The following is a 60,948-nucleotide window of genomic DNA, read 5'->3' as shown; positions in this document are numbered from 1 at the left end:
CACCAGAGGAGCTGCCAGGACAGGTAATCAAAGTCTGAGTCAAAAAGGTCGATTCAAAGTGAAAATAGATATGTACATGGGGGGCAAAGGAATAGAAGCACATCTGAAGAAGGATCATAGAGGCTCCAAACATTAAACCTGTTTCTCTCTCCACAGATGCTGTCAGACCTGCTGATTTTCTTCAGCATTTTCTGGTTTGAAGTCAGATTTCCAGCATCCGCAGTATTTTGCTTATATCTAGATAGGGTTGGGTGAAGTAGGGTGAGATGAGTCTCGTGTGGAGCACTAACAAAGGCAGGAACCTCTTGGGTCGAATGGCCTCTTACAGTAACTGCTGTGACAATAATCCCAGGGCGGGGTGGCCTTTAAACAGGGCTGGGCTCCGGGTCTGATTGACAGTGAGAATGGATACGATCAATCCAATCAGCGGCCAGAGGCGGGCCGATTTTCCGGATAACTTGGCAATTGCCGAGCTGTCAGAGCGGAGAGAGCTGTCAGCGGAGAGTGAGTGAGTGAGAGAGAGAGAGAGAGAGCCAAGCTTCACTGCGTTCACAGCGCTCCGGTACCATCCAGTTACCAAGACTGGGATGTGAAGGAAGTCTGCTGCTTAAAGAGTTGGCGAAGGTGTGCCGAGGTAAGTAGGGAATAATAGAATGCTACAACACAAAAGTAGCCCATTCGGTCCATCATGTCCGTGCTGGCTCTTTGAAAGAGCAATCAAATTAGCCCCATTCCCTTGCTCATTCCACATAAACTTGCCAATTTGCTCCCTACACTTGTGTAAAGCAACCTGCATCAAGAAGTTTGGGGTGGTGGGGTGTTGGGAGGTGGAAACACACACTTCCTCTGAGATGTACCTAATCCCATTGCTATTTAATTCTGGTGAATTAATCACATCCAAACTAAGGATTATGTTTGATTCATGTTTTTTGAGCCTTGTTTCAGAAATATCCCAGGAAAGTGTGTGAGAGATCCTCTTGGATCATTTTTGGAATCCTGAATAATTTTAGTTTCTCTACAGATGGTCCAAATCTGCATTCTGATTGGACTTAGCCTGTTTAATTTATTTAATTCTTTTCATGGGATGTGGGCTTCGCTGGCTGGGCCAGCATTTATTGCCCATCCCTAGTTGCCCTTGAGAAGGTGGTGGTGAGCTGCCTTCTTGAACTGCTGCAGTCCCTGTGGTGTAGGTACACTCACAGTGCTGTTAGGAAGGGAGTTGCAGGATTTTGACCCAGCAACAGTGAAGGAATGGCGATATATTTCCAAGTGAGGATGGTGAGTGACTTGGAGCGGAACTTGCAGGTAGTGTCGTTCCCATGCATCTGAGGCCCTTGACCTTCCAGATGGTCAAGGTTGTGGGTTTGGAAGGGGCTGTTGAAGGAGCCTTGGTGAGCTGCTCTTTCACTGTTGCTGATGCAACCTATGAAACTTGAAGATTTGTAACTGTAATTTCAACTTTAGATTTAGACATTTCTTTTTTCCTAATTTTAATGGAGCAGAAATAGAACTATAGACTAGCAATAATAATAAATTGCAATCTTAATGTTAAATAATAGTAAAAGGAATTATAATGATTATATCTCAACAGATATCAAATGTTCCCAGCACATTCCCACAGACATCTCAAAGAAACATCCCTTTCGAAAGCCTTATTGTGTTCTTCCCTCTCTTCCAGCAGCAAAAATTACTTTTTACAATAATCTGTATTTCTGCATCTGCCAGATGCCAACAAACAGTCCACAAGTAGGGGATAAAAGTAGAATACTGCGGATGCTGGAAATCTGAAGCAAAAACAGAAAATGCTGGAAAAACTCAGCAGGTCTGGCAGCACCTGTGGAGAGAGAAACAGAGTTAACGCTTTGAGTCCATATGGCTCTGAAGAAGAATCATACGGGTTTGAAACGCTAACTCTGTTTCTCTCTCTACAGATGCTGCCAGACCTGCTGAGTTTTTCCAGCATTTTCTGTTTTTATCACAAGTAGGGGATGTTTGCAGAATAGGAACTCTCATTGCAAACTTAATCATTGAATTCCTGCAATGCCAAATCCTTCTAAGTACCCTCATAAATCAATATTTTTAAACAGACTCCTGTTTCTCCCTTGTCTTAGTGGTATTCCATACTTCTCAAGATAGCGCTTTTAAAAGAGGAGCCTACTTCTGGACAGGAGGTGAGGGTTGAGAGAGGTTCCTTTTGGCCATTATCTCTTTCGATCCATCTGTCTGGGGTGTAAACCACTTCGATGAAAATAGGCTGAAGGGGCAGAATGGCCTCTCTCTACGAAGAGATGAAAGTGCAATATCCATTCTCTTGCGGCTGAGATGTTTTCTAATACAGTGAGCATAGATTTTACTCTCTCCTGTCAGTCACAGGGACAGTGTATTTTGAGGGTTGGGAGAAGGACAGGGAAAGTGGACAATATTTGTGGACAATTTATTTTGCCAAGTATCAGCTTTTCCTCTTTTATAAGCAAGAATTGGTTATGAGGTGACTTCTGAAGTTCCTGTTTTGTTTTCTTCTTTCCAGCACTCAGAGAACAATCAAAATGTATCCTGTCACAAAGGTAGGAGCTGAATGGGAAATTGAATAATCCCTGGGTATCAGTTGTCAATTGCTCTGTCTGGCTCACAGTAATGTTGAGAATTTGGAATAGGTTGCCAGTTGGAAAAAAACAAGAAATGATGGAGGAGGAGGTGGGGGTTTTGGTAAGACCTTCTCAGGTTTTAACTATAGATTAAGAATCAAAATCTGATGTAGTACTAACCTTCAAGAAAGTTAGATAGCCTGTTAAACAGAGAACTGACTGGAGTGGCAGTTATCTGTTAATCATACCAATGCACAGCATCTTTCTGTTGCTGCACTCTGTTGAGGAAGAAGGTAGTCCTATGATTTCATGATCTGTGTCTGCATATTGCCAAGTATGTAGTGATCACCTGTGTGATCAAATACATAACTCGCTAAAAGTTGCGACGCAGGTGAACAAGACCAGAATAAGAACAAACCCGTGCACTGGGATTCATTTGTGATTCAATTGGAAGGTAAGGTTAAACTTGCATAAAACCTCGGTTAGACCCCACTCACAGTATGGTGCGCAATTTGGGTTTCTAAATTACAAAAGAAATGTAGAGGCATTGGTGAAAGTGGAAAAAAGATTTACAAGGATGGTACGATCAGTAAGTGGCGCACACGGCAGCTACGTGAGACTAAGACAGAGGCTGAGTGAGTAGCAAGTTAGGTTCATGTGGTAAGTTCTGGTAAGACCTTTTCAGATTTTAACTATAGATTAAAAATCAAAATCTGACTTAGTACTAATATTCAAGTAAGTTAGATAGCCTGATAAACAGAGAACTGACCGGAGTGGCAGTTATCTGTCAATCACCTGAAAGCAGTTGGTTCAAATGGTGTTAATTACTTGTAGCAGGAAGCTAAACTATAGTGACTCATCAGAAGATCTATAAAAGAAACAGGTTTTCAAACCGCATAATCAGTAAAGAGTGCGCAAGGAGACTGGCGACTACGCTGGAGTCTCTGGATTATTACCTGAGCCACATGCAAATTGGCATAGAGTACATAAAATTAGAGAGATGAATATGTGGTTCAAAGACTGGTTTGGGAGAAGTGGGTTCTTGTTCATGGGGCACTTGCACCAGTACTGGGGAAGGTGGGGGCTGGACTGTTGGGATGGTCTACACCTGAACCGTGCTGGGACGAGTGTTCTTGTGAATTGCATAACTAGGGAAGTAGAGAGGTCTTTAAACTAAACAAGGGTGAGGAGGGTTGGGGGGAGGAGTGAGGGATCAAGCTTGGAGAGATGTGGCAAATCAAGGGAACATATTTCTTATGTTCATATGTTTGTATGCTAGAACTGAGATGTTTACCTATCAGAAAAGATTGAACAGACAGGAGCGTTTTTTTTTGAATAGAAAAGATATGGTTGGGAGGTGACCTGGTAGAGGCTTTTAAAAGTATGAAATGGTTTGATAAGAAGGTGTTTCCACTTGTATAGGATCCAAAAAATGGGAGACATGAAATAGGATAGTCATAGCTAAATCCAATAGGGAATTCAGAAGAAACTTCTTTACCCAAAGCATGTGAAAGATTCTACCACAAGAACTTGTTAAACCAAATAGCTTGGATGCATTTAAGGAGAAACTAGTAGATGAAGGAGAAGAGAATAGAAGGTTATGCTGATAAGGTTAGAGGAAAAGGAACACCTGCCTGGAGCATAAAAGCAGCACCGATCGGTTGGGCTGAATGACCTGAGTCTGTGCTCCTGACTGGATGGAACTCCATGTTTTGTTATTGTACTGTGTTGGGAGACGGTGTGTACCAATAATTTCATAATTGTGTGCCTGCAAATTACTCACTAATTAATTGTGATGAACAGTGTGTGGAATGTAATGAACATGTTCACTTTTGTGACCTCATTCATGTGATGTGGGAAGATACCCTTCAATTTTTCTGTAGATTTTTAATGATCCAATCCACGGACACATTGAGATGCATCCGCTCCTCGTCCGGATCATCGACACACCACAGTTCCAGAGGCTTCGCTTCATCAAGCAGCTGGGTGGGACGTACTTTGTGTTTCCTGGGGCTTCACACAACAGATTTGAACACTCCATAGGGTAAGGATTTGGGAAGGAATTCCGAATATTTAATTTTGGAAGAAGATTGAGGTCATTTCTTTTAAAATTTTTAGGTCATCAACCTGAAATATTAACTCTGGTTTCCTCTCTCCACAAATGCTGCTTCACCTGCTGAGCATTTCCAGCGTTTTTGGTTTGTAAGCCTTATCTTGCTTTGTATAACTTGATGTCAAATTTTGCTTTACAAGGCTCGTGTGAAGCAGCTTGGGATCTTTTATTATGTTTAGACGCTATATATGTTTTTGTTCATCACATTGGTGTTTGTGGGATTTTGCTATGCAAAAATTGGTTGTTGAGTTTCGTATACTACAACAATTAAGATTCCTCAAAATTAATTTTTTTTAGTTGTGAAGCGATTTGGAACATGGTGAATATGTGAAAAGCTCAATATATTAATATGAGTTTTTTCTTACCAAAATCTCATACAGAGATTTGGATGGAGGTTTATTATTTTGATTCTGATGGATTAAAACTGCGGTTCTGTAAAGATAGATCTAGGTCTACACTTCAAGGGCTTCACAAGAAGATTTTTTTTATGTGAAAGGCCAGCTTTTTAGGCCACTTCAGAGGGCAGTTAAGAGTTAACCACATTACCTTGGGTCTGGAGTCACATGTAGGCCAGATCAAGGTAAGGACAGCTGTTATGACCGATGCAGTTGGTAAAACGGAGTTGTTTAAAATTCCCAGAGGGAAACCTTAAAAAACTGTCATAACCTATAATTTTAAGTGTTATGTTTGAGATGTGACTCTAAATTCAGGAATCAGACCACCAGTTCTTGAGGTTTTACGTTAAACTAAGTTAAACATTTTATTAATTTACATGGGTTAAAATATATGTATACATGGCTACAAATTACTATTATCATCACTTTTAACAAATTCCCAAATGAATCCCCATTAAGACAACAGCAACCTATATTCTTAACCAAACACCAAGCAAAGCATTTTCACCTTACGAATTCAAAATGAGGTTCTTTTCACTTTGGTTCCTGTGGAGTCAGTTGGAGGCTTACAGCTGCCTTTTGATCTCACATTGCCTCTGCTCTGCATACCTGAAAACTACTGAAGTTAAATCTACCACCACTCATTGTATCACCAGCCTCTTTGAACTCCACCTTTTAACAATGAAACCTCTTTCACAGTGCTAATTTTATTAGTGATCTAAAAATATTGCTTGGTAGCTGCTGGGTAGGCATCATTTTTCACCCCACTTCTTGAATGCTCTATTCAACAAAATGCAAATGTACGTTTTCACTCTTACATATCAAAACTAGTACACATCAAAGCACCCAGGCTAGCTGGCTTTAATCCAATTAATACACACCAAAAAACTAAATCTCTATCTGATAAGAAAAATGTTTTCCAATAATATTATAGACATCAATAGCTTCATGACACCAGTAGACATGTTAGTCAATCAGATGGGCTTTTTTTAATGGCAATCCAATAGGTTCATGGTCACTATGTACTAAGGCTAGCTTTTTAAGCCAGATTTATTTATTTACTGAATTTAAACTCCCCAGCTGCTATGGTGGGATTTGAATCTGAGCCCCTGGATGACTAGTCCAGTAACATTACCATTATGTACATTAAACCTTCAGATCAGATGTAATGGTTTCACACACAGCCACTTTCAAGCTGACTGGATTATAAAGTGTTCAAACAGACATGTCTCAGCAGCAAAAAAAAAGTGAAGACTTTCATTCATATAGGGCCTTTCACCACCTTGGGATATCCTAAAGTAATCTGCAGCCAACCAAGTACCTTTGAAATTAATTACTTTGGAAAGTTCTAATGTTGGAAATGCAACAGCCAATTCGCAATCAGAAGGTCACACTCAAGTAGCAATGTGGCAATCTGTTCTGATGTTGATTAAGGGATAAATATCGACCAGGGGACTGAAACATTGAAAGATAGAAACATGGAATGATCTATGGTACAGAAGGAGGCCATTCAGTCCATCATGTCTGTGTTGGCCAAGAAAGAGCTATCTTTCCCAATCCCACCTTCCAGCTCTTGGTCCATAGTTTTGTAGCATATAATATATCCAATTGTTTTTGCAAATTTCATGAAGGGTTCTGTCTCTACCATCCTTTCAGGCAGAGACTTCCAGACTGCCAACACCTGTTGGGTGGGAAAAAAAATACTCCTCAAATCCCCTCTAATCAAATTACTTTAAATCGATGCCTCATTGTTGCTGACCTCTCTGCTTTTAGAAATAATGTAGGTTCTTCCTGTCCACTTTAATTAGGCGCCTTATAATTTTACTTCAACTAAGCTTCCCTTCAGCCTTCTCTTTTCCGAAGGAAACCCCAGCCTATCCAATGTTTCTTCTTAGCTAAAATTCTCCAATCCTGACAACATCCCCCGACCTGCTTCTCTCCCTCTCTCTCAATCGAAGCATTTGCCTGGCTTTTTCACCTCTCTCCCTCTCTGACTCATTCTCACCAGGACTGCCTTACTTCCCAGGTACACTCTCTCTTTCACCTTCAAAATAATTCACTTTCCTGGCCTGCCTCACCTCTCTTTTTTTTTATTGTTTCATGGGACGTGAGCGTCGCTGGAAAGGCCAGGATTCGTTGCCCATCCCTAACTGCCCTTGCACTCAGTGGCTTGCTTGGCCATTTCAGAGGACAGTCAAGAGTCAACCAGATTGCTGTGGGTCTGGAGTCACGTGTAGGCCAGAGCAGATAAGGATGGCAGATTTTCCTTCCCTAAAGGACATAGCTCTTAGTCTCTCACCTGCACTAGCTCACGTCTCTGCCTCCCTATAACACTCTTACTTGGCCTTCCTTACTTATTTCTTTTTCTCCCTCTCTCTAACTCACCTCCCTCACGCTCTCTTGCTTGGCCTGACCTCACATCTTTCTCTCACTTTTTTCTTTCATTCTCTTGCCTGGAACCCCTTACCAAATCTCTCTTTCACCTTCCCAATAACTCTCTCAATTGGACTGCCTCACATTTCCCATTCTCTCTCTCTCTCTCAAACATTCTTCACTATCTTGTTTTGGCTTTCCTCACCGCTCTCTTGCTGTGACTCTCAGTAACTCTCTCATCTGCCCTACATTACTTTCCCCCCTGTCTCTCATTTTACTTTGAAATAGTTTCATAGGGCCTGCTAAATCCACCTGATAAAGCAAGCAGAGCCTCAGTGCAATGTCTCATCTGAAGGATGGCACCATTAACAGTGCAACACTCCTTCAGGATTGGCACTTAGATTTATGTGCACAGGTCTCTGGATTGGGACATGAACCCACAATCTTCTGACTCAGGTGAGAGTGCTACTCACTGAGCCCCGATCAATACAGCTCAGTAATTGCACAATGAGAGTGGGGACCTGGGACTCACTGCCTGAGAGGGTGGTGGAGGCAGAAACCCTCCATGCAGTTAAAAAAACACTTGGATATGCACGTGAAGTGCCGTTAATCTACGGGGCTATGGACTGAGAATTGGAAAGTAGGATTTGGCTGGATAGCTCTCAACAGACATGATGGGCTCCTTCTGTGCTCTCAAATGTTCTATATGTCTACGTTTGCAAGAAATTGGGTGTTACTGTATTAGGAACTTCATGACAGTTGCTGTCTAAAGAATTGGGTGTCCTTATTTAAACTCTCTGTTTTGCCCCTGCAGTGTGGGATATCTGGCAGGCCAGTTGGTAAAAGGCCTCAAAGAGCGGCAACAGGAACTAGAGATTAACCAGGAGGATGTGTTATGTGTGCAGATTGCAGGACTTTGCCACGATCTGGGTAAGTGAGCAGATCTGAAGGAGCTGGTAGAGCAGGATCCTTATTTTAAAAAACAATTTATTCCTGGGATGTGAGCATTGCTAGCTAGGGCAGCATTTACTGCCATTGAGAAGGTGGGGGTGAGCCACCTTCTTTAACTATTGCAGTTCACTCACAGTGCTTTATGTAACGATCTGATGCATCTGTGTGGTTTGCTAGGTGATTTCAGAGGACCATTGAGAGTCGACTATATTACTGTGGATCTGTCATCCTTTCCTAGTATGGCCTACATGTGATGACAGATCCACAGTACCTCATACCCCCTGACCCCCTACCCATCCCCCATTGCTCCTCATACCCTCATCCAGCTACCCCATGTGATAAGGAAAGTTTGTGAAATCAGTCATGCAGCACTAATCCTGTAAGGCTAGGCTTATGTCAACAGAGTGAAATGACAAGCACTGATTTCTTTTAACAGTGCACACGGTTTTTTTTCAAATTTTATAGGACAGGAGTTTTAAATGCCTTGATAGTTTAACAGCTCCCTTTCCCAGCTTCTTTTGACAGGTCCCTTTTACAGCTCTGTTGGCAGCTCAAATGAGCCCGACAGTTCCAGTGAGTTTATGCACTTTTTGCACACATTCACGCCTAATTTTAACAATCCCTAAGAGCCCCTTTCCTCTCCCAAAGGGGGCATGACTTCACCAAAAGTGTCTTGGGATCATATCCAGAAGGGGACCTTATTTCTCCAAAAGGGTACCCTCCTTCTCTAAAGAACTCTAGAGCTTTAGACCTCATAAAGAGCACAAGTCGTGTTTTGGACATCCCACCGGTGAAAACCAGATCCGCCTGAGGCAGCTGCACTTTAACATGTGCAGCTGCCTCCGTGAACCATGGATGTGCACATCAGAACCAACCCCCATTCCCAAACCTTCATGAAAATGGTATGTGCCATGTTTGGCTGCGGGACTTCCAGATTCTGGCCTCCTGAGCCAGATTTGTAACGATGGAGAGGCTCTCTATCATTATGAAAATTCAGGCCTTAGGGTCTGCCCCTTGCTTGGAGCTACTCTAGCACTTGGCCACAGATTCCTGATACTAGAGCAAGGAGGTCACAATCTCAGGATAAGGGGTAAGCCATTTAGGACTGAGATGAGGAGAAACTTCTTCACTCAGAGGGTGGTGAACCTGTGGGATTCTCTACCACAGAAGGCAGTGGAGACCAAGTCACTGAATATATTTAAGATGGAAATAGTTAGATTTCGAGACTCTAAAGGTGTCATGGGGTATGGGGAGGGTGCGGGAGTATAATGTTGAGATAGAGGATCAACCATGATCATAATGAATGGTGGAGCAGGCTCGAAGGTCCGAATAATCTATTCCTGCTCCTATTTTCTATGTTTCTATGTGTGAAAAGTTTGAAATTGGAACAGTTGAAATAGGAATGAAGTTCAAATTTGGATCTTCCACTTAGCAATAGCAACATTCCTATATAACTAGGACTAAATTAATATAATGTTTAAGCCAAAGAGATACTCAGAATATTAATTTTTGAAGTTTAACAAGGTACCACATAATTAACTTTCTAAACTACCAACCTTGACACATGTAACATGTTTTGTTTTCTCAGGTCATGGGCCATTTTCCCACATGTTTGATAGAGTATTTATCCCTCGTGCTCGACCAGATGTGAAATGGAAGGTAATGTTGCCTGTGGAGTCTGAGTAATGCAGAGTGCTACAAGGAACTATGACATGAACTGGACTTCATTATCATATCAATGGTGAATTGAAGAGATCAATGGGGATTAGATCACTCATCCCAAACCCTGCCGCCCGTATATCAAATCACAAGTCCTGTTCACCCATCATCCCTGTGCTTGCTGACATATATCTGTGCCCAGTCCAGCAACATGTCAATTTTAAAATTCTCACCCTTGTGTTCAAATCCCTCCATAGCCTCTCTTCTTCCTATCTCTGTAACCTCTTCCAGTCCCTCAAGGCTTCAAGATCTCTTAGCTCCTCCAATTCCTGCCTCTTGCGCATCTCTAATTTCCTTCACTCCACCAATAGTGGCGAAGCCTTCAGCCATTTGGCCACAAGTTCTGGAAATCTCTCTTCTTTGTCTGTTTCTCCTTCTTTAAGTTGCTCTTTACAACCAACTCTTTGAGCATATGTACCTCGGTAATCCAATTTTGTTTGGTGATACTCCCATGAAGCACCTTGGGACATTTTATTACATTAAAGGCCCAATATCAATGAAAGATGTGTGACTTAAAAATGTTTGATGCTGACACTGGTGCAAAAAGTAGGAAAACGTTGCAACCCTGAGCACATTTCACAATTATCGGTTCAACGGAATGTGAATAAATTCTTAACAAAACCTATGGGGCTAGAAATTTGTTTGCATTTAGTGACATTACAGAGGCCAACTGTTATTTCCAGGGTGCGATGCACCTCATGCTTTCTGCATGATCTGTGCTGCAGTGCTGGAAGAGAGGGAACATGCAGGAGAGTCCCCCTTGTATGCAATGAAAGATCTTGAATCAACACTACCCTGATGTGACACAACCAAATCAGTGACACCAGGATTCCAAACTTGGGCAACACATGTGTAGGCAGCCTCTTTATTGTTCACTCTGCAAACAACAAGCATGATGGGCCCTGCGCTTGCATGGGCCAGGCACCCAATTGCAGGTAAGGTAACTTATTGAATCATTTTCTACTGTCACCTGTCTGCACCGTTTTTAGAGATGTTGTGGTGAGTTTGTGGATTTGCCAGAGAGTGTTGTGGTATCCTCTCAGTACGGGAGTCGGTGGGGAAGGGGGACAGGGGAGGAAGAATAGCTTATCTATCCACACAGGTTGCAACCAACAGCCTCATCGTACTGTTCTCTAGGTTGCAACAGGGAATTGGGACAGCAGAGGCAGTGCCTTTGGGTCTGCAGGACAACAGGGAGTTGGGGCAGAGGCTGCAGAGAAATCAAACTCTGTCAAATTGGAGTCGAATTTTCCACGCTCATTGAAATTGTCTGGAAGGCCCAGCCAATGCACCAAGCATCTTGATGTGCATACCCATCAGCGCTCTCTTGTACGCTGCCCCCATTGAGTTCCACATCTGCAACGGATCTCATCTGCAAACTCCTTCTCCAGCTAGCTGCCAAAACAAACCACTCTTCACCCCTGGCCTGGCCACTCATGCCAAAATGACGATACATGCTGCTCCCAACTCTCTACTGGGCTCTAAGTTAAGTGCAGTGCTGGTATCTGGGTAGGTTCTTTTCCAGCCTGTTTTGCCATCTAACAAGATTGAGGCTGATCTGTGATCTAACTCCATATACTCATTTTTGCCCTAAATCTCTTCATACCTTTGGTTGGCAAAAATCTATCAATTTCAAACTTAAAGTTACCAATTGATTGATCAACAATTACCTTTTGCAGAAAAGAGTTTCAAACTTCTACCATCCTTTGCATGTAGAAGTGTCTCCCAATTTGACACTCGAAAGGCCTGACTCTAATTTTTAGACTATGACCTGTAGTCCTAACTTCCCCAACAGGCAGGAATAGTCTCTCTCTATCTACCTAACTGATTCCCCATAATATCTTGAAAACTTGATCAAATCACCCCTTAATCTTCTAAATTCTAGGGAGTGTTAAGGATAATTTAACCATTGGGGTCCAGACAACTTTCAGGTAAATATAGGCTGGAGTCCCTCTAAGGCCAATATATCTCTCTGCAGCTTCTTTGTGGCCTCCTCACAGCTTACATTCCCACCTAGCTTTGTATTCTCAGCAAACTTGGAAGGATTACTCTCCGTCTCTTCATCTAAGTCAGTAATATTGTAAATAGCTGAAGCCCCAGCATGGATCATTGCGGAACCCCACTAGTTATAGTCTGAAAATATCCTATTTATCCCTACAGTCTTTTATGCTTCCTTGGGTTTTGTGACCAGAACTGCTCTCAGTACTCCAGGTGTGAGCTTTGTACAGCTGAAACACGACTTATACTCCCCACCCCCATCACCCCGCCCCTGTATTCTGATCATCCGGAAATAAAGGGCAGCATTTCACTAGCTTTCTTGTGTCAGTCTTTACTGTGGAAAGCACAAATTACATAATAGAAATAGACAGTACTCAAGAAGCTAAGAGTGAGGAACTTAAAGTAATTAATATCAGCGTAGAAAAAGGGGACTAAAAGTTGAGAAATCTCCAAGACTTGATGCTTACATGCTAGGGTTCTAAAAGAGGTGGCTGCAGAGATAGTGTCTGCCGGGTTATGATTTTCCAAAGCTCCCTAGATTTTAGAATGGTCCAAGTGGTTTGTAACACGACTATTTAAGAAAGGAGGGAGAGAGAGCTATAGTGAACTATAGGCCAGTTAGTCTGACATCAGTCACTTGGATAATGCTGGAACCTGTTATTAAGTTTTAACAAAGTACTTAGAAAATCACAGTATCAGATGCTGTCAACATGGTTTTACAAAAAGGAAGCTGTGTTTGGCAAATTAATTGAGGTTTGTTTGAAGTTAGGTAGACAAAGGGGAACCAGTAGTTGTGGAATACTTGGATTTACAAAAGAAACTACCTAGAGACAGGGTATTTTCGCGTTGGCAGGTTATAATTAGTGGAGTTCTGCAAGGGTCTGTGCTGGGGCTTCAGCTATCTACAATATTACTGAATCAGATGAAGAGATTGAGAGTAGATTTTCCAAGTTTGTTGAAAATACAAAGCTAGGCGGGAATGTAAGCTGTGAGGAGGCCACTCGCTGCTTGCTACTGCCCCCATCCCCCACCCTTGTTGCCTTCACTCACCTCTGGCTTGAGGTCCAGTGATGATCTTTGGCCTTGGGTGGGTGTCATACTGGCAGCAGCCACCACCTCCCCGGTGGCGCTGCTGTTCAATAGAGCTGCTAGACTCTGATTGGCTAACAGCTCTCGATGGGCGCTCTTCCACCCCAGGGTTCTTGATCCCAGGGACTGCCTGCTGTTGGCCTGTCAAGTGGTTAATTGGCACATGATGTGGTATGTTTTCTCAAAAAGAGGCAATGGGGGCTCTCGCTGGCTCTCTAGCCAGTGGCTGGGACCCCCATTGCTTCCACAAGATTCTGCCCCATGTGTTTGTGTAAAGAGCACTTATTTTAGCCACATACCCTAACCGGTCTTTCTGTTCTAATGTTTTACTCTGCCTGTCTTTTGTTTTTCTCTCCCGGTTTAATTATCTTACAACTTTTCGTTTTCCCTTTCCTTGTAATGCCTCAAGCACAATTTCTGACTGTTACACTATTCCCCTCACTTTCATTTGCTTTCAAACTATTTATACTGTCTTTTCCAACCGAGCCCTCCTTCTCTCCCCCAGCTCCACATTTACAAGTTTCAAATCCTTGTGATTGCCCTATTTATCCGTCCTGCGTGTACCCTGTTTCCAGCCCAGTTCAGGTGGAGCCCATCCGAGTGGTACAGTTGCTTCCTGTCCAGTAAGTGCCTGTGTCCCATGAAATGGAACTCTTCTTTCCCACACCACTCCTTCAGCTGTGTGTTCACTTCCTTCACCCGTTTATCTCTAGGTCAATTTGCATGTGGCTCGGGCAATAGTCCAGAAATTATAACTTGTGAGGTCCTGTTCTTTAATTTAGCCCTTAGCCCCTGGAGGTAGTGACATAGTGGTATTGTCACTGGACTAGTAATCCAGAGTAATGCTCTGAGGACCAATCCAACCACTGCAGATGGTGAAATTTGAATTCAGTAAAAATCTGAAGTTAAAAGTCTGGTGATGACCATGAAACCATTGTGGTTTCATTGTGGGGCCTGCATGGGCCCCAGATATGCCTGTCTCTTTATGGGGTATGTGGAACATTCCTTGTTCCAGTCCTACTCCGGCCCCCTTCCACAACTCTTTCTCCGGTACATCGATGATTACCTCGGTGCCGCTTCATGCTCTCGTCGGGACTTGGAAAAATTTATTAATTTTGCTTCCAATCTCCACCCCTCCATCATTTTCACATGGTCCATCTCTGACACTTCCCTTCCCTTCCTTGACCTCTCTGTCTCAATCTCTGGTGATAGACTGTCCACCAATATCCATTACAAGCCTACCGACTCCCACAGCTACCTCAACTACAGCTCCTCACACCCCGCTTCCTGTAAGGACTCCATCCCATTCTCTCAGTTCCTTTGCCTCCGTCGCATCTGTTCTGATGATGCTACCTTCAAAAACAGTTCCTCTGACATGTCCTCCTTCTTCCTTAACCGAGATTTTCCACCCATGGTCATTGACAGGGCCCTCAACCGTGTCCAGCCCATCTCCCGCGCATCCGCCCTCACGCCTTCTCCTCCCTCCCAGAAACATGATAGGGTCCCCCTTGTCCTCACTTATCACCCCACCAGCCTCCGCCTTCAAAGGATCATCCTCCGCCATTTCTGCCAACTCCAGCATGATGCCACCACCAAATACATCTTCCCTTCAACCCCTCTGTCGGCATTCTGTAGGGATCGTTCCCTCCGGGACACCCTGGTCCATTCCTCCATCACCCCCTCCTCCTCAACCCCCACCTATGGCACCTCCCCATGCCCACGCAAAAGATGTAACACCTGCCCCTTCACATCCTCTCTCCTCACCGTCCAAGGGCCCAAACACTCCTTTCAAGTGAAGCAGCATTTCACTTGCATTTCCCCCAACTTAGTCTACTGTATTCATTGCTCCCAATGTGGTCTCCTCTACATTGGAGAGACCAAACGTAAACTGGGCGACCGCTTTGCAGAACACCTGCGGTCTGTCCGCAAGAATGACTCAAACCTCCCTGTCGCTTGCCATTTTAACACTCCACCCTGCTCTCTTGCCCACATGTCTGTCCTTGGCCTGCTGCATTGTTCCAGTGAAGCCCAATGCAAACTGGAGGAACAACACCTCATCTTCCGACTAGGCACTTTACAGCCTTCCGGACTGAATATTGAATTCAACAACTTTAGGTCTTGAACTCCCTCCTCCATCCCCACCCCCTTTCTGTTTCTTCCCCCTTCCTTTTGTTTTTTTTTCCAATAATTTATATAGATTTTTCTTTTCCCACCTATTTCCATTATTTTTAAATCTTTTATGCCCCCCCATCCCCACTAGAGCTATACCTTGAGTGCCCTACCATCCATTCTTAATTAGCACATTCGTTTAGATAATATCATCAACTTCAACACCTCTGTGTTCTTTTGTTCCTTTGTCTGTGACATCTTTTGATGATCTGCTCCTATCACTGCTTGTTTGTCCCTACAACAACACCCCTCCTCCACTTCTCTCCCCCTCCCCCACCACCTTAAACCAGCTTATATTTCACCCCTCTCATTGTAAAGAAAAATCAGTTCTGTTGAAGGGTCATGAGGACTCGAAACGTCAACTCTTTTCTTCTCCGCCGATGCTGCCAGACCTGTTGAGTTTTTCCAGGTAATTCTGTTTTTGTGATGAAACCATTGTTGATTGTTGTAAAATCCCATCTGGTTCACTAATGCCCTTTAGGGAAGGAAATCTGCTGGCCTTACCTGGTCTGGCCTACATGTGACTTCAGACCCACAGCAATGTGGTTGACTCTTAAATGTCCTCTGAACAAGGGCAATTAAGGATGGGTAATAAATGCTGGCCTAGGCAGCAACACCCACATCCCATGAATGAATAAAAAAAAATCTAACAACCAAGACCTCTGGCTACTCACCCTGTGTTGTCGGTCCCAATATTGAACACAATGACTGGATCCTCTCCCTCCTTCTGATTCAAGCTGATTCAGGATGTCCCTCACCCTGACGCCAGTTGGCAACTTACGGTGTGGGATTCTTGATTGTGCTTGTGAAGGATGCTATCTGTCCTCAAGATTGTTGAATCCACAATATTATGCTTCCCCTCCTTTATCAACACTCTGCCTGTCTTTTCCATGGTCTTTGCCCTTATGCTGATAGGTAGTAAGTGCATTGTTTTGTTAGATAAGATCAGTTTCTGTGAATTTAATTTGTTGTTCATTGGCATAGATTGATGATCTTTGTTGTGTATTATAATAGCACGAGGATGCTTCATTGTTGATGTTTGATCACTTGATCTCATGCAATGGCCTGGAAGATGATTTCACGCGCCATGGTCTAAATTTAGAAGATGACCTTATATTTATCAAAGAGCAGATCAGAGGCCCAATAATTGAGGCAAAGAACCAAGGGCAGGATTCAGAGGTAAGTGACAATGTTCAGCCAATAGAAGGGGAAGGAGGATGGTCTGTGCAAGGTAACTGCTTTAAAAGTAATAACGCATGCAGTAGTTATTTTTGTCTTGTGCACTAAATGATTGTGCTGTGGATATACTTTACAAATACTGTAGTGGAATGGCTTGGATGATAAATGCAATTCATGGAACTGAGTCGTCCAGAAAGGCTGTAGGTTCAGTTCTTGTTCTGTGCTGAGTGAGCAGATCAGTCACTGGGAAGAAGGGATTTGGTAGTGTAATGGTCACAATGGACCAATAATCCAGAGAATGAGAGTTCAAATCACACCATGGGAGGCTAAGAGTTTAAATTCAGTTTAATAAGAAATCTAGAAATAATAATCTGGAGACAGAAGAAGTGACAGTGAAGCTGTTAGAATGTTGGAAAAACCAATTGGCTCATTAATTTTGTTTAGAGAAGGAAGCCTGTTGTCCCTAGATGATCTGTAACTCTTTCGAGTACAAACACGTTTCCATCTGTTCCTATTCAGATGAAGTTACATTGTTTCATAGTTTGCCATTGTGAGATTTGAACTCTTGATCTTGGGGTTACAAACCTGGTACCATAACCACTTGGCTATTTAGGTTAAGCCCCCCTAGTTGATCTGTACCTAAACATGACTCTAGTCAACCACAAACATGGATCACTCTTAACTGCCCTCTGAATGACTCAGCAAGCTGATTGCTTGTTACAAACTCATTTCTGCTGCAGGAGGAAGGATTGGCCAGATTCCAGCTCTTATTTGCTATCCAGAAACTCTTGTTTGGAAGTATGCATGTGTGATGCTGATTAGAAAGATGAATAGGCTTTGGTCTAATGCTCCCCACAGTTGGATAGTTTGCTGATACTTGTTGTCAAGGTGGAGGCTGCTTACTTGGGTGAGAGGCTGGTGTCTAGGGAACATACCCCAGCATATATCTCTATAGTAAAAGCAAAATACTGCAGATGCTGGAAATCTGAAACAAAAATTAAAAATAGCTGGAAAAACTCAGCAGGTCTGACAGCATCTGTGGAGATGAACACAGTTAACATTTCGAGTCCTTATGACTCTTCATCAGAACTAAGGAAATATAGAAATGAGGTGAAGTATAAGCTGGTTGAGGGGGGTGGGACAGTCAGAGCTGGATAGAGGGCCAGTGATAGGTGGAGGCAAAGAAGAGATTGCCAAAGATATCATAGACAAAAGGACAAAGGAGTGTTGAGGTTGGTGATATTAGCTAAGGAATGTGCTAATGGTGACATTAAGGGTAGAAAGCAGGACAAGCAAGTGACAGATAACCTTAGTGAGGTGGGGTAGGGGGAAGGAATCGAAATGGGCTAAAAGGGGGAGATAAAACAATGGATGGGAATACATTTAAAATAATGGTAATAGGTGGGAAAATAAAAATATATATAAAAAAAAATTTAGAAATAATTAGAAAAAGGGGGATCCCCACTCCCTTTCTGATCTCCTTTTTTCTAATTATTTATATTTTTAAAATATATTTTTCTTTTCCCACCCATTTCCATTATTTTTAAATGTATTCCCATCCATTGTTTTATCTCTACCTTGTAGCCTATTTTGATCCTTTCCCCCCACTCCACCCCCACTAGGGCTATCTGTACCTTGCTTGTCCTGCTTTCTACCCTTAATATCACCTTTAGCACATCCTTTAGCTAATATCACCACCATCAACACGACTTTGTCCTATTGTCTATGACATCTTTGGCAATCTCTTCTTTGCCTCCACCTATCACTGGCCCTCTATCCAGCTCTACCTGACCCACCACCACCACCCCCACCTTAAACCAGTTTATATTTCACCTCATTTCTATTTTCCCTTAATTCTGATGAAGAGTCATATGGACTCGAAATGTTAACTGTGTTCCTCTCCACAGATGCTGACAGACCTGCTGAGTTTTTCCAGCTATTTTTACTTTTGGTTTATATCTCCATAGTGTTAGGAGAGGCGATATAGGGGAAGAAACTGGTAAACCCTGGAGGACAGGAGTGCTGGTGGTTGGTTTTGTACGGGGTTTGTAGCAACTGGTGGATGTACTGCTATGCTACATCCTTACCCAGCAGAGCATGGCAGAGCTGGGTGAGGTATTTCATTTCAGCAGCACTTCTTGTTCATAGCGTGGAGCTTGAAGATAGGGGGAATGAGAAAGAAGGGACGACGTGATGTTTCTTAATATTGACTCTGTCCTGTGAGCTGCTTTTTGTATCTGACTCGAATCCTGTCTTTTCAGTGGCTATACAAAGGCCGGCCCAGGGAGAAGGGTTTTCTATATGAGATCGTCGCCAATAAGAGAAATGGGATTGATGTTGATAAGTGGGATTATTTTGCCAGGTAAGCCTGCTCTCTCAATCTCCCTGATCAATTGGTGATGAACATTGCCTCAGTAATCCATTCCAGAAGAGCTCAGCAGGTGCATTACAAAGTTAAAGCAAGGGTGGCAGTTTCTGATCTGTGATATTCTCTGTTTGAGGAGCAGCCCCATATGTTAGCATCAGACAGCGCAAAAGGAGGCTGTTTGAACATTGCGCCTGTGCCAGCCCTCTGAAAGTACTACCAATTAGCCCCATTTCTCTGCTATTTCCACACACCTTGCACTTTTTGCCTATTTTATTATCTATCCAATATTCTTTTGAAAATGAATATTGAATGTGTTTTCATCACTATTTCAGTTAATACATTCCAAACCACCAGACACACTGAGTAAAAAAAATTCTTCTGATCTGACACTCCCAACCAACTTTCTTAAATTAATTTACATCTGTTTCCTTTACTACTGACCTTCGTGCCCAATATAGTTCACATAAAATATTTTTGTTCTAATTTTCTCCCTCGTTCTCCAGAAGGTGTTGACTCTCACTGAGGTGCGGATTCAGTCGGCACTGGTAATTCTCTGGTGTTCACTCAAGTAGTGTGTGCGTGAATGTTGGAAGACTATTTGATCATATGAGGCACCACAGCTCAGCTTGATGATGAACTCATTCATTCAAAATGATGAAGTGATCGAATATGATAGATATTGTGGGTTCAAGTCTCATCCCAAGATGAGCACAAAAATCAAGGGTCGCTTTAGTGCAGTGCTGAGGGAGTGCTGACTTTCAGATGAGACTGGTGTCCAATCTGCCCCCTCACATGGATATAAAATATCCCATTGGCAATATTTTGTTGCAGAGCAGTGAAGTTATCCCCAGGTCCTAGCCACATTTATCCTTCAATCAACATCATAAAAACACGTTACTTTAATTACTCATTATCACACTGTTGTTTGTGGGAGCTTCCTGTACATAAATTGGCTGCTGCATTTCCTACAACAGTGACTACACTTCAAAAGTACTACATTGGCTGTAAATTGTTTTGGGATGCGTTAAGGTCATGAAAGGCCCTATGTAAATGGAAGTATTTCTTCAAACAGAGAAAATAATTTCTCTGGCGGGGAAATCCAGTACTTGGCAACATAATGAAAACATAAATGGGTCATTTAGATGTGAAATCAGGAAGCACTTTTTTTCCACTGGGCAGCTTATTGACAATTTTAAAGTACAACTCTCTTCGAATGAGGGTTGTGTGATGATTCAGCAGAATGTGTCACCATGTTAATTGAGATGATGTGAAGGCTGGGATTGATGATGTCTTGTCTTATTTCTGAAGGGACTGCTATCACCTGGGAATCCGGAACAACTTTGACTCCACACGTTTCCTCAAGTTTGCTCGAGTTTGTGAGGCTGATGGAACAAAGCTGATTTGCACTCGAGATAAGGTGCCGCATGTTGTGAGATAGAATGGAGAGACCAGATTAGATTATCGTATTTTAAAAATAACATTCTGATTTACACCACCTTATCTCAGGCACACTAAAGCCTGACATCAGTTAATTCAATGCAACAATTTTCAATTATTTTCCTCCCTCCACCTGCCTCTTGGAACCTCTTGGAAGGCATTTTCTAAATCATTCATTGGTTGTGAACATCGCTGGCTAGGCCAGCATTTATTGCCCATCCCTAATTGCCCTTGAGAATATGGTGGCGAGCTGCCTTCTTGAACAGCTGCAGCCTAGGACCCATCATAGAAATTAACAGCATAAGGCATAATGAGCTAGAATTAATGTTATTGGTACTGAATTCCAACGAGTTGCTGTTAGCTTGCTTCTGTAAATATCTATCAGTGAATAAGACTATCTGATAGAATAAAAGTAAAATGCTGCAGATTTGAGAAATCTGAAATTAAAAAGAAAGTGTTGGATGTACTCAGCAGGTCTGTGGAGAGAGAAACAGAGTTAACGTTTTGCAGCAAGCATAATGATAAAGTGACTCCAGACAGTGGAAATGTGATGAGTTTTCTGCTGTTGAGAGGGGGTAGGGAAGGAAGAACAAAAAGAAAGGTCTGGGATAGGGTGGGAGGGATTAAATGACAAAGATGTCACGGAACAAAAGGTAGTGTCATTGGTAACAGTTATAATAAAGAAACAAAGCATTGGTCCAGAGTGAGTATGAATGCCCTCCATAGCTGCCCACCTCATTGACCCCCAACACTGAACAGCCCGCTTTTACCTACATCTAAAAATCCACAAACAGGACTGTCCTGATAGACCCATGTTTCAGCCTGTTCACGCCCCAGTGAACTTATTTCTTCCTATCCTGATTCTATTTCTTCCTCCCCTTGTTCAGTCTCGTCCCACCTATATCCATGACTCTTCTGATGCTTCTGATTTCAGCAATTTACAGTTTCTTGCCCCTAACATCCTCCTCTTCACTGTGGATGTTCAATCTCTCCACACCTCCGTCCCCTACCAGGACGGTCTGAAGGCACTCTGCTTCTTCCTTGAACACAGGACCGAAATTTCCCCATTCACCCCCACATCCCTCGCCTGGCTGAACCTGTGCCCGCTTTGAACAATTTCTCCTTTAACTTGTCTCACTTCCTCCAAATACAATGTGTGGCTGCGGGTGCCCACATGGGCCCTAGTTATGCCTGTCTTTTTGTGGGGTGTGTGGAACATTCCTTGTTCCAGTCCTAATCAGGCCCCTCCCACAACTCTTCCTGGTATGTTGGTGGCTCTATTGGTGCCATTTTCTGCTCTCACCCAGAACTGGAAAGCCTCATCAACTTTGCTTCCAATTTCCACCTATCTTCTGCTTTCACATAGTCCGTCTCCAGCAATTCCCTTTCTCAAATTCTCTGTTTTCATTTCTGGGAATAAGCTATAAACTAATATTCATTATAAGCTCACTAACTCCCACAGCCATCTTGACTACACTTCCTCACACCCTACACCTTGTAAGGATTCCATCCATTCCATTGTCCCACCTTGTCTGCGTTGCATCTGTTCTCTTGATGCAACCTTCCACAACAGTGCTTCTGACATGTCTTCCTTTTCCCTCAACAAAGGATTCACTCCCACTGTGGTCGACAGGTCTCCCAACCATATCTGAATCATTCCCCACACTTCTGCCCTCATCCCTTTTCCTCCCTCCCAGAACCGGGAGTGGGTTCCCCTTGTCTTCACTTTCCACCCCACCAGACTCTCTATTTAAAGAATCATCCTCTGCCATTTCTGCCAACTCCAGCATGATGCCACCACATCTTCCTATCCCCTCCCCTGTCAGCATTCTGACGGGACTGTTCCCTCCCAGACACCACAACTCAATCACCCCCAGCACCTCGTCCTCTTCCCACAGCACCTTCCCATGCAACCACAGGAGAAGTAACACCTGACCTTTTGCCTCCTCTTTCCTCACCATTCAAGGCCCCAAACATTGCTTCCATGTGAAGCAGCTGATTTATTTGTACTGCTTTCAGTTTAGTATAGTGCATTTGCTGCTCACAATGTGGTCTTCTCTGCTCTGAGGAGATCAAACACAGATTGGGTGGCTGCTTTGCAGAGCACCTTCACTTGGTTCGCAAGCATGACCCTAAGTTTCCAGTTGCTTGCCATTTTAATTCTCCACCTTGCTCTCATGCTCACATTTCTTTCCTCGGCCTGTTGCAGTGTTCCAGTGAAGCTTAACGCACGCTTGAGGAACAGCACCTTTATCTTCTGATTTGGCACTTTACAGTCTTCTGGGCTCAACATTGAGTTTAACAACTTGAGACCATGATATTATCCTCCATTTTTGATTCTATTTTTTTTTGCCATGTATCAGTTTGAATCTTACTTTTCATGTTTTTGTGTTTGGACAGAGCTGTTCATTATTCTGCCATTCACGTTCACTCTGGACCAATGCTTTGTTTCTTTACTATAGTCACTACCACTCCCTTTGCCTTTTGTTCCATGACATCTTCATCATTTAATCTCTGTGCTATGGACAGGAGGGGGATTAATTTAGACAGCCCTGATTTCTCTTGTCTCTACCCATTTGTGAACAGAAAGCTGTTTTTTTGATTTTTGACTTCAACCTTTACAAGTGGTGGCTTATTTTCCCCAACCCTTCAGTTTTGGAGTAATGCAATCCTCTATTAATAACCCCACATCAACTAGAGATAAGACAAAACAAGAGAGTTGGTTTATTTTACACATGCACATAAGACACAGGAAGGGGTTTTGCAACGTTCACCCCTTTTTGCATTCACACACTAAGAGGGATAAGGAAAAGAAAGGATTTTAGAGCAAAGACCATCATAAAAATAAGAATTATGGTTTCACACAATTCCAGAGTCTAGAATCAATGTCCAAGGAATGTTCTTTTAGATGGCTTTGTCTGGCAGAATTCCTGGTGTTGGTCCTAGGAACTTGGTTGTCAGTTGAGTCCGTTAAAGATGCAGCAAAGTATTCTTGTACAACACCTAATAATTATTAATAATAATTAGATATTTATATTATATTATATTGATATCTATTATATAATATTTATATCTAATAATTATAATATATATTTTTTATATATTTTTTCTTTTCCCACCTATTCCTATTATTATTTTTAAGATTCATTTCCATCCATTGTTTTATCTCTACCTTTTAGCCCATTTCGATCCCTTCCCCCCACCTCACGCCCACGAGGGCCATTTGTCACTTGCTCATCCTGCTTTCTACCCTTAAGGTCACCATTAGCTAATATCACCACTGTCAACACTCCTTTGTCTTTTTGTCTATGACATCTTTGGCAATCTCTCTTTTGCCTCCACCTATCACTGGCCCTCTATCCAGCTCCACCTGTCCCACTCCCCCCTCAAACAGCTTATATTTCACCTCATTTCTATTTTTCCTTAGTTCTGATGAAGAGTCATACGGACTTGAAACGTTAACTGTGTTCCTCTCCGCAGATGCTGTCAGACCTGCTGAGTTTTTCCAGCAATTTTTGTTTTTGTTTCAGATTTCCAGCATCCACAGTATTTTGCTTTTATCAAAGTATTCTTGTACCCTGGTATCAGTTCACTGTGTTGGCAAAATACAGGTTTATTTCTGGAAATCAGATTTGGAGAGAGATGGAGATCAAAGACAGGCTGCTAGCCTGGAGTCCGGTTCTCTTCAGAGGTTAAACCACAACTGAAGGTAAAATTCAAGAGCTGTATAGTTCAAGAAATTCAAACAGCTCAAGTCTCAGTCATGTGTCAGGATGGTTTCAGGTCGAGTGATTCAGCTAATGAGGCACCATTGTTAAAACCCATTGTGTTTTGAGCAGGTAATAGTGGAACGGCGGGTTAGCATAACATTGAAGATTAGGAGTCACAAATAGCTCTTTTTTTATTCATTCATGGGATGTGGGCTTCACTGGCTGGGCCAGCATTTATTGCCCATCCCTAGTTGCTCTTGAAAAGATGGTGATGAACTGCCTTCCTGAGTCACTGCAGTCCATATGGAGTAGGCACACCCACAGTGCTGTTAGGAAGAGAGTTCCAGGATTTTGACCCAGTGACAGTGAAGGAGCGGCTGATATATTTCCAAGTCAGGATGGTATGTGACTTGGAGGGGAACTTCCAGGTGCTGTTGTTCCCATCTGTTTGATGCCCTTGTCCTTCTAGATGGTAGTGGTTGTGGGTTTGGAAGGTGTTGTCTAAGGAGCCTTGGTGAATTCCTGAAGTGCATTTTGTAGATGGTACACACTGCTGCTACTATGTGTCGGTGGTGGAGGGAGTGAATATTTGTGGATTTGGTACCAATCCAGCGGGCTGCTTTATCATGGACAACATCAAGCTCCTTGAGTGTTGTGGGAGCTGCACTCATCCAGGCAAGTGGAGAGTATTCCATCACACTCCTGACTTGTGCCTTGTTGATGGTGGACAAGCTTTGGGGAGTCAGGAGGTGAGTTACTCATCGCAGGATTCCTAGCCTCTGACCTGCTCTTATAGCTACAGTAATTTATATGGCTAGTCCAGTTCAGTTTCTGGTCAATGGTAACCCCCAGGATGTTGATAGTGGGGGATTCAGTGATGGTATTTGCCATTGAATATCAAGGGGCAATGGTTAGATTCTCTCTTGTTGGAAATGGTCATTGCCTGGCACTTGTGTGGTGCAAATGTTACTTGCCACTTGTCACCCTAAGTCTGGATATTGTCCAGGTCTTGCTGCATTTGGACATGGGCTGCTTCAGTATCTGAGGAGTCGCGAATGTTGCTGAACATGTTTTTGTTTTGTTTTTGTTTTGGGTTTCCAGCATCTGCAGTTTTTTGTTTTTATCATTGTGCAATCATCAGTGAACGTCTTCACTTCTCAGCTTATAATAGAAGGAAGGTCATTGATGAAGCAGATGAAGATGGTTGGGCCGAGGACACTACCCTGAGGAACTCCTGCAGTGATGTCCTGGAGCTGAGTTGATTGATCTCCAACAACCACAACCATCTTCCTTTTGTGTTAAGTATGACTCCAACCAGCGGAGAGATTTCCCCTGATTCCCATTGACTCCAGTTTTGCTAGGGCTCCTTGATGCCACACTCAGTCAAATGCTGCCTCGATGTCAAGGGCAGTCACTCTCACCTCACCTCAGGAGTTCAACTCTTCTGTCAAGTTTGAACCAAGGCTGTAATGAGGTCAGGAGCTGAGTGGCCCTGGTGGAACCCAAACTTAGCGTAATTTAGCAGGTTAGTGCTAAGCAAGTGCTGCTTGATAGCACTGTTGATGACCTCTTCCTTTATTTTACTGATGATCAAGAGTAGAATGATGAGGTGGTAATTGGCTGGGTGGGATTTGCCCTGCTTTTTGTGTACGGTACATAACTGAGTAATTTTCCACATAGCCGGGTAAATGCCAGTGTTGTAGCTGTGCTGGAAGAGCTTGGCTAGGGGCGCAGCAAGTTCTGGAGCATAAATCTACAATACTATTGCTGGAATATTGTCAGGGCTCATACCCTTTGCACTACCCAGAGCCTTCCGCCATTTCTTGATATCACGTGGAGTGAATCAAATTGGCTGAAGACTGGCATCTGTGATGTTGAGGACCTCCAGAGGAGGCTGAGATGGATCATTCATTTGGCACTTTCTGGCTGAAGATTGTAGCAAATGCCTCAGCCTTACCTTTTGCACTGATATGCCGGGCTCCCCCATCATTGAGGATGGGGATATATGTGGAGCCTCCTCCTCCAGTGAGTTGTTTATTTGTCCACCACCATTCACGACTGGATGTGGCAGGACTGCAGAGCTTAGATCTGATCGGTTGGTTGTGGAATCGCTTAGCTCTGTCTATCGCTTGCACCTTCATCTACAGCTGACTGGTGCAGACTTTTTGTCTACAAATCCTTTGTGTTGGCTTGGCTTGGAAGTTTATACAATACAAGTCACATTCCAGGACGATGATGAGGTAGCTTTGTCCTTTGGAACAGCTTAGAATCTTCAGAAACTACAAGCAGGTGATCAGCTGCAGCCATTTTATTGAACCCAGCAATTACAATTACATATATATTATATATATATTTTTTCTTCCTGTCTCCTGGACAGATGCATCTCCCACCCTCTATCCTAACCCAGACCTTCCCTTTTGTTATTCCTCCATTTTCCACCTTTCAACTGCATAAAAGCCATAACATTTCTTGCATTCTTCTGTCCTGAAGAAGTGTCATATTCAACTTGAAATGTTAAACCCACCTGGATGTTTAGTCCATGATGAAAGCGTTTGCTGTGAGTTGTACTGATCAACTGTTGAAGTGACATTAGTGTATCCCCACCAAGTCCTGGTCACCCACTCATCCCTGTGCTTGCTGACTTACTTTGGCTCCCAGTCTGGCACAACCTGAATTTTGAAATTCTCATCCTTGCTTTCAAATCCCTTCGTGACCTTGCCCATCCCTATATCAGTAATCCCCTCCAACCTCACAATCCTTCAACATTTCAGCACTTCTCTGATTCTGGCCTTTTAACCCCCCCAATTTTAATCACTCTGTCATATTGGCAGCCATGCCTTCAGCTGCCTAACCCCTGAGCTGTGGAATCCCATGGCAGCAGTGTATCCCATCTGCAGGATGCACCTGATACAGCAAGTGGCCAATGCTCCTTCAAAGGCACCTTCCTAACCGGTGATCTCCAACACCTAGAAAAACAAGGGTAGCAGATGCATGGATACACCATCACCTGCAAGTTACACCCGACCCTGACTTGGAAATATATCGCCATTCCTTCACTGTCACAGAATCACAGAGTGCAGAAGAGGCCCTTTGGCCCATTGAGTCTGCACCGACACGTGAGAAACACCTGACCTACCTACCTAATCCCATTTACCAGCACTTGGCCCATAGCCTTGAATATTATGACGTGCGAAGTGCTCATCCAGGTACTTTTTAAAGGATGTGAGGCAACCTGCCTTCACCACCCTCCCAGGCAGTGCAATCCAAACCCTCACCACCCTCTGGGTAAAAAAGTTTTTCCTCACATCCTCCCTAAACCTCCTGCCCCTCACCTTGAACTTATGCCCCCTTGTGACTGACCCTTCAACTAAGGGGAACAGCTGCTCCCTATCCACCCTGTCCATGCCCCTCATAATCTTGTACATCTCGATCAGGTCGCCCCTCAGTCTTCTCTGCTCCAACGAAAACAACCCAAGTCTATCCAACCTCTCTTCATAACTTAAATGTTTCATCCCAGGCAACATCCTGGTGAATCTCCTCTGCACCCCCTCCAGTGCAATCACATCCTTCCTATAATGTGGCGACCAGAACTGCACACAGTACTCCAGCTGTAGCTTCACCAAGGTTCTATACAACTCCAACATGACCTCCCTACTTTTGTAATCTATGCCTCGATTGATAAAGGCAAGTATCCCATATGCCTTTTTCACCACCCCACTAAGATGCCCCTTCACCTTCAGAGATCTATGGACACACATGCCAAGGCCCCTTTGTTCCTCAGAACCTCGTATTGTCATGCCGTTCATTGAATACTTCCTTGTCAAATTACTCCTCCCAAAGTGTATCACCTCACACTTTTCAGGGTTAAATTCCATCTGCCACTTATCTGCCCATTTGGCCATCCCATCTATATCTTCCTGTAGCCCAAGACATTCAACCTCACTGTTAACCACCCAGCCAATCTTTGTGTCATCTGCAAACTTACTAATCCTATCCCCCACATAGTCATCTATGTTGTTTATATAAATGACAAATAATAGGGGACCCAGCACAGATCCCTGTGGTACACTGGCTTCCAGTCACTAAAGCATTCTTCTGTCATCACCCTCTGCCTCCTACAACTAAGCCAATTTTGAATCCACCTTATCAAATTACCTTGTATCCCATATGCATTTGCCTTCTTTAAAAGTCTCCCAAGTGGGACCTTGTCAAAGGCTTTGCTGAAATCCAGATAAACTACATCAACTGCACTACCCTCATCTACACACCTGGTCACCTCCTCAAAACATTCAATCAAATTTGTTAGGCATGACCCCCCTCTGACAAAGCCATGCTGACTATCCCTGATCAAATCTTGCCTCTCCAAGTGGAGATAAATTCTCTCCTTCAGAAATTTCTCCAATAGTTTCCCTACCACTGATGTGAGACTCACTGACCTGTAGTTCCCTGGCTTATCTCTACAACCCTTCTTAAATAGCGGAACCACATTAGCTGTTCTCCAGTCCTCTGGTACCTCCCCCGTGGCCTGAGAGGAATTAAAAATTCTCCTCCCTCAGCAGTCTGGGACACAAATCATCCAGATCTGGAGATTTTAAATCTGCGAACACCTTGTCACTCCCTATGTCAATTTGCTTATGAACCTCGCAGTCTCCCCAAATTCGATACCTTCATCCTCATTCTTTTGGGTGAAGATGGATGTGAAGTATTCGTTCAACACTCTACTGATGTCCTCTGGCTCCACCCATAGATTGCCCCCTTGGTCCATTATGGGCCCTACTCTTTCCCTGGTTATCCTCTTCCTATTGATATACTTATAGAATATCTTGGGATTTTCCCTACTTTTACCAGCCAGAGCTTTTTGATATCCCCTCTTTGCTCTCCTAATTGCTTTCTTAAGCACCACCCTACACTGTCTGTTCTCCACTAATGCGTCTGCTGATTTGCTTCCCTTGTACCTGTTAAAAGCCTCTCTTTTCCTTATTATCGTATCCTGAATATCTCTGGTCATCCATGGTTATCTGGGCTTATTACTCCTTCCTATCACCCTAGAGGGAACATGTTGAGCCTGTACCCTCCCCATTTCCTTTCTGAATGCCCCCCACTGTTCCTTTGTAGATTTCCCCACAAGTAGCTGTTCCCAGTCTACCTTGGCCAAATCCTGCCTTATTTTAGTAAAATCCACTCTTCCCCCTATCCAAAACATTTTTTGCAACTTTTCTATTTATTTGTCCATAACAAGCTTAAATTGCACCACTGGGTCAAAATCCTGGAATTCCCTCCTTAACAGCACTGTGGGTGTACCTACCACATGGACTGCAGTGACTCAAGAAGGCAGCTCACCACCACCTTCTCAAGGGCCATTAGGGATGGGCAATAAATGCTGTCCTTGCCAATGATGCCCACATCTCACGACATTCGCAGTGCAAGAAGCCACAAGACTGAATGCTGGTGTCAGAAATCTATCCTATTGGTGATACCTGGACTTCCCAGCCTTGAATGGAAGAGTCCAGGTGGTGACTTTGTACAGGCGTATCTATCGTAAAAGGTATGGAAGTGATAAATGCAGAATGCGACTTTAAGTTAAAATGCGACAGTTAGACAAGGGGACACAAATATGAGTAAAAAGCCAATTTAGGACCGATCTCATTGGTGAACGGATGGAGTGGACTCTGGGATAGATTAGTAGAAGGGAAATCCCTGAAATCGTTGTGAATTTGTGATGTGGGGGGAGGTTCAGGTTGGAGACTTTAATTAATTCTGAATGTGTTGAATTGTCTTGTGCCCCTATTTAAACTGATTTACTCGCTGGTAAGCCCTGCTCCAGGATGCCTTTCCAAAAACTTTGCTGCTGATGCACAGTGCGATGATCAGGGGTTTATTCCCATTTCCTGTCTTGCAGGAGGCTGGTGACCTGTATGACATGTTTCACACACGTTACACTATGCATCATCGAGCCTATCAGCATTCTGTGGTCAACAACATCGAGAGTATGTGAGTGTCGCTACAGCGCTGCTCTGGGACTTATTTTTGTTTAAAATGCCCTCTCTCTTGCTCTCTATTATCTCAGCTCAAATGCCCTCCTTTTCTCCTAAAGGAACTCATGCTGAAACACGTGTCCCTATTTCAGTAGTCCTCTCGCACCTCAGCTCTAAATGTGAACCCATGACAGTGAGGGGTGGCAGCCGATTGACACTTCCCAAGAGACATCGAACTCAAGCCCGTCTGGTTCTCACTGACGGTGACATGTTTACATTGCAGCAACAGCCTATTGGCTGTTGGCCGAGATTAAGAACTCTGGCTGATTTGTACTTTCTTTAATCTTCCCCTCCCTATGCTAAGGACACTGAGGCCAATAACAAGACCATTCCTGCTGTGGCTGATCAGCTGTGCAAACTCCGGACAGACCGGTGATCAACCCTGGGCTTCAGTCTGTCCCCCCATCATAGTGAATGTACCCACTGAGCCACTGGATCCCTGTGCAAACAATTTAAAAGGTCTCCTGTTTGGAAGACATTGCTGACACATTTCTGAAAATATTTAATCCTTCAGGATCACAGAGGCATTGGTGCTGGCAGATCCACATATCAAGATAAACGGTACAAATGGGAAGCTTTATACAATCTCCACAGCAATTGATGACATGGAAGCTTATACCAAACTGACAGGTGAATGTCTTTGTGCGATCCAGTCAGGTATAGTTTTCTTTGAATTCTTGTGTAACGTTAAGGTTCAGGAGTCACAGCTTACCAAAAAAGGGAGTCAAGTTCATAGGTGATTTTAAGGTACTTTATTAAGTTGTCTACGAAGGAGTAACATTTTTAATGTGATACATAGACAGTAAAAGCATACGACCTGTGACAACTGAGAGCAGTTTACTGACCCCAGAGAGCTGTAGAGTACATGAGGCCGATTTCTGCAGCTAGAGGTGGAAGTCTCTTGCCTGTTCTGTTTGCAGCCTTCTCTTCATCTTCCTGAGCTGAACGAGGTGTCAAGAAGCTCTTTCCCAGTCTCCTTCTGCCTTATGCGGACTGGCTTCTTTCCCTCTGTGCACGCTTCATTATACTTTATTTCTTCAACCATTTGTTTGACCTCGTCTGGCCAGTGACCAACGGACAGGTACCCAAGGTGACATTCTCTCCCCCTGTCCACCACTTTGGCTTGAGTCCATCTTTCAGCTTATCTCATGTTGGGTGCTTTTAGTTAACTCTTGCCAGACACTAGTATAAATAAGAGGGCATGCAAGGGGATGAGCAATTAATGCTGGCCCAGGCAACGATGCCCACATCCTGTGAAAGAATAAATATAACTAAAAGTGCTACACGACTCCCTGTTACCAATTCCGGAATGTCTACTGTGTCTAGTGGTCTCTATATGGTCCTCTTAGAAACATCATTTTCCTTGGCTGTTATCTTAGTTTTAACTCAGTCCCTGACTGCTAGGGACTGTTTATGTGGTTTCTTTCGACTTGAGAGAAAAGAAACAACTTTCCACCAGTTAGTCTCATATTATCCCTGGTAATTCTAGAAGAATGCTATAATATTCTGAAAAATTCCATTTGTTACACTAGAATCTTACAACACAAGAGGCCATTCAGCCCATTGTGCTTAGATTGGTCCTTTGAAAGAGCTGTTCAATTAGTACCACTCTCCTGCTCTTTTCCCATAGCCCCGCACAATGTTTCCTTTCCATGTTTATGTTCCATTCCCTTTTGAAAGTTATTATTAATTCTAGTTCCACCGGTCTTTGAGGAAATGCCTTCTAGATCATCATAACATGCTGTGTGTAAACAAAAACTCCTCATTTCCATCTGCTTGTTTTGCCAATTAAATCTGTCTTGCCTGGTTACCAAACCTCCTGCCAGTGTAACCGGTTCCTCCTTATTTACACTATCAAAACCTTTCATGATCTTGAGCACATCAACCAAATCCCCCCTTAACCTGCTTTGCTCTAAGTAGAAAACTCCCAGCTTCTCCGATCTCTCCACATGACTGAAGTCTCTCAGTGCTGGTACCATTCTAGTAAACATGCTCTGCATCCTTCCCAAGGCCTCGATATCCTTGTGTGGTTCCCAGGATTGGACACGATACTCCAGCTGAGGCCAAAATAAGGTTCTGCTTCCTTGCTTTTTTTCCTTCCTGCAATTTCCTTCTGGAAAATCTGGAAAATCGTGAGATGAGAAACCGTTAACCGATGGAAAGAACCAGAACGTGTTCTAGATTTCTGGTGAAGGGTCATTAACCTGAAACGTTAACTCTGTTTCTCTCCTCACAGATGCTGCGTGGCCCATTGAGTATTTCCAGCATTTTCTGTTTCTATTCTAGATTTCTTTTTGGCTCTCAATTTTTTTAAAAATTATTTTCTTTTAGGATATGGGCGTCACTGGCTACCTGAATTATTAGGAAGGCCTATTGGATATTTTAGATATAAGTGTCAGTATTCTTTTTGGAGAGAAGAAGAGAGACTGGGTTAAAAATTGGTTAGCACTGGTCTCTGGGCGTAGGGGTTACAATATTCTCATGAAGGCAGGCAGCATGCAAACTTTGTGCTGCCTCCTTATTTAAATGATTTCTGAGCACAGTCTAGTGTCACCGCACTGCAGCTGGCTGCAGACATAAGAGGGGGCCTAATAGCATGTGAGGCTAAGAGACACTGCTGCTAGCCTGCAGCACTTAAAAGCAGTCTATCCTTCTTAAAAAAAAGCTGCCCTGATTCATAGGAAGCTGCTGTTAAATACCACTGATGGAACTGTGAGCAAGGGAGGTGGAACACCCAGGGCAGAGAAAGGGCCCTGCAGTTCACAGATGTGGCTTTGGAGGCCCTAGTCATAAAGATGTTTGGGAGGAGGGAGACATAGTTCCACAGAGGTGCATGTGGGGGGCAGCAAGCCCTCAAAGAACGTCCTCTGAAGTGAATGGAAACAGCTAGCCGTGGAAGTCAATTCCCGTAGTCTGTCCCTGAGGACCCGACAGCAATACTGGAAGAAGTTCATGGCCTCATGTGGATGGTTAAGGCCGGTGAATGCATCTGCAAGTGACATCTCCCACCCAGCAGATCCTCACTACTCATCCAGCAGCAGTCCCTAGCACTCAGGTCTCACATCTATCAGTCACGTATACCATGTCACCCTTGCACAGCTTGACTGATCAAACCCACCTCTTGCTTCCTCCACATACCTCCAGCTATTTGGCTATGACAGGCACGTCATCTAAACACATTGCAACCTAACCAGTAGCACTCTTCCCTCTCCCTTGCAGAACGAGGTGGCACAGAGCAGAAAGGTGCAGCAGAGAACAAGCAGGGACCAGGCACAATTTCATCCGTTGAACCTAAAGGAGGAATTGGTGCTGTGAATCAAGGGGGCAACTGCAATGGACCCCAGAGCATCACCAAGACCATTCATGACGACAGTCCATTACTGCGTTAGGGCCCTGCTCAACTCCCAGCTCTCCCTCAATAGCCACCTCCATGACAGCGCCAGTCAGCCCTGCTGTGATTCATGGTGGCCACTGTTTCAGCTTCCATTGCAGCACAGGCAGAAACCACCCGATATCTCAGTGCTGCAGTGAAAGCTCGGGCTGAGGTCAAGAGATCCGTGCTTGCTGCCAAGCAGCTCAGGCTACTGTCATCATGGCTGTGGGTCTCAGTGCTGAATGGGGCCTGCAGACTCTGACAGCAGTCCAGCAACCTACCCTGCAACAGGATTGTTGAAGTGCCACACTGGGGAAGTGTCAGTGCTTCCATGGTACACAAACCACTTGCTCTCTATCAGGGTCACAGTCCAGCCCGCTGCTGCCCTTACCAAGGTAGTGAAGTCTTTAAGGCCCAGGTCCACTCCAGGTCATGTTGCAAGGCCATCATGCAGTCTCCCTCAGTGAAAGTCTGAAACCTTCGACCAGGCAGACTGCAGCTACTGGGGTAACACTGTGTAGCAGCATTAGGGCAGGCAAAGGCATCTGCAAGATGGGTGCTACAGAAAGGCAAAAGGGCAAATGGTTTATTTTTGCTTGTAGAATTGAATGTATTGTTAGTGAGAAGGCTTTTGTGGGTGGCCTTTATTGTTGGATGATGGCCAAGAGGTCACTGTGACGGGGCATCTCAGACAGACGTGGTTCATGGCGGTCCGGGGAAGTAGTTTAATTGAAACAGGAGTCTGAGCAAATGGTCCCTCTCAACCCATCAGAGTGAAGGGGTTCAGGGTGTTCCCTCCCATCCTGCTCCTGTCCTACATCCTCCTGAGTGACCTCTGGATTCCTGGTGGCAATGACTGTGCCCTCATGGTGACAGTTTTACAGACGACGCAGCGAACCACCATGAACCTGGATACCTGCACTGGCGTGTACTGGAGGGCTCCAACTGAGCACTCCAGGCAGATGAAGCATTGCTCCAGCACAACAAATGTCTGCTCCACGTTGTTCCTGGTGGCTTCATGACTCCCACTGTACTCCCTTGATTGAGCAGCAGAGGGAGCATCATGATCTGTGTGCACCAGCCTTCGTCCCACTCTCTGGTTCTTCCTGAAGGTCCAAAGATACTGGGATTGGCTGACTGCCTCAGAATGAACAGGTCATGGCTGCTGCTAGGATACTGGGCCTCCATCACCTCTCCCCGCTCCAGTGGATGTCATACTGGGAGATGTTTGCGCTGTTCCCGGCTCCTGTCTGCAAAGATCTGGACGGATGAATGTTCAGTGTGACACCTACCTTCATGGTCACTGGCAGGGCTGTCCTTGCCCCGGTGTGAGGCTCCAGGTAGTGTTGTAGAAGGCGTCACACATCAGTGACCAGCTCCTTGTTCAACCTGTGTCACCCCATGCACTGCTCCTGGGCCATGGGTAGGAAGGAAAGGTGTTCTTGTAAAACCCTCTGTGGAGAGCCATCCTCCTCTCCTCCCAGTCTTTGTGATGCAGCGGGTGGTGTCCCTGCCTCTCTGAGCCAGAAGCTCCAGGTTTCAGTCCTATGCTGGGACTTGATGTCCAAGGAAGATGCATTCATAATGTGGCCAAACAGGTTGATTATCAACCTGTATGTACTCCCAGTACACCTATGATAGGCAGTAAGAGTGGGAGACTCTCCTGGTCAGCCAGAACCATGTGGTAGCTGCAGCACAACAGCCTCTCCATGTTAAAAGACACCATACGCAGGTTCTTGCCATGGGCTGTACTCTGTGGCAAGCATCCTCTTTGTTTTGAGGGGCTACCAATCATTTCATCCTCTCCCTCCTGTTCTTCATGGAGATTCCCCTCCCTGCAGTCTGTGTTCCGTTTCATGGTTATCTTGCACTGCTACCATAGCCCCTATACCATAGTCATCAAGTCCTGATGCCTCCTTGATTTTAGTCAGCAGATCTTCAAAAAATACACCACTTGGAGGAAGCACTGAGGGTGGCAAGGGTGCAGGATGTACTCTGGATGGGGGACTTCAATGTCCATCACCAAGAGTGGCTCGCTAGCATCACTACTGACCGAGCCCTAAAGGACACAGCTGCTCGACTGGGTCTGTGGTAGGTGGTGAGGGTTTCAAGAAGAGGGAGAAACATACTTGACCTCATCAATCCACCTGCTGTAGGTGCATCTGTCCATGACAGTATTAGTAGGAGTGACCATTGCATAGTCCTGTGGAGACAAAGGCCCACCCTCACATTGAATATGGCCAACATTTGTTTCCCATCTCTAATTGCCCTTGAAATGACATTGCAGTGGGTTTGGAGTCACATGTATACCAAATTTCCTTCCTTCAAGGACATTAGTGAGCCAGATGAGCTTTTACAACAATTGATGACAGATTTATGATCACTATTACTGAGACTAGCTTTATTAAATGAATTGAAATTCCACCAGTTGCTATGGTGGGATTTGAACCCATGTCCTCAGAGTATTAGGCTGGTTCTCTGGATTACTAGGCCAGCAACATTACCACTACACTACCATCTCCCTTCCATCTAGCTATGTAAATACTGTGGCTACAAGAGCAGGTCGGAGGCTGGGAATCCTGCGGCAAGTAAATAATCTCCTGTCTCCCCAAAGCCTGTCCACAAGGCACAAGTCAGGAGTGCGATGGAATATTCTCCACTTGCCTGGATGAGTGCAGCTCCAACAACACTCAAGAAGCTTGACACCATCCAGGACAAAACAGTCCACTTGACTGGCAGCTCATTCACAAAATTCACTTCCTCTACCGTCTATGCATAGTAGCAGCAGTGTGTACCATCTACAAGATGCACCGTAGGGACTCACCATGGCTTCTTAGACAGCACCTTCCAAGCTCACAACTGCTACCATCTAGAAGGACAAGGCCAGCAGATAGATGGGAACACCACCATCTGCAAGTTCCCCTCCAAGCCACTCACCATCCTGACTTGGAAATATATCGCCATTCCTTCACTGTCATTGGGTCAAAATCCTGGAACTCCCTCCCTAACAGCACTATGGGTGTACCTACACCACATGGACTGCAGCGGTTCAAGAAGGCAGCTCACCACCACCTTCTCAAGGGCAATTAGGGATAGGCAATAATTGTTGGACTAACTAGTGACACCCATATCCCATGAATGAATAAAAAAAAAATCCCCTTGACCTAAGCAGAAGGAAGTCAAAAGCATCTCACCTAAAAGCTGGTGCTGGTCCATTTAAATAGTGCTACTGGAGTGGGGGTTGTGGCAGGGGTGCCCCTTGTGCTGTTAAGCATAGCTGGGACTGAACAGCACTGGCGTTGAGTGCAAATGCTCAGGTAAAGTTTGTTGAATCAGCATCATATCAGTCGGAATGACTGTCCGAGATCTTGGTGGAACCTCTTCTGCCCATTCTGGGCACCACACGACATACTTACACTCATGCCCTTCCCTGGAAACATGGTTGGTATGACTGTAAACCCTTTGGGTCTTCTGTAACACCGGCACCAGCAGCACTATGGAGCCCAATTTCACGCCTATCCTTTAGTTGATTGGAACTTGGATTGTTTTTTTCCAGATAATATATTTCAGCAGATCCTGAATTCGTCTGAAAGCAAACTGCAAGAGGCACGGGCAATCCTCAACAATATCATTTGCCGCAAGCTGTACAAACATATTGGACATATTCGTCCCGAAGAAGAAATGGCAGTTAAAAAGGTAAGCGTTACACAGAACTATACACTATTTACAAACATGTCATTCAGTTCAACTGGTCTATGCTGGTGTTTTACGCTTGGTCTCCCTCTATTCTACTCTCACCCACCCTGCCCCTGCAATCCAGTATTCTGCGTTCCAAACCCTCACTCTCTGGGTGGAAGTTGCAAAAATGGAAGATCGTTTTCCCGAACACTGTAACTGTCAACTCAGGAGCAATGGTCCTTCTCACGTAATAATTTTTATTTCTGCCTTACCTAGTCTTAAATCTTTCTAATCTTTTTTGTTGTTTATTTATAAATTATGTTATTCATCTCACTATGCATCAAATATTTTGTTTGCAGCTTGCTTGCTGACACTGAGACACTCAACTCAGGTAAAAACAATGACACACACAAGCAGTGGACAAATGCCATCTGAGTAAACATTATTTGAGTGGTGTCACATTGTTGAATGTCATGTGATCAAATGTTACATGATGAAATCTCCAGGGATATTTCAAAACAGAGTTGGAAACCCTACACTACTCCCTTTTCCCTTATATAAATATCAAAACTCTCTTTTAAGCGCGTTATTGCTGCCAACTTCAACCACTCCATGTGGCAGCAAACTTGACATTCTTATCAATTCTTATGTAAGGAAAGTCTCCTAAATTCTTTATCTAATCTGTCACTGCCTATTTTAGACTTATTCTCCCTTGTTTTGGTCTGATCCACAGACATCCTATCAATCATTGTTAAGACCTTTACCAAGTTTCCTCTCATTTCCCAATGTGGGTGATTGTTCCTCCCTTTCCAGTGGGAGAAAATTAACATTTTACCCTCCCAGCTCCATGGCTGTTTTGTGTAGAGGTGGGCAGTTGCTTTCAGATATCTAGTCACCTCTGCAGTGAACCCTGGGGACATTACCTATGTGAATGGGGCCAGTTTCCATATGCTTCCTGATGATATCCAACCAGACTTGTCCCCCTAGAATACAAGTCTATAACTGTGCTGTCCAAATGCTTCACAGGTATCAGGAGGACAATAAGCCAGAAATTTCTCCGGCTCAACATCAACAAGACTGAAGAAATCCTGTTTGCAGTAACTGTGCAACATGACCACCTACTTCCATCTTTGGAGCATTGGCTGCCAATGTACCTAACTCATTCCCAGTGCTGCTCATCTGTGCCTTTCTCACCTTCCAGCTTGATTTTTTAAAAATTCATTCATGGGATGTGGGTGTCACTGGCTAGGCCAGTGTTTATTGGCCATCCCTAACTGCCCTCATTCAGAGGGCATTTAAGAGTCAACCACATTTCTGTGGGCCTGGAGTCACATGTAGGCCAGACCGGGTAAGGACAGCAGATTTCTTTTGCTAAAGGGTGATGGTTTCATGAAGGTAATCATCAGATTTAATTATTGAATTCAAATTTCACCATCTCCCTTTGTAGGATTCAAACCCAGGTCCCCAGAACATTATTCTGGGTCTCTGGGACACGAGTGAGTAACAATACAACTATGCCACTGCCTCCTGGTTTCTTCAAAACTGCCCTTATTGACCTCATGAATTTTGATTACCATTGACTTCCAATTTGTCTGCAGTTTTGCAGCCTGATTCTTATTCTACGCTGAGTCTGCAGCACCATCCTTCTGTTTGTTCTCCATCATAGCCCTCTCATAAACAGCAAATCCTTCTTTCTTTCAATTGCATCAAGTCCCGTTCACCGCGCCACCGCCCCCCCCACCCCCCCGCCGCGCCATTCTCACTGATCTAAATTCACTCCCTGTCCAGCAACACTTCAAATTCGAAATTCTCATCCTTGCGTTCAAATTCCTTTAACCGTCCCTGTCTCTGTCGTCTCCTCCAGTGCTACAACACTCCAAGATGCCTGGCCATCACCAATTCAAGCCTTTTGTGCATCCCCAGTTTCCTTCACCCCTGCCTTTAGTTGCCTGGGTGATAAGGCCTAGGTTTCCCTCCCATACATCTGTCTCTCTGTATCTCTCTCTTCCTTTACAATATTTCTTAAATCTGCCATTTTGATCAAGCTTTTTGACTAAGCTTTAAGCCATCTATCCTAATATCTGCCTTTGTGGCTTGTCAAAGCTTGTTTGATAACACTCCTGTGACATTGTACTGTGTTAAATGCAGCTTGTTACTTGGTTCAGGCACTCCATGGATGAATTTTCTGAACTATTGCAGAAACCCTGGATAAACTTCTATAACATTACCTTCATATTGTTTATTCTTTTTGCAATCAACACACTGTGACAAATATTTTGATGCAAAGTTACTTTATTTTTGAATAGAACCAATTTTAGGACAAACTGTTGTAATCTGCTTTTATTTTTAGGAAGAAATCAATAACCTGGCTGCTGAGGTGGCTGCCTCATCCAAAGTTTCAGGTGTCCAATTTGCTCCAGGAGATTTCACAGTAAAGGCAAGTATTGGATGGTTAAGGATGCATTAGAATTCTTCCCTTCCTTCCCCTCACTTCCTTCAAGAAAACTGGCATTGTGTGTGGACACAATTGCAAAGTAACCACAGCTGGGATCTGAACATACAAGGGTATTTGACATTTTGGAAGGGCAGGAGGAATGGAAAAAGAGGTGGAATAGCTCTGCTAATAAAGGGTGACATAAGAAATGATCTTGGTTCGGAACATCAAGATATAGAATCACTTTGGGCAGAGATAAGAAATAGCAAAGGAAAGAAGTTGCAGATAAGAGTAATTTATAGGTTCCCTAACAGCTGCTATACTGTAGGACAAAGTATAAATAAAGAAATAATGGGGACTTATAAGAAAGGAACTGCAATAATCATGTGTGCTTTTAATCTTCATATAGATTGGACACATCAAATTGACAAAGGTAGCCTGGTGGATGAATTCATAGAATGTATCCAGGAGTTTCTTAGAACAATACATTCTGGAACAAACCAGGGCACTGACTATTTTAGACCTGGTAATGTGCGATGAGACAGGATTAATTAATGACCTAATAGAAAATAATCCTCCAGGTAGGAGTGATCATAACGTGACAGAATTTCACATTCAGTTTGAGGGTGAGAAATGTGGATCTGAAACTAAAGTCTTAAACTTAAATAAAGTTAAATACAAGGGTGTGAAGAGTGTTGGCTAAAGTGAAGTGGGAAAATAGGTTAAAGGGTAAGTTGGTAGTTGAGCTGTGGCAGGCATTTAAGGAAATATTTCATAACTCGCAAAGAGTGAATGCCTTTTGGAAATCCAGGTATATTACATTTAACTGACTTCCCTTTATCTATCCCACTAGCTACATTCTCAAAAAACTCTAATACATTTTTCAAAACAGGATTTCCCTTTAGTGAAACCAAGCTTTTCTAAGAACATGGTTAAGACTTCCCTAACAACAGATCCCACCATTTTCCCAAGAGTTGATGTTAGGCTGACTGGCCAGTCGTTAACTGTTTTTTCTCTCTCTCCTTTCTTGAAAAGTGGCGTAACAGTTACTAACTTCCAATCTAATGGGAACATTCCAAAATCTAAGGAATTTTGGAAAATCATCGAAAGCACATCCACTATCTTTGCTGCTATCTCTTTAGAACTCTACAGTGCAAGCCATCGGATCTGGGGTATTTGTTAGATTTTAGCCCCTTGGGTTTCACCAATGCTTTTTCTGTGCCGGTGTTAATTTCCTTAATTTCCTCACTCTTTTTAGTCCCTAGGTTAACATTTAATTCTGGTATGAAACTTGTGTCTTCTACTGCAAAGACAGACACAAAATATTTGTTCAATGCCTCTGCTATTTCCTCATTCCCCATGATAATTTCCCCTGCCTCTGCTTCTAAAGGACCGATGTTTATTTTAGCTACTCTCTTCTTCTTTATATCGGGAGCAAAGAAACATAGGAGCAGGAGTAGGCCATTCAGCCCATCAAGCCTGCTCCGCCATTCAATAAGATCATGGCTGATCATCCACTTCAATGTCTTTTTCCCACACACTCCCCATATCCCATTATGTCATTGGTATTTAGAAATCTGTCAATCTCTACTTTAAATATACACAGTGACTGAGCTACCACAGCCCTGTAGGGTAGAGAATTCCAAAGATTCACAATCCTCTGAACAAAAAAATTTCTCCTCATCTTGATCTGAAGTGGCTTCCCCATAATTTTGAAAATGTGTCCACTGGTTCTAGACTTCCCCAACCATGGGAAACATCTTACCTGCATCTTCCTCACCTACTCCTTTGTGGAGAATTTTCTCCCCATTGGGGTGACGGTGGGGGGAGGGGGAGGGGGACAGGGTTGGATGGGTATGGGCGCGGGTGGGCGCATAGCCAATCACTGCCCACGATTGGCTGTGTGCTGCCATTTTACCTGGGTGGGCCAATTTTGCCCATTTTGAAATTGTGCCCTCTGGCTCTAGACTCCCCAACCTGGGGAAACATCTTACCTGCATCTACTCTGTCTATCCCTTTAAGTATTTTCTAGGTTTCAATGAGGTCACCGCTCATTCTTTGAAACTCTAGAGAATACAAGTCCAGTTTGCCCAATCTCTCTTCATAGGACAATCCCACCATCCTGGGAACTAGCCTAGTGAACCTTTGTTGCACTCCCTCTATGGTAATCATATCTTTCCTAAGGTAAGGGGTCCAAAACAGCACACAGTACCCCAGGTGCGGTCTAACTAAGGTTCTGTACAAATATAGCAGGATTTCAGTGTTCCTGCACTCAAACCCTCTTTTGATAAAGGCCAACATGCCATTAATCTTCCTAATTGCTTGCTGCACCTGCATGCTAGCCTTCAGTGACTTATTGACACAGTCACCCAGGTCCTTTTGTACATCTGCACTTTCTAATCTATTACCATTTAAGAAATACTCTGTACAAACCTGTTCCTCCTAACAAAGTGGATCACTTTACATATTTCCACATTATTCTTATAAAAGCTCTTACAATCTGTGTTTATATTCTTGGCTAGCTTATTCTCGTATTCTACTTTTGCCAACATGACTCACTATTTTCTTTCCTTTGTTACGATCCGGTTAGGGATGAGTAATTAATTGTTTAAAGTAGACAAAGTTTGAAATCTCAGTTGCCCCACTAGGAGAATAAAGCCAGAAGGTTCAACAGTTTTAAAGAAACAAAAAAAACTTTACTATAAAAAGTCAGAAAAGTAAAACAATTGACAATATTTATCTTATGCTCTAACATTAAGAATTAATTGAGGTAGATATGAATTAACAGGCAAACTATGGTTGAACATATCACACTGCACATTAAATGGCAGCCAGCTAACAAGGCAGATCCCATGGATTTCTTAAAAACCTATCCAGACATCAGTGACCACTATGAGCCACAAAATCTCATTAACCCTGTCACCTACGTGAGGGATTTTTGATTGTTCACTTTCAAAGATCTAGCCTCTGAATTCTCTCAGCCATTCCAATTCCTGACTCAATGGCTGCTCATCTCCTAGTGGTTTAATTTTTTCTCCTGAGACTGTGTTGCCCCCGGATTCCTGAGACTTCACTGCAGCATCTGATAACTGGCGCAATTTCAGCTCTTTAGCAGACAGCTAACTTCTGAGTTGGCAATGGCCCTAGATTTCGCTGAGCTCCAATATCCCCAGCTGCACCAAGACATCAGTGGCTCCCAGGGCATCCTCTGAGCCTTACCTCACTCAGTAACATGGAGCCTGCGACCTTTCACCACCTACTCAGCTCCCCAGGATTTCCTTCTGAGTCCTGATTCCAAGGAGCTATCAAATGGCTCCTGGCACTTCTGAATCCCAACTACGCAGAGCCAGCTAACAGCAACAATTTCACTGCCTGGAGCCTCTCCTTCTGCTCCCAGCAGACACACCAAATAAATTGAAACCAGAGAACCTTCTTAAGCTCCATCCACCTGCATGACAACATAGTCTTGTTGGGGTCACTGAATGCTTTTAAGCTAATTTAGCTCCAACTCCCAAAACAAAACATCTCTCTGGCCTGCACCTCTTTGCAAGAGTAAAGCCATCATGTCTCCAGCACCTCAACTAAGCAAGCCCACTAGTGTTTTATCATTTTACCTTTCTAGCTGTTAACTTCTTAAGTCAATATGGCCTCAGCCTCTTAAGTGTAATAGACTCCAAGCTGCTTTAGTTGCATTTATCCCATTTTCTATAGTTAAACTCTAATCTTCCCAGAACTAAAACTTACCTCCAAAATATGAACGTGAACCATGAACTAGATATTCATCACACCTTAAGCCAATTGTTTTTATCCAAGCTGACACTTACACTCCTATTCCATAAGTCTCAATTTTGTTAACCAGCCTTTTATGTGGTACTTTTACAAGCTTTTCTTCAATCCCTATCAACATCATCCATTGCTTCCCCTTGGTCAACTATTGCTGCTACGTCATAAGTTTCTTAGTCAACCTTTTACAAAATCATGCTGGCTCTCCTTTATTAACTCAACCCTGTCCAAATGCCTGTTGATTTTTTTCTTGATCATTGCTTCTAAAACTTTACCCACCACTGATGTCGAAACAACTGGCTGGTAGTTGCTAGGAATGTCCTTACACCCTTTCTTGAATAAGTGTGTCACATTTGCCTCTCTCCAATCTTCTGGCACTTCCCCAATATCTAGGGAAGATTGGAAGATTATGGAAAGCCCTTACATTATTTCCAATCTAACTTCCTTTAGTTATTTGGGATGCAAACCATCTGGATCTGGTGATTCATTCACTCTAACCATAACCAGATTTTCTAGTACATCCTTTCGATCTATTTTCACCCCATCCATTACCTCTAACACCTTCGCTTCTACCGATATTTTATTGGTTCCTTTTCCCTAGCAAATACTGATACAAAGTACTCATTAGGATTTCTAGCCTTGCCCTGCACCTCTAAGCATACATCATCCTTTGTCCCTTATCTGCTTCGCTCATGAGGTGCACTTTCTCGATAACTCACATCATCAATATTTCCCCTAAGGAAAAACAGGGCTTCAGTTGGTCCTAGCCATCAGGAGGTTACCATTATAGGACTGGTACTCAATAGTGCAGCTTAGTCTAATGGCCTTAGTTGTGGTTCGATGGGTAATGCTCTTGTCTCTGATTCTGCAGGTTGTGGGTTCACAGCTCACTCCAGAAATGTGAGCAGTCTGTTTGTGAAGCAATGACACTGGCAGTGTTCTGGATTAAAACATTCAACCTCCGGTTCTGCTTATTTAGGTTGTTTCTTTGGACTATGGGATGAAGGAGCAAAATCCCATTGACAGTGTCTGGTTCTATCACAAGGACAACCCCAACCAGGCAGTGAAAATCTCTAAAGACCAGGTAAGTTCAACACCTAAAGCAACAAATCCTACTCCTAACGTAGCTTTCAAAACTCTCTGCAGTCAGGGGGACAACGGTGTGGCTGACTCCCATTGCCGCTAGTGAGCAGCCATTTCTAGGATGTTCTTGTTCTTGCTCTTCACCTCAGTAGCCTCTGCCTCTTGAGGTGTTGTGTAGCTCCACAAAGCAGAAAGTTAACAGATCCTTAACTCACCGTAATGTTGTCCTGTCGCCCACCCCATTGTACCAGAAAGTTCATCCTTGTCAGTTTGTTGCTAATGTACGTGATTATCAACTTTCCCTCTCGTGTACCCACCCAGGTGTCTCGACTGTTGCCGGAGAGGTTTACAGAGCAGCTGATCCAAGTGTACTGCAAGAAGACTGATGAGCAGAGTGTGGAAGCGGCTAAGAAGCACTTTGACCAATGGTGCATCAACAGGAACTTTACTAAACCCAGGGTAGGGAAGTGGAGACCGCACTGGAATGTTGTAGTTTCTCATTCTTTCCATGTCCTTGTTGTATGCCTGCATTATTCCTATTGAACCTCACTGTAGCAGTTGCACCGGGCTGCCTTGCCATGGATTTGTCCACTATTTGCTCACTACAATGCAACACTTCTGCTATCAATCTGATGAGAGCAGTGCCTCAGTTGTGAGTCAGAGGGTCATGAGTTGAAATCTCACTCCAGAAACTTGAGTCCGTAACTTAGGCTGATGCTACTGTGTGTCGGATGGTCTTAAACTGCAGCAGAAAAAGCTATGCTAATAAAGGAAGTTCACGCAACAATAACAGTTTGCATTTATCCAGCACCTTTAGCATTGATAAACATCCCAAATTGCTTTACAATGAATATATTCAGACAAAAATAGACACCAAACCAAAGAAGGCTTTCTGTCTACCCTTAATATCACTATTAGCACATTCCTTAGCCAATATCACCACCGTCAACACCCCTTTGTCCTTTTGTCTATGACATCTTTGGCAATCTCTTCTTTGCCTCCACCTATCACTGGCCCTCTATCCAGCTCTACCTGTCCCATCCCCCTCAACCAGCTTATATTTCACCTCATTTCTATTTTTCTTTAGTTCTGATGAAGAGTCATATGGACTCGAAACATTAACGCTGTCTTCCTCTCCACAGATGCTGTCAGACCTGCTGAGTTTTTCCAGCTATTTTTGTTTTTGTTTTTAAGGCTTTCTTATGATGGATAACCAAAAGCTCAGTCAAAGAGTTGTGTTTTAAAGGGTCGGAGGTGATGGGGCAAGTGGGCTTAGACAGGGAATTTCAGAGCATAGGACCAAGACAGCTGAAGCCATAGTTGCCAATGGTAGAAATGGTGGGTGTGGGGTTGGTGGGGTGAGGGGTGGAAACAGGGATGTACAATGCACCTACAACTTTGTTGTATATAGCCTGGGGAGGAAATCTTCTGCAACTGTCACTGAATTGTTGAATTCATCCATTAGTATTTCATGGGGAACTGGCCGTTCCTTCTGAAGGAATTTTTGAAGTCTGTGGGAACAGAGTACATGGCAGTCGGTGTTTCTGTGCCCTGTGTGTCCTTGGTCACAACCATACTAAATACCAGAGCCTCGTTGCCATGTGTGGGTGGCAAAAAACTAAGTAATAAGAGACAGTAATACAAAAAACAACATACTGCGGATGCTGACAATCTAAAATACCAACTGAAAATGTAGAAAATACTCAGCAGGATTGGCAGCAGCGGTGGAGGCAGAAATAGAGTTAACATTTCAGGTTGATGACATGTCACTGTTGCAATGGAGGAAACATGGCAGCCAATTTGCGCACACCAAGCTCCCATAAACAGCAATTTAACAACTGGATCATTTGTTTATAATGATGCTGATTGAGGGATAAATATTGAACGGCAAGCCAGACAGAACTCTCCTGCTCCTCTTCAGAATAGTGTCATGGGATCTTTAAATTAAGACTTAAGTGCAAGGGCAGAGGAGGCCTCGGATTAACATTTCATTCAAAAGGTGACATCTCCGACAGGGGGGCTGTCAGCCTGGATTTTGTTCTCACACTGGAAGGATGAATAAATGCAAAATTATTCTAAGACACTTTAAGGTGTGAAAATTAAACCAGATGGTAATAATTTTCCCTTCTCAAAAAGCAGTTGCTAATAGTTCCATTTTCTTACCTATCTACAGGATGATGCTAATGCTGCTCCGAAGCACAGTCCCAAGCGAAAGCAGCTGTGACACTAATGATTCTAATCCCAAAGATGAGCCCTAGTTCCGTCACTATGCCAGTGGTCATGGGCCCAACGTGAAGCTTTCAAGTAGAGAGAATGGGAATTTCCTGTGAAACTGGGAGACCTGTAATAGTGCTGCATTCATGTAGGGCCAATAGGACACTTCAGTACACAGTAGACAGCTTGGATCATTTTTTCATGTAAAAGAAGAAAAATAATCTTTATACAAATGAACTTATCTCTAAGTGGATATATATCTATCTATTTTACCGCATAGTGAAGGGAAAAGGCTGCTACTCAGGGTTTTATAATAAGTCGAAGATAAGAACAGCTGTTTTTGCACTGTGTTTGTTCCTGAGTGACAGACACAAATGGGGCTTGTCATTTACCTCACTCCTGCTGAACTAAGAAATATAATTACTAATTAATTAATATAATTCAGTATATGGTGACGTTCTTTATAGTGACTACATTCATAAGTCTAAGTGTGTGAAGGAGAAAAGAATAGAAGGTTATGCTTATAGGATTAGATGAAGGAAACTTGTGTGGAGAATAAACACCAGAACAAAGCAGTTGGGCCGAATGGCCTGTTTCTGTCTGTAAATTCTATATAATTTCACTCCCCTCATCACTGTCAAATAAGTGTTGAAAATCTTTTTAGTTGCATTGGTAAAACATGATTTCAAATGGGAGAAAGGAGGAATGGTTCCTGTTGAGCAGCAGATGCATAACCTGTGCATTCCAGTGACGACAGACCAGGTTTGAACACTAGATTAGTGCAAGTGATAAGATTCTGTGACCTAGAACCGGGCCTGTTTTTGAGAAATTGAGTGCAATTTATGTCTGTGTTTCCAGGTTGAATTTAAGGATTAAGTTTCCGCCCAAACTTATTTGCATAATGTCAAATGTAAAACTTCTGCATCAGTCAGTGCAAAATAATCCGATTCAATTTAAATTTATTAATGCGCAAATTTTTTAAGCTGAGCAGTGTGTATACTGATTTCAAAAACTGTATTCGTTAATTGATTGACTGGAATTAGTTTTAAATGAATAAGGCAAAGTTTTATGAGGAGTGCATTTATTTCTGGTCTCTCTTACCTCTACCTGTCCTCCTCGCTGTCAACAATGGAGTTGATAGAGAGCTGTTTGCCCTTTCCAATATCTTTGAATCATAACTTGCTTGATGCACTTTACTGAAGCTTTTTAATTAATTGTGAGAGGTTTCAATTTCGCACTTTCTTAAAGTTTAAAGTTTAAAGTTTATAAGTTTTGAACATTTTGTACATTTTTGAACGTGTACTTCTCTGAATAAATTTTACCACACTTGTTTCTAAATGGTTCGATTTTTAATACAAATATGCTCTGAAAAATGCAAACAAGAAACAAATTTCTATTAATTAAACAATTGTAACGAGTGTCTTCTGATTTTTAAAATAACAGTGTCCTAGTTTCCTGTTTTATGTACAGGGGGAGGTGAAAACATGAGGCTTATTATGCAAAGTTATGCATTGTGAGCCATGGTCCCATAGCCTTTCCCTATCAAGTGGCTGCCCCCTGTACAGACTCAGCACCCCCAGAAGGGTCATACGGACTCAAAACATCAACTCTGTTTCTCTCTCCACAGATGCTGTCAGACCAGCTGAGTTTTTCCAACATTTTCTGTTTTTGTTTCAGATTTCCAGCGTCTGCAGTATTTTGCTTTTAGCTTTTTTGCTTTTAACCCTCGGATTTACTTCCTGAGGCATGTCGTTGAGCTTGACTGGCTCCTCTCTCAGGATGCCCATGTTGTTACAATCTCCATAGAGGTTGACAACCCTTTAAAGACAATAATTTCCCAGGGACCAATGGAAATAATCACAGGACAAGATTTCATGTTTTAACACTTTTACTGTAACAAACATAGATCAAATACTACCAACAGGTAACTAATACACCAACTTAGAGAAAAGGTACTCTTGCATTAATTAGTTAACTCAATTGCAATACGCCATATGACACGTTTTTACACCACTTTTGGCAGATGGGTAACGACACAAGATTAGGTCTCAATGCATTCCCAGCTTCTGGCAGGTTCACCTCTCCCTGCCACACCATATAGAATCTTCCAGTGTCTTTGGAAATTGGTTCACTTAGATGGAATAATACAGAACAGAGTTCCACTAGCAATGTCCACCTTGGCAACTCCTTGTTCCTTAAATCTCAAAGTCCTGTCAGTCCTGCCTTTTCATTTTGGACAGAAAACCAACTTTTACAAGTGTTCTGCTCAACCTTTAACACAAAAACAGTTTGCCTTGCTCTTTACAGCAGTTGCTTGTACAGCTTATAGAGGCTGCTTCTCCTCATAACAGTAAATCTTTTTTTTTCCCTGTCTGTTGCTGTGTCTCTTTGGCTTTACAAAAATCACTGCCCCGCTTTTGTGTCAAGGTGTGAAACCTGCCACTTGAGTTTCAATAGTTTCAGTTATAGATTACATGGGCCTGTCTCCGGACAGGGTTAGGTAGGCATAATTACCTCAAGCAGGCAGGTATGATCATCACAACCCATCAACCCCAGCTAGGATATTCTGCTTTCACCCTAAAGGGGCATTTTAAAACAAAACCATCTTATAAAGTCTCACAATCATAATACTTCCCTCTTAAAAATAAGAAAAACATTAGTATAGTAATGAATTTTCCAGAACACTATCAAAATATAACAACTTACAACAATGTAAACATCTTAACAACTAATATATTACATACTGAACAGGTAACATTCACTCTCCTTTTGTCATATTTCACCATTAAACATCCTGTTTTGGCAATATTATAAGACTTAAGCTGTAACAACCAATTACAATTAACAATTAGGATTTAAACTCCAGTTTATGTGAGTTCTTAGATTACCAACTTTCTGCAAAAGAGAGTTTCTTTTTCTACTGGTTGATTCACTTGCTTTCAATCTCCACAAAAGTTCTCCCTTTACGTTTTGTGTAGCCTGAGCAGCTTTTCTATGTCCTTGGCTAAAAGATGGTAACGTGGTTTAGCATGGGACATGTTACTTTTTAAAATCAGTATTGGATTGTGCATAGTCTGGGCCATGGGATCATATTTGTGATAGGCCCAATTTACCATTTGCACTCTCTGGTTAACCTTGCTGATTATTGGCAAGCCATCTGGCTTCTGAGTACTGACAGCTGTAAATTGAAATTCAAGGAGTGAGTCCTGCTAGATTGTTTCATACTCCCTGGATTCAGCAATTTCCTTTGTTCTTCTTTAAAGTCAGATGTCAAATTGTCATCAGGGTTTTCCATTTTTAAGACAAACTCTGAAACACTCTGTTCAAGTCTTAATCCTGATTTCCAATTTCATCCATGGCTACATACTCCTTAATGTCCATTTCCATGCAGAAAGCCTTCACCAGCCACACATCTGAATAGTCCTACATTAATTGAATTCACCTCATCCTGTTTATGGGTATATGGTTATGTTGATGCTCAGCCAAGGAAGTTTGATACTTATTTTTAGTCAGTTCATAACTTTTTTCTCTTTGCTTTGTGTTCTCCCATTCAATTCAGTCATCGTCTAGTTCTTTTCTAGTAAGAACAATGGCCAGGATTTTACATCCCGTGGGCGGGCACGCACCTGACCCGATCAAGTGTAACATACTGCGCGATGACATTGGGCAAGAGTCCCAACATCATTGTGTGATACTTCGGTCAGTGGGCGTATGCGAGAGTTGGCAGCTTGCCTGCTGACAATTAAGAGGTCTATTAAGGCCTCTAATCAACTAAGGTAAACCTATTTTTTGCTGTCCTTCCAACCTTACAGTGGCAGGTGGGTGAATCAGCCAGGCAGCCTTTCGATTTTTTTTAGCAAACCTCAACCACAGGATGGATGAGGTTTCCATAATTAAATAAAAAATAAATATACATTTTTGGGCAGAATTTTTATTCTGCTGATATTATGACACAACTGATGGTGAAGGCTGAGTTGTTCAAATCCCAGAGGGAAACCTGAAACAACTGTCATTACCCATTTTTGCAATTTGTATGTTTTGAGATGCAGGCTTTGAATTCAGTAGTAATAAGGCCACCAAGCCTCAAGAGGTTTGTTTTATAAAACTAAATTAAACATTTATTAATACAAGAAAGATTGTAAGCACGTACATATGTCTACAAAATTACTACTATAATAACTACAAAAATGCCCTAATTAATCTGACTCTCCAGTTAGACCCCTGGTAAGGCAACAGTAAAACACATATATATAAACAGACCCCTGGCAAAGCACACCCTGGACAGTCGCATTCAAATTTAGTTTCTTTCAGCTCGGGGTCCTTGCAGACAGGTTTGATGCTCACAGGCTGGAGGCTTTAGATCTTAGACTCCCTCCTCCTTTTACCACCAGCCTTCTTTTCCTTTATGCATATTTTCCTCTTTGAATGCAAATTCTCATTGTCACTAGGTTTTGTTTTAACTTTAAATCTTCTAACAATAAAGCCCTTTCATAATACCCGCTTTACTGGTAAGCTTTAAAACGTAATAAACACACTGGGCAGAATTTTGCCCTTGATGGGCGGACGGGCCTGACCAACTTGGCGGTGGGCAGGCAGCCGATCGCCGCCGCCGAAATGGGCCTCACCGCCATTTTAAGTGGGCGGGCTAATTAAGGCCCGCCTGACGGGAAGCGCTGTGTGGGCGGGGGGGCAGGGTGGAGGGGGGGGGGGTGGTTGGGGTGGTGGGGGGATTCCCCAACTACCAGAGTGCGCTCTTTCATGCATGTGTGCGAAACAGCGCATATCTCCCTGAGGCAAAGTGCTGCCTCAGACAGATCGCTGAAACTCTGTGAAACTCTAAAAATAGAAAAATTAAAAAATCATTATCGTGTCCCCCTCATGTGAAAATGTCACACAAGATGGGGCATGTTAGTGAAGACCAAAAACGCTTCATTAAGAGTTTTTAAACCCGATATCAAACCTCATCCCGCCACTGGATGAGGTTTGTTAAAAAAAAAAGTCATCTACCCGCCTGCCCTTTGTGCCTGTGCGCCCAGCCGAGGTTCGCACAGGCCCCTCAAATTCCCGGTCGATTGGAGAGTTAATGGCCTTAACAAGGCCTTTAATTAATGGCGGGCGGCGTCCCGCTGCATAGCGCGCCCGCCGACTGAAATATCGCGATGTCGCATGCTGATGTCGGGACTCTCGCGTGAGGTCAGCACGTGACATTTTAAGCGCTGGTGTGCAGACTCTGCCACTCGCACGCCAGCCAGAAGATTCTGCCCATTGTTTCTGAGCTTCACCTGGTTAGGTGTAACATTTCACCCACTCTTTTGAATGGTCTATTTGAAACTGCAATTTCCCCCCCTTTACACCTGACCTTCTACTTCCCTCTGTTTATCTAATTACCATTTCAAACCTACTTCTCTTCTATACCTAAAAGCCTCTATGCCAGCTGGCTTTAACCCAATTAAGACACAGACACCACTAAACTCTATTTTAAAATAATTTCCAATAACATTATAGACATTATTATATTTTCTTGGCACTGATGTTATCGTGAGTGAGTCCCATGTCGGGACCTTATTTTCAGGTTTCAAAAATCTTTATTTTTGATTTTAAAATTGTTCAGCTCCCTGAGGCAGCTCCCTTTCAGTGAGTGCTCCCCCTGCGCACGTGCAGACTTTCACACTCGCCCTCCTCCCACCCCCCACCCTGGCAGCACCGAGATTCTTGTTAATTTGCCAGCCAGTGTGAAATCGAGGTTGGGGGCCGATCGCGGGTGGCGGATTGTTTCCCGGCTGGTCCTGGGACTGTTTCCCGGTCGGTCTTGGGCCCACTCACCCTCCCCTCACACGACGACCTGAAAACCTGGCTTCTTTATATTGAAGTTTTCATTTATGTTCCAGAACACCTATCCACCACACAGTTGTGGAGCTGATGCCCTATCTTCACATCGAGGATACCCTCCATTGTGCTGTGTGAACACTACCACTGCGCTAAATTGGATTGATTTTGAACAGTTTCAGCAACTGAAAACTGGGCATCCATGAGGCACTGTTGGCCATCAGTAGCTGCAGGCTTGTGTTCAACCACAATCTATAACCTCATGGCCTGGCATATCCCCCACTCTACCATTACCATCAAGCCAGGGGATCAACCTTGATTCAATGAAGAGTGCAGGAGAGCATGTCAGGTGCCAACCTGGTGAAGCCAGAACTCAGGACTACTTGCGTGCGAAACAGCATAAGCAATATGTGATCAACAGAGCTAAGCAATCCCACAACCAACAGATTAGATCTAAGGTCTGCAGTCCTGCCACGTCCAGTGGTGACTGGTGGTGGACAATGAAACAACTAACAGGAGAAGGAGGCTCCACAAATATCCCCATGCTGAATGATGGGGGAGCCCAGCACATCAATGAAAAAGGTAAGGCTGAAGCATTTGCATTCACCTTCATCCAAAAATGCCAAGTGGGTGATTCATCTTGGATTCTCATTGGTTGGAGTCATACCTAGCACAAAGGAAGATCGTTGTGGTTGTTGGAGGTCAGTCATCTCAGTCTTAGGGCATCACTGCAGGAGTTCCTCAGGGTAGTGGCTTAAGCCCAACCATTTTCAGCAGCTTCATCAATGACCTTTCCTCTATTATAAGGTCAGAAGTGTGGATTTTCGCTGATGATTGCACAACGTTCAGCACCATTCTCAACTCCTCAGATACTGAAGCAGTCCATGCCCACATGCAGCCATGCATGTGGACCTGGATAACTTTCAGGCTTGGGCTGATAATTAGCAAGTACTTGTGCTACACAATTGCCAGGCAATTGTCAGTAAGAGAGATCTAACCATCCTCCCCTGGACATTCAATGGCATTACCATCATTGAAACCTCTACTATCAGCATGCTGGGGGTTACCACTGACCAGAAACTGAATTGGATCAGCCATGCAAATACCAAGACTAAAAAGCAGGTTAGAAGCTGAGAGTTCTGTAGCGGATATAATACCTCCTGACTGACCAAAATCAATCTACCATCTATATGGCACAAGTCAGACATGTGATGGAATACTCCCCACTTGTCTGGATGACTGCAGCTCCCACAACACTCAATAAGCTCAACAACGTCCAGAACAAAGCAGCCACTTGATTGGCACCCCATCCGCCACCTTCAACATTCATTGCCTCCACCACTGACGCACAGTGGCAGCATTATGTACAAGATGCACTGCAGCAACTCACGAGGAATTGGCTTTCCTGCCTCACCAGACAAGAATGAGGACCCTTCACCTTTAACCAGAAAACCTCTACAATGGGGAGAGACTGATGTAAGAATAAAAAGTGATGGTTTATTGAGATATAGGGCAGAGCACCAGGTCATACATGCTCACTCAGAAACTCCAGAACTAGTCTTACAGTTCCCAGTTGTCTGTGCTGTACAAGTGATTCGTCAGTGCTGTCACATGATCAATACTCTTGCATTCTTTTAAAGGGACAGAGTTCCTCACTCTACCTCATCCTTTCCCCTTTACTTAAAAGTACAGCTAACAAGCTTAAAACACATTACCTATTTACACAATAACTATTTACAGGTCTCAGGAGACCTTCTTTAATTGGTTGAGCGTCATAGCCCAACAACCTCAGCTGGTGTTTTTGAGATCTCTTTTTCTGGGGCAGTTGCTCACTATGTCCCTCAGTGGATTTCACCATCAGTTACATTCAATCCTGCTGGCCCTCCCCTCCAAGCTGAAACAGGTAAAGGGCAACAAGCACAAAGCAATACAAAATTGAGCTACATGAAATGTGAGGAGAAAGAAGAAAAGAAATAAAAAACCTTTTGTTTTTCTTTCCATAGACTGTCAATAATTTTGCTTTTTCTTCCTGCGTGTCCTTTTCTTGGTAACTCTGTCTTCTCTTTCATTTTGCTACTGGCTGGACTAGACTCAGGCATGAACTGAGTGTGAATGAACTCAGTAGTTAGGTTTTCCGACAGCTCCTCTGAGAATTCAGGGCTTTCTAGCTTTAAAACTTCAGGGCTTTTATGCAGCTGATGCTTCAGCTCTTCCAATTCTTTCCTATTCTCATTAATAGTTTTCTGGAGAATCGCATAGCGTTGCCCCTTCTCAGCTAATTCGTTCCTTAATTCGGCCAGAGACAGGCTTAACTCTTCCGTTTCTTCTTCATACCTTTTTTGTGGCACAAATTGGGAGCTGATTGAATTGTGTAGCGCACTAAAGTCCTTTAATAGATTTTCCATTTCCTTTCGAAGGATGCTGACTTCAGCTTGAACTCAGTCCCGGTGTAACACTTCTCCTGTTGGGTCTTTGTATACTCATTTTTACTTGCAGCAACAATTATGATTTTGAATTGGGAACTTAGTGGGTCCTCAAGATTTGTCTCTCCCAGCCAGTTCCTTTAAAGGAGACTCAGTGCCCTGCCTGACATTACAAATAGGGGTAATTTTGCATACTGTATCTTGACTTCACATACCCCTTTCACATTTATTTCTTCACTGTGTATGTCCTCAGCTTTGTGTCCAAAATTTCTAACTTCAAAGGATGGGTTTCTTTACTCGGATATCTAAATGTATGCTCTCCAATGACGGACATCGATGCTCCCATATCAACTTCCAACTGAATGGAAACAGAATTACCTGGAAAAACTCAGCAGATCTGGCAGCATCGGTGGAGAAGAAAAGAGTTGAAGTTTCGAGTCCTCATGACCCTTCAGCAGTCACGAGGACTCGAAACATCAACTCCTTTCTTCTCCGCCGATGCTGCCAGACCTGCTGAGTTTTTCCGAGTAATTCTGTTTTTGTTTTGGATTTCCGGCATCTGCAGTTTTTTGTTTTTATTCCATCTTAATGGGTTGTCCGTTAACTTTAATGACTACTTGGATTGGCTCAGTTCTACCCTTTGAGGTTATATAATGAATGGATGTCCAATTCTATTTCTTCTGGCTCTTCCATGAGGCATATTTTGGGATTTTTCCTGCTGTCTTTATAATGTTGTTTTAGCCTCTCTCTGCAGTGCCACCTTATGTGGCCATAGGAGTGGCAGAAAAACCACTCAACTTGTTTGAGTTGTCGTTTGCTCACTAGAGACCTGGATGTATTTCTCTCACTCATTTTGTGGGTTTTCACTGCGGTACCGTTGTTTTTCAATGGTCTGGAGCTAGAGACCGTTTCCCACCTTTCCGTGGAGTCCGAGGTTTTCGCGCCTTTTGTTGCCAGATTATTCCGCTCGAACACATGGACAGCACCATTTTGCACACCTCTTATAACTTCGGAATTTCTACCAGCACTCTCTATCATGGTAGCTAATTCTTGCCATATTGAACTCTAGACCACGTTCGATAGTATTATCCCCAATCCCGCATATCAGCTGGTCCCTCAACATATCGCTAATGGACATTTCGATTTCATAATGCTCAGTTAATGACTTTAAAATGTAGTCAGTTGTTGTCTCCTCCGGAAGCCTGTTTCTTGAATTGAACTTGAAGTGCTGTATAGTAACTGAAGGCTTTGGTCTCAGGTGCCTTTGTACAATTTTTATTAACTCGTCAAAAGTCTTCATGTCTGGGGCACTAGGTGACGTAAGGCTGTGGGTCAGCCCGTACATTTTGCTCCCGCATGAGAATCGCCCTCTTCTTCTCCTCCTCCGCGATGTCATTAGCGGCAAAAAAGAACACTAGGCGTTCGTCATAGTGAAACCATTCACCTGAAGTGGGGTCGAATGGATCGACATGCCTGAACTGTGGCATCGTGAATGACTGCAGGGGGACTGCGCTTCCGATAGGCTTTCCAGATAATGACGAATTTAAGTATTTGGCTTACCGCGGAGTTACGCTCTCTCTGGGGTCTCTTATAATTTTCCGTCCATAGCCATTTTTCATGTATTTACCCTTTTAAATGCATTGCTGCTTTAAGAGCAGTCAGCTTTTTTTAAACTTTGTCTCTGCAGCTGTCGGCTTTTCTCTGCTGGGTTTCATGCCCTTTTCGAGTTTTGGTGGGCTCCCTGCAATCACGATTCTGCAGGGTTTTAAAAAAGATTTTAAACTGCAGCACCGCTTTCTGCTCCGATTGCCGGCTGTCACCTATTTTACAAGACAAGTACAGATGTCTTTCCAATGCTTTGCTCACCCGTCTTGAAATTTATTTTCTTTTGTTCTTTATCCTCGTTGCCTTTTTTATGTCTTGGGTAAATGAATTCATTGGCCAACTGAACTCTAACTGCACGCCTTTCTGTGTTCTCATCAATTGCTGCTTGCAATCAATAATGGGGAGAGACTGATGTAAGAATAAACAGTGATGGTTTATTGAGACATAGGGCAGAACACCAGATCATACGTGCTCACTCAGAAACCTCCAGAACTGGACTTACAGTTCCCAGTTGCCCATGCTGTACAGTGAATCATCAGTTCTGTCACATGATCAGTACACTTGCATTCTCTTAAAGGGACTTTAAGTCACTTTACCATACTCTGTCTGCTGTAGAAATGTAGACAAACATTTAACTCAGCAAAACAGAGTTCAAAGCTTAGATGGAATATTGTGGAGAGAGAGGGTGAGAAAATAGCCTGCTCAGTCCAAAAGCTAGAATACTTCAGCCAAGTCCCAAATTCAAGCAGCCCCACAAAAGGTTGCATCACATGACTTCTCTCCATGTCAGTTGTATATACTAAGATGAAGTTGATCTGCTCAGTTCTGGCACAGTTCCTCTTAGCCATTGTGATCTCCAAGGTGATGAAATTTTAATGTTCCAGCACTTAATTCCTGAATGGCTCATTCTTTAATTTGGGTAAGATAGGAAGGAAGCTTCTCACACCTCGATAGAGGTCATTTTCTGTTGGGACCTCCAGAGACCCTACATCTCCATGCAATGGACTGTGGCTACACAGATGCAAACTGGCAGCCATTTTAAGTCCTTAATTTCTGTTTGTAAGCATTTGGCACTAATTCATAGGCAGCGAGAACAGCAGTTTTCACTGTAACCTAGTCACCAGAATTGTTCATCTCAAAGAGATGAGTACAACTCCAAAGCCTTCCCGATGAACACACTCTGCAGTAAAATAGCCCAATTTTGTGCTCCAGTGAAATATGCCTTTTAAAAAAAGTTTAATATGTGAAACCAACTGATGAGCTGTCAAATTAATTCCATGTAGCACACCTTCTTGACACTTTTTTAATGATAAAGTTAACTTGTTGATACCCTTGAATCAACCTTAGCCTCCGGACTGTTTTTCTTGTTGCTCTGAGGAGGGTCTGTTTATTTCCCTGGCCATTTCAACACAATAATCACTTATCACTATCAGACCACTTATCTTTCCAGTTACTTTGTAAGTTAATGAACAAAGGCTAACACGCTTATAGTCTGTGGTCATCTGCCATTACTGCAAGCTCCCTATCTCAAAAACTTAATGGTCTTCCCAAAGGGCCGCTATCTTTAAATTCTTCCATTAGTATCACTTCTCTAAGGTTTTCAAAGTCTTGTTCAACCTTCATGAACTTATACCATTTCCCTTTCTCCAGCAAATCCCACAAAATTCTGACTCTGTTTCTTCCTTAAATTTCTAAGGGTGGAATTTTAACTCCCCGTCGTGATGGGGGGTGGGGCTGTAAAATGTGGCGAGCCATTCAGAAGTCCATAGACATCGGCAGGACTGGAAAATCCAGGAGGGGCTGTAAAATTCTGCCCTTAATTCCTGCCTGTGAGCCTTTGGCACTAACTCATAGGCATTGAGAACAGCAGCTTTCCCTGCATCACAGTCACCAGGATTGTTTGTCCCAAAGAGATGAGTACACCTCCGAAACCTTCCCTGTGAGTACACTTTGCAGTAAAATAGCCAAATTTTCCACCAAGCACTACAGTTTCATGGCAATTTTCTCAAATGATACAAAATACATTTCAGCTCTTTCCTTGCCTGAATTTAGGGCTAACAACCCAGAGGCCCAGACTAATGCTCCAGGGACATGGGTTAAAATCCCACTACGCATGCTGGTGGAATTTAAAATTCAATGAATTAATAAATCTGGAATATAAAGTTAGACTCGGTAATCGTGACCATGACAATTATTGTCAGTTGTTGTAATAACCCACCTGGTTCACTAATGTCCTTTAGGGATGGAAATCTGCTGGCCTTACCTGGTCTGGCCTCCAGACTCCAGGCCCACAGCAATGTGGTTGACTCCTCCTGTCCCCTGATATGGCCTAGCAAGCCACTCAGTTCAAGCGCAATTTGGGATGAGCCACAAATACTGGCGATACCCACATACCCTGAAAGGTTAAAGGGGAAAAAAAGTGAATACTCCTTGCCAAATCAAAGCCAGGAGTTAATCCTTATACCTCCTTATGTGGCTCAGTGTCAAAATTTGTTTGATAACTCTCCTGTAAAGTGCCGTAGGACATTTTACTACATTAAAGGTGTTATAAAAATGCAAGTTTTTGCTATATTAAGGCTTTGCCACACATCGCACAGCTCCAAAAGCTTGCGTATCTAAAGATGGTGAGAGGCTGAGGAAAGGCTTTAAATGACTTTTCTTCTTCCCTGGCGGCTCAGCAGCATAGAACAGTATCCAGAAAACGCAGAGAAAGAGCCCAAAACATTCAGGGCAGGATTTTCCCTTGGCTGGGCCCAGAAGTGGCTGTGAAATGGATTGCCGCCAGCGATTGGCCCCTGACTGCAATTTAAGGCCCGCCCAGCGTAGAGCACGGCTCCACAGTGGCCAGGAAGGTTGTTGCCATTGGACCCGGCGGCCGGTTTAAGAGCGGCCCAGTCAGCCCCAGGGAAGGTTGCCACGGAGAACATTCCCTGAGCCGGCACCATGGACCCGAGTGTGGCTGGACACGGCAGGCGGGAGGGCAGGTCAGCTGGGCACTCGGCCCCCTCCCTCTCTGATGAGTGCCTCGCCCTCCTCCTGGAGGAGGTGGATGCCAGGAGGGGCACCCTTGTCCCCAGGAGCAGGAGGCCACCGCACCTCACCAGGAGGGCATGGGAGGAGGTGGCAGTGCTGGTCAGCAGTCGTGATGGGGTGTGGCGCTCCTGGTCACAGTGCTGGAAGCGCTTCAATGACCTGCTGTACTCAGGAAGGCTGAGAACCATGCTGGCATGGGTCAGTGTGCAGATGTATTAAGGTGTGGCTGTCTCTTCATGGGCCTCAGGGGTGCTGGAGTCTGAGTCCTGACTGTCAATGACGCCAGAGCTGGCCAAGCGGGTAAGCCCTGGCTGCTTGCGCTGAGTGCCTTGTGGCCCGAGGGCCATGACTCGGATGTGCCCTGTGAGCTGTTCCTCGGCTGGGGTTGGCCAGACTGCAATGGTGCTGCTTGTACAAGGTGGGCCAATCAATGCTCCTCTGTTCTTTCAGGGGAAGACCACCCACAATGATGTAGAAAGGTTGCGGACTGGTGGAGGCCCCACTAGCCTCCTAATGCTCTCGAGGTACGAGCAAGGTGCCGTGGAGCTGGGGAGCTGGGCGTGCAGAGGTGCGGGTCTCAGATGAAGGTAAGAGTGTAGTGCACAGAGGTGAGGCTCTCAGATTGTACAACCATTCTAGTGTAATCTCCTCATTGATGTAGCCTCAAACCTGGAGCTCCCATTGATCATTGGAAGATGAAGATGCCACGAAGCAAATCTCAGTTTTCTCACCAGGGTGCCGGGGATGTACAGTGACAGTGTGATGACTTTAACCAATGACATGTTCTTCTCCCTTTTAGGTTCAACAGCAGACGTTCGATCTCTGGACCCTGAAGGGTCACCCCTGACACTGGAGGACCACCGAGCGTTATTTGTACATACGTCACACCCGCTAGCTGAAGCAGGCACCAGCGCAGATACCAGCACCTTGGTGGGCATTAGAGTGGTAGCTAGTATCTCGGTGCACATTGGTGAGGGTGCTTCACAATATATTGAGGTGCAGGTGGAGGCAGAGAGTGCCCAGGGCACTGTCAGTCAGAGGACTGCTGTTGATCAGGGTGATGCTCAGTCAAAGGCTGATGATGGGCCTCTGGAGTCGTCCATTATACGACAGATGCTGGATGTCCAGCGAGATGTGCGGGAAGATCTGGCAGAGATCCGTGAGGGTCCGTGTGCCATGGTCTCCGTGATGGAGGAGTCCGTGCGGAACGTGAGCACTGCTTTAAACCTCATGGCCAAGCGCACTGCCTCCTCCATTGAGAGAGAGGCGACTCTCATGGAGAGGCAGCTCCAGGGACAGAATGAGGGGTTCCTGGGGTTGCGCTCGGACCTGCAAACTCTCACACAGGTGGTCAGTGCCAGTGTGGGGGATGGAT

General features: G+C 43.7%; 1 protein-coding gene across 1 annotated transcript; it reads left to right on the top strand.

The window, feature by feature from the left end:
* Nucleotides 1-497: 497 nt before the first annotated feature.
* On the top strand, nt 498-48,024 carry LOC121287523 (deoxynucleoside triphosphate triphosphohydrolase SAMHD1-like). The gene is made up of 15 exons (XM_041205458.1): nt 498-634; nt 2,528-2,564; nt 4,469-4,629; nt 8,281-8,396; nt 10,006-10,076; nt 16,407-16,571; nt 18,833-18,933; nt 20,248-20,356; nt 29,986-30,077; nt 30,636-30,751; nt 37,051-37,190; nt 39,523-39,609; nt 44,369-44,473; nt 44,794-44,931; nt 46,646-48,024. The coding sequence occupies exons 2-15, from the start codon at nt 2,547-2,549 to the stop codon at nt 46,694-46,696; spliced, it is 1,470 nt and encodes a 489-aa protein (XP_041061392.1). The 5' UTR covers nt 498-634; nt 2,528-2,546; the 3' UTR covers nt 46,697-48,024.
* Nucleotides 48,025-60,948: the final 12,924 nt, after the last annotated feature.

The sequence above is a fragment of the Carcharodon carcharias genome, chromosome 14 (assembly GCF_017639515.1).
Source record: "Carcharodon carcharias isolate sCarCar2 chromosome 14, sCarCar2.pri, whole genome shotgun sequence".
In the NCBI taxonomy this organism is placed as follows: domain Eukaryota; kingdom Metazoa; phylum Chordata; class Chondrichthyes; order Lamniformes; family Lamnidae; genus Carcharodon; species Carcharodon carcharias.
This window is presented reverse-complemented; position numbering and strand designations above follow the sequence as displayed.

Coding starts and splice junctions, on each gene's coding strand:
- LOC121287523 (XM_041205458.1), top strand. Junction 16,572..18,832: donor ACCAAGGGCAGGATTCAGAG/GTAAGTGACAAT, acceptor CTGTCTTTTCAG/TGGCTATACAAAGGCCGGCC. Junction 44,932..46,645: donor GGAACTTTACTAAACCCAGG/GTAGGGAAGTGG, acceptor ACCTATCTACAG/GATGATGCTAATGCTGCTCC.